Source organism: Lolium perenne, chromosome 1 (assembly GCF_019359855.2).
Source record: "Lolium perenne isolate Kyuss_39 chromosome 1, Kyuss_2.0, whole genome shotgun sequence".
Taxonomy (NCBI): Eukaryota; Viridiplantae; Streptophyta; class Magnoliopsida; order Poales; family Poaceae; genus Lolium; species Lolium perenne.
In genome coordinates, this window is record NC_067244.2 from 198,277,897 (window position 1) to 198,349,539 (window position 71,643).

The following is a 71,643-nucleotide window of genomic DNA, read 5'->3' on the forward strand; positions in this document are numbered from 1 at the left end:
GTTGCCCCTGGGAGTGCCTCGGTTGGCCGGGTAGGCTAGCGCCTTTTAGAGATAGAATTTTCTGCAGATTGGGACTCTACAGAAAGATGCATATCCAGCATTTGATGAGCTAACTTCAAAGATCACTAGATCAGTACATTGAATCTTGAGCGAGTTAGGAAAATTAAGAGCTGTCTCATGGCAATTTCTGGATATGTGCAGAAGGTAGGCAATTGAATTTATTCAAGAATTCAGTCTATATCACGTAAATCTTCTCTCCGCGTTCTGCGCTGCTGTGTCATACTATCATGGGTTGGTGCTGTCAGACATAATATGTTATTTCATTCTGTTGGCTATTTTTGATATCACTATTTGTTTGATTTCCATAACTATGTGAAAGAATTTCACCAAACCTTCACCCTCACCGTGAACATACACACATCTGACTACTTCATACCTCTGTATCTATTCTTTGTCTCTCTATGTTTTTTGCGGGGGTCTTTATAATTTTCTGCCAAAAGCCTATTCACAGGAACCTTCTCAACTCATTTTCCTTCTTGATAAAATATACTTTCTGACATGTGAGTGTTGGCCCAGCCCCAATATGCCGCCGTGTACTTCCGGCGAGCAACGGCGAAGAAACGAACTGACGAGACGACGTACGTACTAGCAAATCCTTGACCTGCACACACGTAGAAGACAAAGAGCTAGCCAAACGATTAGAGCGATTGCTAGCAGCAGAACTTCACGTATATCGCCAAAGGCTCGTCTCGAGCCTTGTTGATTTTATTCCTTCACGATGTGGTGGTTTTACAAGTGCTGGTTACACGTATACTTATACACGGCTAACCTGACTCCTACTCGGTGGTGTACTCAGCGTCCAACACGGTACAAACCCAACACGACGCCGACCCGGTTCTTAATCCGGTTTAGACTCTCCTAGACGTATACGGAAACTACGACGCACACGACGTCTTGCCGACGTCGAGAGTGATTAGTTCTAACAATCACCCCCCTAAGCACGATGTGCTCGTCTTCACAGCTTGGACGCCGATCCTTCGTCGCATCTCCAAGAACTTCAGTCGACCTAAAGACTTGGTCAGAATATCTGCAAGCTGATCATCGGTGCGAACATAGTTGACTTCAATCTTGTTCTCCTCTACACACCCCCGTATGTAGTGATACCTCGTATCAATGTGCTTACTCATGTCATGGTGCACCGGATTCTTGCACAAAGAGATTGTAAACTTGTTGTCAACATTGAGCACCACCCTTTCCGCTTCCTCCTCCTTGAGGTCACCGAGTAGCCTCCCTAGCCACACACCTTGACATGCCGCGGTCGCAGCTGCTATATACTCAGCTTCACAGGAAGATAATGCAACTACCTTTTGCTTCTGCGATAGCCAACTTACGATGCTATTTCCAAGGAAATATGCCACGCCCGAGGTACTCTTACGGTCGTCAACATCGCCTGCCATGTCGCTGTCACTATAGCCAAGTATCTTCACCTTCCCCTTCTCTTTCAAATAGACAATACCGTAGTCAGTTGTCCCTTTGATGTACCTGAGTATATGTTTTACCGCTGCCCAATGTTCCGTTGTGGGTGCTTCCATGTAGCGACTCACAATGCCAACGGAATAGGCCAAGTCCGGTCTTGTGTTCACGAGATACCTCAAACTTCCGACCACACTCCTATACTCCGTTGCATCAACCGCGGGTGCTTCGCTCTTCTTGCTTAGTTTAACCCGAGGTTCCATTGGAACTTGAGTTGGATTGCAATCTTCCATGCCACAATTCTCGAGTATCTTCTTCGCATATGCCTCCTGGCATAGTGTAATCTCACCCAGCTTTTGTTGCACCTCGATCCCAAGATAGTAGGTCAACAAGCCTAGATCACTCATCTTGAATAACTCCTTCATCTGTAGCTTGAACTTAGCAATCTCCTCCTCATCCGCTCCGGTTATCAATAGGTTGTCGACATAGATGCCAACTAGTAGACGATCCCTTCCTTGTCCTCGCTTATACATAGCATGCTCCAGTGGGCTCTTCTCGAATCCGAGAGAGATCAATGTACGATCAAGCTTGATGTTCCACGCCCGAGGGGCCTGCCCCGTACAACGCCTTGTGTAGCTTCAATACCTTGTGTTCCTCTCCACGCTTGACGAATCCCGGTGGTTGCCTCACATAGACTTCTTCTTCCAACTCCCCATTCAAAAATGCGGATTTCACATTCATGTGATGCAATTTCCAAGATTCTTGAGCTACGAGAGTGATAATTAATCTCACCGATTCCATCCTTGCAACGGGAGCGAACACTTCTTCGAAATCCACACCTTGCTCTTGCACGTAGCTCTTGGCCACTAGCCTTGCTTTGTGTTTCACCAAATTCCCTTCGGCATCCTTCTTGATTTTGTACACCCACTTGAGCCCTATGGCTTTTTGGCCGTTGGGTAGATCGACAAGCTTCCATGTATTGTTGTCATGGATCGACACCAACTCCTCATCCATAGCACGACGCCAACACTCCTCCGTGTTTGCGTCCTCGAACTTCGTCGGCTCCTCGGTGAATAAACACCGACCTTGTCCTCTCCCTCGCGCACGCGTTGTGCCAAAGGTCTCCGGCGGATAGAATTCCAGTACACTTCGGAATTTTTCCGGAGTCGGCGGACGTCTCCTTTCTTCCGATGCACTTGGAGGAGACGTTGGAGCTGACGATGCCGTTCCGGCTGCAGCAGTAGGCGTTGATACGTCCGCGGACACTCCTGGATTGGTTCCTGGCAAAGAACCACTGTCCACGTCCACGTCCGTTCCTGGCAAAGAACCACTGTCCACGTCCGTTTCTGGATTAGCTGTTGCTGGTGATCGTGCAGCTGAGCCACCAGCGCCAGCTCCTCCTGGCTCACGTCCAGGGCCGGTCGGCCTTGCACCAGCCCGACCTGGGCTTCCTGATTGAGACCCGCCCCGCATCGCTGCCTCCTCGCTGGCTTGGCCGCGCGCCCCGCTAGGAGAGCGCATGTCGCTCGCCTCGCCTCCAGGTGCGGCACGTCCGCTGCTGCTCGCCCCTGGACTCCCGTATGGAGAGCTTCCTGGCGGCTCGATCGAGCGAGCGCTCGACTCGCTGCCGTTCCGCGCGCTGTTCCGATAGCTAGCACCATCAGACGTAGCGCTGCTGCTTGCGCCCGGACCTCCATCTTCTGGACCAGAACTAGCGCCTGAATCCGTAACGTCCCGCGACGCTGCTTCTTGATCATCTACATGTGAATCACTGTAAACCACAGTAAATATCTCGTCTGAGATCAACTGTACCGGTTCCGCGGAGCCCCAATTCCATGATTTCTCCTCCTCGAAGACGACGTCGCGTGTCACCACCAACTGTTTATTCACTGGATTGTACGCGCGATACGCCTTCGAACCGGCTTCATAGCCGATCATGACCATTGGAGTACTTCGATCCGCCAACTTGCTAGTATGCCCGGATACCGTTTTCACATGCGCCACGTACCCGAAAGTGCGAAGATGATCAACCGAGGGCTTGCGTCCGTACCATGCTTCGTACGGTGTCATACCAACCACGCTCTTAGTTGGTGCCCTGTTCAGTAGATAGACGGCCGTCGTGACCGTCTCGCCCCAAAACCTGCCCGGCACGCCTTTGCTTTTCATCATGCTACGTGCCATGGCCACCACGGTTTGGTTCCTTCTCTCCACAACACCGTTTTGCTGCGGTGAATATGGCGCGGTAAGGTACCGCTGGATCCCATGTGCTTCGCAAAACGCCTTGAATTCATTGGATTTGAACTCCCCACCCCGATCGGTACGGAGGGCCTTCAACTTTGCCTCGGACTCCACCTCGGCCGCCATCTTCACAATCCTGAACGCTTGCAAAGCTTGATCCTTACTCTTCAGCAACACAACCCACATGTATCTACTGAAGTTGTCGACGATGAGCAAAAAGTACTTGTTCCCGGCGGGGGTCGCCGGCGTGATTGGTCCGCATAGGTCTCCATGCACCAACTCAAGAACCTTACTTGCTCGATATTGTCCCTCCCTTGGAAACGGGGCTCGCCTTTGCTTCCCAATGAGACAACCGTCGCACACCTGCTCAACATGATCAACACACGGTAAGCCACGTACCATCTCCTTCTGTCCAAGTTGCCGTAGAGCCTGGAAATTAAGATGCCCGTAGCGCGCGTGCCACCTCCATGCCGAGTCTTCCATGCTTGACATCAAGCATACCGGATCCACCCGATCCAGGTTGAGGATGTAGAGTCGATTCCTCGCCCTCTCCACCTTCATGATGAGTTGCCTTTGACGATCATACCCCCATAAGAACTCGTCCTCGATCACGATCTTGCATCCACGCTCCGCGAGCTGACCAAGACTGATGATATTGCTCTTCAACTTGGGGATATAGTACACATCCGTGAGTACCTTGTGACCGCCGTTCTTCAACTCAAATAGGACAGTACCTCGCCCTGCTATCCCAACGGTCGATCCATCGCCGAACCGAACCGTTCCTCCCACCGAGAGGTCTAGCTCAGAGAATTGAGCCTTGTCGCCGGTCATGTGGTTGCTTGCGCCTGTGTCGAGGTACCAGACATGCCTCGCTGTCCTCATCCTCGCCTTGTCATGAAGGAAAACCTTGTCTTCCTCGAGCGTGACGATCTCCCTAGCCGGCACATGCGGAGTTGATCCAACGTTGTCCATCAGCTCGCATACTTCGAGCATCAACATCATTGGCGCATCATCTCCTTCCTTCGCCAAGAGAGCCTTCTTCTCCGGAGCGTTGCGACACTCCGATTTGAAGTGACCGAGCTGGTTGCAATTATGGCAGCGAAGATTCTTTTTATTGAACTTCTTCTTCGGCTTCTTCGGCTTCTCATCCGACTTCTTCGCCGGGCGGGAGGCTTCTTGATAACCACCATTGCTTGATGCTCCATTGCTCTTCTTCTCTCTTGCGGCCATTGCCTGCCACTGGGCGCGCGTAAGCATCACGTGCTCCTCCACTTTTGCTTCGCCGCCGTAGGTGATCTTCATCCTCTCATCATGCGCCTTGAACCGTCCGACCAAATCGTCCATCGTGAGAGTCTTGAGATCGACGCACTGCTCGATCGCCGAAACAACGGGCAAGTAACGCGGCGACGCCGCGCGTAGGAAACGCCGTACGATCGAGATCTCCTCGAGCTTCTCGTCCAGCGCGCGAATCCCATTGACCAATGTAGCGACCCTCGAAGCGAAGGCGTCCACCTTCTCATCTACTCCCATCTCCAGGTTCTCGTACTGCTTCTGCAAGGTTTGTAGGGCCGCCTCGTGGACGCGCTCGTGACCAAGATTTAGCGTCTTGATCGTCTCCCACGCCTCCTTTGCAGATTTCTTCGAGATCAGGTGCTGCTTCACGTCCATCAGCATCACTGAGCAGATGGCCGTGAGTGCCCGTCGGTCCTTGCGGTACATCGGCGCGCCCTTCTTGAACTCGTTGCCGCCGGGATCGACAGCCTCCCAGATTTCGTTGGACTCGAGCGCCCACATCATCGTGGTCGCCCACACCGTGTAGTTGTCGCGGATGTATTGCGGATACTGCGTCGACACCGGCGCCGTGGCGCCGGAAGACTCGCCCACTTCCTTCGTCATGACCTCCCGTTACTAGGAGATCCTCCACGAGGCTCTGATACCAATTGTTGGCCCAGCCCCAATATGCCGCTGTGTACTTCCGGCGAGCAACAGCGAAGAAACGAACTGACGAGACGACGTACGTACTAGCAAATTCTTGACCTGCACACACGTAGAAGACAAAGAGCTAGCCAAACTATTAGAGCGATTGCTAGCAGCAGAACTTCACGTATATCGCCAAAGGCTCGTCTCGAGCCTTGTTGATTTTATTCCTTCACGATGTGGTGGTTTTACAAGTGCTGGTTACACGTACACTTATACACGGCTAACCTGACTCCTACTCGGTGGTGTACTCAGCGTCCAACACGGTACAAACCTAACACGATGCCGACCCGGTTCTTAATCCGGTTTAGACTCTCCTAGACGTATACGGAAACTACGACGCACACGACGTCTTGCCGACGTCGAGAGTGATTATTTCTAACAGTGAGGGACACCTATTAGATGATGAAATGGATATGGATGAAATGTACTTGGCTCTTTCCCTCCTCCCTTCCCTTCCCGGGTCGCTTCATCCAACTACCACCGCCTGAGAGTCGACCTCCGTGCTCGTCTGCCGCCCCTGGCCTTCTCTCTCTCTGCTGGTGCTGCCGGCCGGCGAGAAGATGGTCTAGGTGGTCTGGCTCCCCTTGTAAATAGTAGAGTAGGTAGTAGTAGTGGTTTGCCTCGTTGGTTTGTTTGGCTTTATGCCGAGACTTGGAGTGGGTCGCCGGAGTTGGGCCGTATCCGGTGGCTGCTGGTGGTCTTCCTCTTCTCTGCGGTGCTTTGGTGGGCAGGGCCGGAGGCAGAGAAGGTCGTGACCGCCGGGATCTCCATAAATAAGGCCGCGTTCTGCTGCTACCTCCCGATGTGGAGTGGGTACGCGGGGAAGCATCTTCCGGCCGGCTGTGGAAGCGAGGGGAAGAAGTGGACCAGTGTGTCGTGCTGCGCATCTCCGAGGTGGCGGAGTCTGTTCCTGCTGCATCTTGGAGCGAATCACGTGGTGGCCATGGCTGCCGCCACGATCAGTGGTCGAAAGGGCGACCCCTTCAGGCGCCAAGCTAGCGCCTCTTCAACCTCCATGGTGGAGGCCCCTTCTAAAGTCTCTCGTTGGAGTGCTGTGCCTTCACGCCGCCAAGTGGTGCGTCCCCGGCGGTGTCAAGGCGGCCGGCGATGGAGGCTCAGCGCCGGTGGAGAGGACCAAGGGCTCGATTGCTTTTACTCTTTTAGATCCAGGGTCCTTTGTGCATATATCCAGGATAGTGCTGTAATTTCCCTTTTCTTTCAGGGTCTGGCTTGTATTTTGTACCCACCGACGTTTTAATGTATGCAGCTTCGGGGTCCTTCCCGGCCCCTTTCCTTGTTCAAAAAAAAAAAAAAAAGAAATGTACTTGACAACAGAACTTTCCCTATAACAGTCCCTCAACATTTAAAAGATGATCATTTCCTAGTCGCGCTTTCTGCTATTCAAAAAGAGTCTACTGCGGGGGTATATCTTCTCGGCTCAGGTTGCTGGATTGGCTGTAGATTTGCTTTTCTTGCGCTCCTAGCAATTAAAAGAATCAGTCTTTTTCTTTTTTCTTTTTGCGAATGCGTATTTTTGTTGACTTGACCATGGCACATTTAACAGCCTTTTTTTGCTGGACTGTTCCTAGACGCTTTCTGCTGCTCCTAGTATTAGTATTATGTTCACAACGGAGTTGTGTGATTATTTTCGCAATGCTTTGTTGTAGGAGCGTGCATGTGTTTCGGAAGTAAAGAACCTCCCTTCTGACTACCCAGCGGATACTGAACTGCCCAGGGCTCCTGACTAGCTCCCTCTAAGACAGATCAATATTCAAATAGCATCAGAAAGCATTAGTTCCGTACACAGTTCGTACGGATATTGCTACTTCTGTTTCCTGTTTGCTAGCCGAAAACTACCGTATGCCATCAGAAGACTTGGATAGTACACTGGTAGAAAAATGGCCTTCCGTCCAGCCTCATTAGTCGCCAAAATATAGGAACCGCGACTAATGGGGTCTTTAGTCGCGGTTCGGGTGGCGAACCGCGACTAAAGACCTGGGCCCAACGCGCTCACTGGCCAGCTGGTGGACGGGAGGGGCTTTAGTCGCGGTTGGCCAGGCCAACCGGGACTAAAGGCCCATCCCTATAAAAGGGCATCAGCTCACAGCACTTAGCCATTTGGTGCCACTTCTCTTCACAAGCTTCACAAGGGGGTGTAGGTTTGCTTTTGGTTCCTCTTATGCACACAAGGTGTTTGATGAAATGCCCCAAGAGCATGAAATAAACATGATATGAAGTGTTGGAGCCACACTTGAGCTTCCTCATTTATTTTTTCCTCCTCGATCGCGGTTAGCAACTTGAACCTTTCATGCATGTGTGTCATTGATAAAATATGCATGTGTGTAGTTCATTGTTTAATTTATATTGTTTATAGCTAGTTAGTTTAACAAATGCATGATGGTTAATTATATATTTTATATTATAATAATGCAGATGAATCGGCAATGGATGTACGGTAACTGACTCTCCGGCGAGTTCACTACGGGTTTGAAAGATTTCCTCATAGTGGCTAATGCTAACAAGCAGAAGGGTTTTGTTATCTGTCCATGTGTTGACTGTAAGAATCAGAAGGGTTACTCTTCCTCAAGAGAAGTTCACCTGCACCTGCTTCGGCACGGTTTCATGCCAAGCTATAATTGTTGGACCAAGCATGGAGAAAGAGGGGTTATAATGGAAGAAGATGAAGAAGGGGATGATTTCATCGATGAAAGCTATCTTGCTCATTTCGGTGATACTTTCATGGAGGATGCTGAAGGTGAAGGGGAAGGTGAAGGGGAAGGTGAAGAAGAAGCACGTGATGAGCCCGTTGATGATCTTGGTCGGACCATTGCTGATGCACGGAGACGCTGCGAAACTGAAAATGAGAGGGAGAATTTGGATCGCATGTTAGAGGATCACAGAAAGTCGCTGTACCCCGGATGCGATAATGGTCTGAAAAAGCTGGGCTGCACTGCTTGGATTCTTTGAAATGGAAGGCACAGGCAGGTGTAGCTGACTCGGCATTTGAAAACTTGCTGAAAATGTTGAAGAATATGTTTCCAAAGAATAACGAGTTGCCCGCCAGTACGTACGAAGCAAAGAAGGTTGTCTGCCCTCTAGGTTTAGAGGTTTTGAAGATACATGCATGCATCAACGACTGCATCCTCTACCGCGGTGAATACGAGAATTTGAATGAATGCCCGGTATGCACTGCATTGCGTTATAAGATCAGAGGCGATGACCCTGGTGACGATGTTGAGGGCGAGAAACCCAGGAAGAGGGTTCCCGCCAAGGTGATGTGGTATGCTCCTATAATACCACGGTTGAAACGTCTGTTCAGGAACAAAGAGCATGCCAAGTTGTTGCGATAGCACAAAGAGGACCCTAAGTCGGACGGGGAGTTGAGACACCCCGCAGATGGAACGCAATGGAGAAAGATCGACAGAGAGTTCAAAGAGTTTGCAGCTGACGCAAGGAACATAAGATTTGGTCTAAGTACGATGGCATAAATCCTTTGGCGAGCGAGCTCCGGCCATAGCACCTGGCCCGTGACTCTATGCATCTACAACATTCCTCCTTGGTTGTGCATGAAGCGGAAGTTCATTATGATGCCAGTGCTCATCCAAGGTCCGAAGCAACCCGGCAACGATATCGATGTGTACCTAAGGCCATTAGTTGATGAACTTTTACAGCTGTGGGGCAGACCTGGTGTCCGTGTGTGGGATGAGCACAAAGAAGAGGAATTTGACCTACGAGCATTGCTTTTCGTAACCATCAACGATTGGCCTTCTCTTAGTAACCTTTCGGGACTGTCAAATAAGGGATACAATGCATGCACGCACTGCTTACATGAGACTGAAAGTGTACATTTGCCAAATTGTAAGAAGAACGTGTACCTTGGGCATCGTCGATTTCTTCCGAAAATTCATCCAGTAAGAAAGAAAGGCAAGCATTACAACGGCAAGGCAGATCACCCGCCGAAGCTTGCGGAGCACTTAGCAGTGCTGAGGTATTTGATATGGTCAAGGATTTGAAAGTCATCTTTGGAAAGGGTCCTGGTGGACAATCAGTTCCGAAGGGAGCTGACGGGCACGCAGCCATGTGGAAGAAGAAATCTATATTCTGGGAGCTAGAATATTGGAAAGTCCTAGAAGTCCGCTCTGCAATCGACGTGATGCACGTTACGAAGAATATTTGCGTGAACCTCCTAAGCTTCTTGGGCGTGTATGGGAAGACAAATGATACAAAGGAAGCACGGCAGGACCAACAACGTTTGAAAGACCCTGATGACCGGCATCTGGAATGGTTTCAAGGTCGTGCCAGCTATGCTCTAACCGAAGAAGAGAAGGTCATCTTTTTTGAATGCCTGAGCAGTATGAAGGTCCCGTCTGGATTCTCGTCCAATATAAAGGGAATAATAAACATGGCGGAGAAAAAGTTCCAAAACCTGAAGTCTCACGACTGCCACGTGATTATGACGCAATTGCTTCCGATTGCTTTGAGGGGGCTCCTGCCGGAAAATGTTTGAGTAGCCATTGTGAAGCTATGTGCATTCCTCAATGCAATCTCTCAGAAGGTAATCAATCCAGAAGTTCTACCACGGTTACAGAACGATGTGGTCCAATGTCTTGTCAGTTTCGAGTTGATGTTCCCGCCATCCTTCTTCAATATTATGACGCACCTCCTGGTTCACCTAGTCGAAGAGATTTCCATTCTCGGTCCTGTATTTCTACACAATATGTTCCCCTTCGAGAGGTTCATGGGAGTATTAAAGAAATATGTTCGTAACCGTGCTAGGCCAGAAGGAAGCATCGCCAAGGGCTATGGAAATGAGGAGGTAATTGAGTTTTGTGGTGACTTTGTTCCTGACCTTAAGCCGATTGGTCTTCCTCGATCGCGGCACGAGGGGAGACTAAGTGGAAAAGGCACGATCGGAAGAAAATCAACGATATGTATGGACGGCCATTCTCTGACTGAAGCACACCACACAGTTCTGACCAATTCCAGCTTGGTGGCTCCGTACTTTGAGAAACACAAGAATATTTTACGCTCGGACAACCCGGGGAAGCCTGAATCCTGGATTAGGAAGGCCCACATGGAGACTTTCGGCAGTTGGTTGAGAAAACATTTAATGAATGACGATGATGTTGTAGATCAGCTGTACATGTTGGCCAAGACACCATCTTCGACTATAACGACTTTCCAAGGGTACGAGATAAATGGGAATACATTTTACACAATCGCCCAAGATAAAAAGAGCACCAACCAAAACAGTGGTGTCCGCTTTGATGCAGCAACCGAGAATGGGCAAAAGGTCACATATTATGGTTACATAGAGGAGATATGGGAACTTGACTATGGACCCTCCTTTAAGGTCCCTTTGTTCCGGTGCAAATGGTTCAAGCTAACAGGAGGTGGGGTAAAGGTGGATCAGCAATACGGAATGACAATGGTGGATTTCAACAATCTTGGTTACCTTGACGAACCATTCGTCCTAGCGAAAGATGTCACTCAGGTTTTCTATGTCAAGGACATGAGTAGCAAACCGAGGAAACGGAAAGATAAGAAAACGATCAGTACATCATGCGATGATCCAAAGCGCCACATTGTTCTTTCAGGGAAAAGAAACATCGTGAGAGTGGAGGACAAGACAGACATGTCAGAAGATTATAATATGTTTGCTGAAATTCCGCCCTTCAAAGTGAACACCGACTCAAGCATTAAGTTAAATGATGAGGATGCTCCATGGATACGACACAATCGTAAGCAAGCAGGGACACAAGGGAAGAAATGATGTGTAATAATTTATTGTACCAAACTCTGTTGAATGGATCATGTGAATTATATTACCCGTGATGTGTTTGGTGTCCATTTTCGAATGATTCGAGATACCACTGATGATACATGAAATTTGGAGTGATTTAGTCATACTCCTGCCTAGGCGTATAATATGCATACTCGTAGTCTTCATAGCCGCCGCCGTTGTACTGGTAGTCGTCGCCTTCTAAGTTGCCGCCGTCGTCGTCGCTGCTGTCGTCGCTGTCGTCGGGCGGCGCTCGTGGCTCGAACTGAGGGTAGCGCGGGCGGGGATATCGCCGGCCGTGATGTAGTCCATGACGCTCTGCAGTCCGGCCGTACCACCATAGCCGACGGCCGGCCTCGTGGAAGTTCCCGGGAGGCAGACCGTCCTCCTCATACCCGGCGAGCGCCCTCTCACGCCGATTGATGAAGAAGGCGTCCCAAGTATGCTGGTTATCGGGATGCCGGCGGATTCATCCGCTGCTCCGGCGTGAGGTCGAGGTAGTAGTGGTTCGTGATGGCCGCCGGCGCGCGGTGCACTCGAGGGACGGGAGGGACCGGCACGCCGCCGGCGCTTAGGCTCCCGGCCCAGCGGGGACGCGGTAGCCGGTGGGCAAGGGTAGTTCGAGGCGCAAAGCTCCTCCACCTGCTGGTAGGTTAGAGTGGGTGCGGTGGAAGCCATGAGAGAGTGATGAGAGATTGTAGAGATGTGATAATGCTGGCCAAGCCGGGCTACATATATGTAGTGACAAATGGCGGGAAAAATGGGAGCGGGAAGACAGGAGGCGGGAAGAAAGTGGCGGGAAGAAAGAGGCGGGAAGAAAGAGGCGGGAAAGAACTGGCGGGAAGAACTTATGGGAAGACAGAGGTGGCCGGGAAGAACTGGTGGGAAGCGGGGGGCAGGAAGACAGATGAGAGAAGAGATTGGTTTTTCTGATTTTTTTGATATATTATTTGTATTTTTAACATTTTGAATTGAATTAGTTTTACTTTTCTTAATTTTTTGATATACTATTTGTATTTTTAACATTTTGAATTGAATTAGTTTTATTTTTCTAATTTTTTTTGATATATTATTTGTATTTTTAACATTTTGAATTGAATTAGTTTTACTTTTCTTATTTTTTTGATATACTATTTGTATTTTATGATTTTGAAATGAATTAGTTTTATTTTTCTGAATTTTTTGATATATTATTTATATTTTTAACATTTTGAATTGAATTAGTTTTATTTTTCTAAAAATTTTGATATATTATTTGTATTTTATGATTTTGAAATGAATTAGTTTTATTTTTCTGAATTTATTCATATATTATATGTATTTTTAACATTTTGAATTGAATTAGTTTTATTTTTCTGAATTTATTCATATATTATATGTATTTTTAAGATTTTAAAACGAAAGTATTTCGAAAATACCTTTAGTCGCGGTTGGCCGCCAACCGCGACTAAAGGTCTTTGCGCGCGGGAAACGAAAAACCCGGCGAAAAACCCTTTAGTCGCGATTGGTGTGGCCAACCGCGAGTAAAGGGGCACCTTTCGTCGCGGTTGGCCACACCAACCGCGACTAAAGGGGTCCCTTTATATACGCGGGCGCGAACGGCCGCGGCACACTCGTCTTCTCCGCGTCGATCGAACCGTCTCTGCAGCGCCGTCGCCGATCGAACCCTCTACCGCGCCGTCGCCGCGCCGTCGCCGCGCCCTCCCTACCGTTGTCGCCGCGCCGTCGCCGCCCTCTGCGCGTGCCGCGCCGCGCCAACCGCCGCGCCTCGTCGCACGTAGCCGTCGGGTGCCGCGCCGCGCCGCCGCCACGATTCGCCGCCACCGCCCGACGACAAAGCGCCGTAAGGACCCGCGCGCGCCCACCCTCTCGTCTCGGATCGCCGCCGCCGCTTTGTCGCGCGCCGTCCGCGCGCCGCGCTGCCGCCTGCTCGCCGCCGCTTGCCGCGCGCCGGCCGTGTGTCGTCGCTTGCAGATCGAGAGAGAGACGAAGAACGAGAGAGGAACGAGAGAAGGGCCAGGGCGCCCGGCCATCCCACTTTTTTTTTTTTTTTTGTTTTTTTTTTAAATTTGTAACTAAGTTTTTTTAATTAAAAATGTAACTAATAAGTTTTTTTAAAAAAAATTGATATACTAAGTTTTTTTTAAAATTTGATATACTAAGTTTTTTAAAATTTGATATACTAAGTTTTTTATTTAAATTTGCTACTAATAATTTTGCAAAACGACCGTGGTACGACGTCGCCGTTATCATCAAGACCACGACGTAGGTCGCACGACGCGTCCAATCTCCGCTCGCCGCTTGCGCCGTCAGCCACCGTGCACGCTCGCGGCTCACTAAATCCAACCGCCGCGCCCGTACGCGCCGCCCTCGCCGTCGCCGCAGCCGCCGCCACTCACAGGCGCCGCGCCGCCGCCGCCAGCCAGTGTACACTAGAGAGAAGGGGCGCCACGCCGCCGGCCAAGAGAAGGGGCACCGCGCCGCCGGCCAGAGAGAAGGGCGCCGCGTGTATACAGAGGGGGCAGCGCTCGTCGCCCCCTCCGTATACGCGCGGTGTTTTTTTTTTGGATCGAGAGGGGGCGGCGAGGGTTATGTGTCCTCGGCACCGCGCCACCGCCCTTTCACCACCGCCCTTTCGCCACCGCCACCGGTCTCTCGGTCAAGCGGTCACTGCGTCCCCCCTCTCGCCTCCCTCGTCGCCCTCTCTCTTTATATGTAGAAGAGATGTGATAATGCATATACACAATTAATTTGTTTTTACTACATGTTTTCAGGACTGACATATGGCGGACGATAGAACTGACCCGATTATGGACAACTATGATCCGGACGCTGAAGACCATATGTTCGGCATCATAAACGGCGATATTCTATATGTGCCGACCGAACAAGAAGAAGATGATATCTCTTCTTATCTGAACCTTGACGGTGAAGATGAAGGCCGTCAGCAAGATGATGCCGAACAAACGTCGATAAATGACGATCTTCAATTGGAAGTAGCAACCACCTCCGGCGCCGAGGTATATATATATACATTGAGCCTCTGGTGATACAAACTAACTGATTTGAATAAATATGTGTGTACTAACACGCGCGACTCTCTTTCTTATTTTAGCCCTCGGCCGGATCGTCGAAACAATCGAGTACGTCGTCAAAGCGTGGCGCAACCAAGACGATGAAATAAGGAGAAACATGCACCATCGAGGTTGTCGACAGTGCAACCGGCAGGCCGCTGGAGCCCCGCAAGAACGCCACCAAGTTTATCAACCAATGCGGAGCCGTTGTTAGAGACAACGTCTCGATCACCGTCCAGGAGTGGAATGAGCCAAAGAAGGCACAAATTGGTTTCACTTTTGTCGATAAGAGAACAAAAAAAGATTGCTTCAAAAAGCTTATGGAACATTTCGTTCTACCTCCGGAATACAACAAATTCGATGAGGAGGGTAACAAGATTGAGGAAAACAAGGAGAGGAGGAGGCTAGTCAAACAGTTCGCTCTTCATAAGATGGCCGGCGCATTCCGGAAATTCAAGCAAAATCTAGCCCATGACTTTGTCAAGGAGAACAAGACTCCGGATTTCAAAGGACAATATGAGAAACTGAAACATTATTGGCCAGAATTTGTGAAGCAAAAGAAATCGGAGCAGTTCATTCAAATATCGAAAAAAATAAGGAAAATGCGGCTAAGAAGGAGTACAATCATATTATGGGGCCAGGAGGGTATCGCCTTTGGGAGCCTAGGTGGGAGAAGATGGAGAACAAGCTGAGGGCGCGAGGAATCCGTCCAGGTACGGAGGGATGGGACCCAAGGGCCAAAAGCTGGTGGTACGGGCATGGGGGAACGCTGAACCGGAGACAGGGGAGTGTGTTTACCGGGGCAAAATAATTAAACCCACCCAAGCCCTTATTGACGCAATGAGGGATGCTCAAGAGGGGAAGATCAAGTTCAACAGAGAGAACGACGCGCTGACAAAAGCCCTCGGGAATCCTGAACATGGAGGACGTGTACGAGGCATGGGGCACATTCCGTGGAAAATAGGGTTCTCCCAGAACGATGACCCGTACGGTTATAGAAGCCGTAAGAGAAAGATGGATCGGGAAGCAGATGTTGTGGCGCGGTTGGCATCGGAAATGGATGTGATGAAGAAAACCGTGAGTGTACTAGTAGCCGAAAGAGATGCAGCTCGGGCGCAGCATGAAGATCATCCAGCGGATCTCGGAAGCCAGCAGCGGAGAAGCAGCGTGGCTTCCACGGAGGCCCCACCGGCTGGTGCACATGCACCAACGATCGAAATTACTGCACCGGAGCCTCTGGCGGTCGAAATTACTGCACCGGAGCCTCCTCGCTACCCCGTGGACGATATAAAGGAGATGAAAGAATGTCATCTGTATTATCCTATCGGGAACATGTCCATGAAGGTAGCCATCGGCAGTGCTTTACCATGTTTACCTGGAGCACTCCACCACAACAACCCCATTCAAGATGGCTATGCTCGTGTCACGATGGAGGACATAGTCCAAGGGTTTGAGGACCTGGACATTGACATTGCTACACCTGAAGGGGCGAGAAGACTTGGAGATGTCAAGCGCCATATCATTCTATGGCAAAAGAAGTTTATCAAGTTTCCAGGCGAGGCGCCAAGTCCACCCCCTACGGTGGTGGTGGCGGTGGCGGTGGTGGTGGTGGTGGTGGTGCTTCACCTACACCTCCTTCACGTCAGCCGACGCCGCCCCCCAATTCACCTCCGGCGGGTAAGCAGCCGCCGCCCGATCCCGCCGGGCGGGTGCGTACGCCGCCCCCCAATCCACCTCCGGCGAAAAAGCAGAAGCGGTCCTGGATTATTAACCCGGACCCTTATGTACCTAAGATAACAAAGGTACCGGAGCCATCACTGAAGCCTCTCCCCACGAGGCCTTGGGAACGTACTGCCGAGGAAGTCGACGCGGCCGCTACTGCTGATTATGAGAAATGGAAGGCGGACTGCAAGAAGAAAAGAGAGCCCGATCCCAAGCCAGTATTTTATGATGAGCAAAAGAAGTGGGCTAAGTCATTTTTGAACGAACCGTCCCAAGCCGCGAAGAATCTGCCTGACGACTATGCACGTGAACTTCGTAAGCAGGCACTCATGTTCAAGGAGATGAGAGAGCGGGAGGAGGCCGAGAAAACGGAATTAGAAAGTAAAAAAAGCGGGAAACGAGTTGCCCAGCTCGGGGAACAAAGTAAACAATCGATTGCCCCGCTTATAGTGAAAGCCGCCAGTCCGGATGCCCCCGATATCATAGAAGCTGCGGCAGCACAGGGATTGACTATAACGAGTGCCAGAGAACAAGCGGCCAACTTAGGTATTACTCTTCGTGAACTGTTAGGCCTTGATGAGGCGCCAGTGAAGGAGGTAGTAATTACATATGTGAAGAATGAGCCTCTCGTCGAGCCTGCGCAGGAAGAGGATCTACCTCCACAAATGAAAGGTCTGCTGAAATGGTACAAGAGTTACATAAAAAATAAAAACGCCAAAAAATATATTTATGCGGAAGTTAGATATGAGCATCACTTCAAACATTACTATGTACAAATTCATCTGAGTGAATTGTTCCAGCTTTTCAATCTGCGCGAGCTCGACAAATCTATCATCAGTTGCTACGTTCCGTAAGTGATTTATTTCTACCCCATCTCGTTCATATTGCCTGCACTATATATATGTCCTAACTATATTGTTGTGTCCGCTATTATACATGCAGATTGAAGATTAAGGAATGCAGAGTAAGGAAACATCCATGATGTTGGGTTCATTGACCCACACATCGTTAATGGATATGTGTTAGAGCATCACCCCGCCGACGTGGAGGCAGACCTGTGGCAGTTTCTTACAAAGCAGGAACTCAAAAGTGATATTCTATTTCCTTACCATTTTGGGTGAGTGTTTCTGTCTTGAGCACATTCTCTTTTGTTTACTCCATGCATGGTATGTGGCCGGCTAATCGATGAGTTATGCATGACGTACTGTGCATGTATCGTGTCCGCAGGTTCCACTGGATTCTGCTAGTAATTAAAGTTGACACCTCCACATGTCTCGTCCACGACTCTCTGACTCTGGATTCAAATCTTTGGGGCGGCATGAGAAGAATGCTGCAGAAGTAATTATTTTCATTCATTTGCGCTCTATATCGATCGGCCTATTTCGTTCATTTCCTAAGCTTCAAGTAACTAATAACTCTCTTGTTCATTTAATTTTCTTTGCCTCGTAGGGTTTGGAGACGGTTCTCAGATCAAAAGGTCGGTGATTTCAAAAAAAAGATAGAATTCAAAAGGTCAAAGGCTAAGAATGGTGGCGATATTCAGCCACCGGGGACCAATCTATGTGGATACTATGTCTGTGAGATGATCCGGAGATACACCTCTGAGCGGGTTCCGAGTGATACCAATGCTCAGAGGAATAACCTCCGGATGATGCTTAGTCCAGAAGCTCGCTTCCGATCACTTCAAGAGGAACTAGCTGGATGGTTCAGGAGGGAAGTCCTCCATCCTAAAGGAGAACACCATTACGAGGACGTAGAACTTTATGTGCATTAAATTATGTATGGAAACTTGTTCAAAATTGTATATGGTCATCCGATGATATTGAATATATATTGTATATTCCTCTTGAATTCTTTTTGGTTCTAATTTCAAATTTGTTTGAAATTGTACATTCATATGCATGTATGTAGTACCGTAGAATATGTGAAACTCCTTCAAAATTAAAATAAAGCACAAAAGAAATAAAACAATACAAATTAAACAGAAAACAGGTTTAGGGGGGGGGGGGGGCTAAAACCCTAAACCTGCGGCGGCCTTTAGTCGCGGTTGGCCAGAAGAACCGCGACTAAAGGTCCTCCGCCCCGACGGTCGCCTGGCGCCCACGTGGACGGGCCTTTAGTCGCGGTTCTTAAGCAACCGCGACTAAGGGGGGGGGGGGGGGGAGGGGGCTTTAGTCGCGTTTATTTGGTCGCGGTTGCGCAACCGCGACTAATGGCAGTTGCGAACCGCGACCAAAGGCCCTTTTTCCACCAGTGGTACTGTACACATTAACATGGATTAAGGCTCAACTAGCCAAACAATATAGGTTGCACTCTTTACACGATTATATATTAGCATATAATCAAACTCATTCATTTTAAGTTAGAAGTATTTCGGTATGCAGGAAACAAAAAATGAACTGAAGGCGGAGATGTTAATGATTCGCAGGAAAGGAAAAAAGACGAATGCTCTACCATGTAATTGGTTCTTGAATCTCAATTTCGTTCAGAACTCTTTGATTGACTACTAGTAAGCGTGCACGTGCAATGCACGTCTTGTTCTATGTCATAAAAACATATATTGTGATCGTTTGTCATGTATTTTACCGAGCCATTTATGCCTAAGAGGTGTGAGAGCGCCTAAAACACACAATCCACACTTACATAAAATTTACAATCACATAAATGTATTTAGAATTAGTTGTAAAAATACTTAAAAACATAAACTAAGCAACAATATGTATTATGTTTCTTCTTGAAGGTCCATCTATGTATTCTTGATACATGGCGAAATATGAGTGACAGATAAAATAACTAAGCAACATTGTATCTTCTATTTATTCGCGGATGACGGTTCTTTCTTGAAGGTCCACTTTTTTATGCGATCAATAAGGCTTCGTGCAATGGCTGGGATATTGCTTAAAGCTTCATTTGCTTCATACTTCAGGATGTGAACCAAAAATCGCTTCCTTAGTTGAAAACCGTCCTATATATGCATTATACAACATTGTTATAAAAAAACATGTGCAAAGTGTATGCAAATGAACATGTGTAAATACTCACCGTGGGTACTGGAAAATGTAGCAATCCATCGTACCATGAATGCATGAACTCAAAAACCAAATAACCCGACAGAGCACTGCATGCATGTAATGTTACATTGCGGGTCGAATAAATACGTTAAGATCGTAACATATTGTTAAGATTCTTACTCGTCTAGATTTGTTGGAACTTTGGGAGCCTTGCAACCCCATTTAGTTATGTCATCCTTTGATGCAGGGTTTGCAACTTCAAGGGCAAGATTAAAATTATCGGCCACATTTTTAAGTATAGTCTTCGCCAAATATGGTATTGGAAGCGGGTTCAAAAAAGAGATAACTTTTTTGTGCCGATCGAAGACGAACAACTGGAATAACCCAACAATATCCCAAGGCAATAAAATCTGCACCGATACATTTAAAAATATAGCAATCATTATAACATATAATTGACTCTTAAGAATGAAGAATTGAATTCTTACCATATTGCATTCAGATATATGATACTCATTGCTGTCAGGCCAGCTAAGAAACAACTGAGCCAACCGAGCAACGTCAGGATTGTCACTACGACTTGGATCTCGTGCATATTGAGACATCAACTAAAATAATAATAATAAAAAACATTAGTATATGCCACAAATGAGTCACATATAAATAGATTTAGTGTGTAGTTATAGTAACTTACACAAAAGTTCAAATCCATGTAGTAGACTGGGACATCCCTAGCAAGCTGGATGTCATGCCACGCCAGTATCCGTACAACCATATTGAAGCAACTAACGTCCATATTTTCATTCATTTTTAGTATGTTACTTATTTGTCTTAAATTAAGACTAATAGGATAAGGACTTGAACTTTTAACCCATTCGGTCCTGTGAAATTAGAATAATGTCAATTACAATTACAAGTATGCTATCACAATTTATTAGAACAATACAATGAAATAAAAAAGATGTTGCTTACTCTAGTGAAGGGACATCATGAATTGTGCTGATGTATAGGCGAAGTTCATCTATTAATTCCTCATCGGTTGGATTGGCAGATGGTGACAGAAGCAATGACTGCGAGATGAATCCAATTTCAGATGCTAGTTTCGATGTTTTGATGCTTTTAGGGGGTCCATCCACAATGACACAATCAGTGGGATCAAAGGTTTGGTCTTCATCATCTTTCAAGTCTCGATTCCTTATATCATCATCATTCAAATGTGAATCCACCAAAATGGCTGCTAGTTTGCTTCTAAAATCTGTCATATTGACCTATTAATGAATCAATAACCAAATTTAATTTTCAAATAAAAAGATACAACCCGGAATAAGTATCACGATATGGAGCAAAATATACCTGTTCAGGAATGTCGGATACAATATCCCCCGTGAAGTATTCCATGAAATTTAACATCCACAAACCACACGATGAGCTGCATGATTACAGATTTTTGATGACACAAATTTTACATATATATATTCAATAAGGACAATAATTATTCCCAAAAAAACCTTCAAAATCACTAAAAATGAAAATTTATCTATAATGATATTTTTAGAAGCTTATATATGACAGGGAAAAGATGAGGCCATGGCCCACGGTCCATGACGCTTGCTTACCTGAAGGCCGACAATTAAATCTGGAACTGGACATGTTAGATCCAATGGACTTTGGATCTAAGGGCCTCTCCAGCGGCACGACGCAAACGGACGCCGAGCGACCGTTTTCGTCCGCCATGACCGGAAATGCGTCTGGCACAACCTCCAGCGGGGCGACGCAAAGTGATCGGGCCGTCCGCGGAGACGCAAACCTGGCCCAAATACGCACCTCGGATGCGTCTCTGCGGACGCTGCGCGGACGTGGAAAGTGTCCGCTCGCGTCTGGCAGACGTTTTGTCTGGCCCGCCTGGCAGTGACCCAGCGTCGATAAGTCTTCTCCGCCAGTACTGGCGCCGAGGCGTCGCTTCGGCAGTCTGCGGCCGCGTAAATGGCGATGCCTCGCGTGGCGCGCGGCCATCGCCTACCTCTGCGCACGTAGTAATGGCGATGCCACGCGTGGCGCGGCCGTCGCCCTGCCTCCGACCTATATAAACAGGGGCGCGAGCATCTCATTTCCTCCCCACTAAACCCTAGCCGCCGCTGCCGTAGCGCTGCTTCCGCTCAGCCTCCACCAGATCCACCATGAGCAGCGCCGGACGCGGCCAGGCTGCCGCGCCTCCACCTCCACCTTCACCTCCCACTGCACCTCCCCCGACCTCGAGCTCCGAGGAGGAGTTCGACGACGACAGCACCGACGGCCTCCTCGACCCGGTGAGGGACGCCGCGACCCTGGCTCTCGTGGAGGAGGAAGCAGAAGAGGAGCGGGCGGCTCATGCGGCGGTCGACGCTGAGCTGGAACAGCGCAGGCTGGCAGCCGCCGCTGCCGCAGATGACTCCGACTCCGAGATATCTTGGTCTTCCGATGGCCCTGATGCGCCTACGCCAGAGGAGAGGGCGGCGGAGCAGAGGGCTATCGTCGAGTCTTTCGAGACGCCCAAGGACGACGCCGCCAACGCGAGTTTGGAGCAGTGGTTGCAAGACGACGCGGCGGCGCACCGAGCCATAGCAGCCGCGCGGGAGGCAGCAGAGAAGCAGGCGACGGAGCGACGGAGCGACGCAACGACGGGGCCGGCCCGTCAGGAAGCAAGTAGTCTAGGCTTATAGATCTACCTTGTATAGTTTTTATGCATTTATATGTACTACTTTCTATGTTTTTTAATATGTTGCAATTCAAAAAATGGGTCGCCCCGGTGGAAACACACCCAGACGCAAACGGACGCTCGGACAAAATATGTCCGCGGGGCGACGCAAACGGACGCTCGCGGCCACTTTTGGGCGTCCGAAATGCGTCGTGCCGCTGGGATGCCCTAACTCACCTTGGACCATGCTGGACTGGATTACATTGGAGTTGGACATCCGTTAAACTAAAGTCTATAAACATTGGATATTGTTGGACTCAGAGAGGATAGGATCCATCCAAGATCCATTAGACCGTGTCTGCTGGCGATTAATAATCGTTCACGACTGAGATGGGCACCACACGACCACACGTCCATGCCGCGCGGCACCGGCGACAATCTGAGACAAACACGGCCCTCTCACTCTCTCTGTCCTTGCACTTGCACGCACTGAAGCAAACACTGAAGTAAAAAAAAAAAAGGGCTCATACTGCTCCGCTTCTGCCCCAACGCCGGCGACCGGACAGCCGCTCCGTGACCGGAGACCAACCCCCGAGGTGGTACTTCTCCCCCACCCCGTCCCCCGTCCCCCGCCCCCCATCCCTGCAACACCCTCATCTCTCCTCCGGGCTCCAGCTCTCCCCCATGTCGCATCCCGTGTGACCGTCGCCTCCACATCAACGACCACATCCGGCCGGTGACCCGCGACTGGGAGGTGCTCGAGCTCTTCATGCTCACGGGCGATACAGCGCTAGGCGGAAGCGGATGCGCAGGGGCTCGTCTCCACGCGAATGGTGGCCGCGGACATCGCGCATCTGACGCGTACAGAGCACCTGAGCTTGGAGCTCGGCTAGCCACAGGCGAGCTGTTGGCACTACCCTGGTAATCAAGTTCTTCTGTACACTCCCGCTCTGAGGTTTTTGTGGGGATTCTCCTATGGATTATGGAGATGCTTTTCCGTGTTGTTTTAGTGGGGCGAATCGAAGTAACTCATGTTGTCTGTGAGAAGCGGGGGTAGATTGATGCAGTGTGAAGGAGCGTGTTTGTTGATGACAACTTAACGGCCTAGCGATTTGAAGCATGGGCGAGGTCAGTTGTATACAAAAATCCATCTATGAGTCAATAGAAAGTTTTTGTGTCACTGTGTTTCGCTAAACTGACGAACTGAACCTACATGTTGTCTTTTTTCTTTTTTATCAACAAACCTACATGTTGGCAGTTTTGGGGATTCAGAGGAATTGTCTACAGCTTTATGCAGATGCTATTAATTATAAGGACCAAAATTTCATAGGCTGTCCTTCTATTATATGTTCCCCTCGTAATATATTATAACACTTTACTACACTTAAATTTCTTTTTGCATAGAAACAGCATTACATGTTTTAGCATTGTCCCTTTCTAAATGAAATAATCTTTGAATGTGCTTCCATTATATGTTCCAGGTAGAATATAGTAAAACACTTTACTGCCTTGAAATTCGGATTTAGTAGAAACGACATTATTTGTTTTAGCATTGTCTCTTTCTAAATGATTTAAGGTGTCCTGCTCTTCTATGCAGCCTTAGTTATTCATGTCAAGTATCTCAAATATCCCATGTACTGCTGTTCAATCTTGGTGGCCCAGAGACCCTCAATGATGTTCAGCCGTTTTTGTTCAATCTCTTTGCTGATTCAGTAAGTGACCGTGCCATATGATCATACTTTTGATTGCCATATTGGCGAGTTCATTTTCTATTTAGGATGCATTGACACATGGTTCAGGACAACTACTTTTTAGTGTAAAAAGCTTGACATTCACGTTCTACAGTATCGATTTGCTGATGATGAAGTAATGTACAGAAAAACACACAGTTGACAATATGTATGCATCCTAAATAGAAAAGGAACTCGCCAATATGTATGCTCCAAATTATCACGACATGTGTAAGGTTTCCATGTGGTCTACAACTCTGTACCTAGGTTATTGAGTTAGCTCTGTACGTAGGTTATGGTGTTCCATATGAAACTGAAGCATGAAAAAATGTTTGTCAAAAAGTTCTTTACTTAAATTGTTTTGTTACTGAAGTTACTTTTAGTCTTGGCCAGTGCTATAGCCCTGTGAGTCAAAATCAAATGCTCAATGCTATATTGATAACTTTTGTGACAACTTATTTATTTTTATTTGCATTTCCAGTTGATTCATTGTGGCTCGATGGTCCAGGATGAGAAGGTAGAGCTAAACATCCAATTCATGTAATATTTGAGGTATGCACGGTCTCCGCACCCTTACTTTGTCAGTATTTGTATTCTTTCCCTATTAATTAATGTTGTTTTAATAGAAAGAAATCATTATGTATAATTATACACATCATTGTCCCTTCAGAAAAAGTACTAACTAATGTACTTATTTATTTTTATATGAAGCAACTCATCATCAGATATGAATTGAGTTGTTGCATTATAGCTAGCTCCAAATTAAAGAGATGGTATGGAAGAATAAATTATCTTGAGTCACTGTAATATCATACAATTTCTTAACTTGAGGCCTAGATTTAGCAAATTGATCTTGCAAGAATAAATTATGCTTTTTTTCAAGTGACTGAGCATGATCACCAAGACGAAATACAGTATTATATATTCATAAAATGATCCGTAATTTTCATTCAAAGCACCATATTTTATAAATCATATTTCTCTCACTCAGAACGGTATTGCGTATTCAATAGCGGACTAAAATAAAAAACGGTATATTCAAATTAATGGAGCCTATGCATAGCGGAGTTTGTTAATCCAGTACTTGCTTTTTTCTTCTTCGCTGCAGAATTATGGTCATCATCCGTTGTATGCATCAATGCTTTCTTAGGGATGGGTTTTTGTGCTTTCATGAACAAGCTCAGATACATGGAGAGCTGATTGAACTGCAATGACCATCTGATCATGTTGCGCAAGATAGACCTAGAAACTTTCAAGGTCATGAGTAGTATGCTATTCATGAAGATGATTACCTATGATGTCATATACTCTCATTTGGTAAGTGCATATGCATACTTTATTCTTTCTTACTTGCGGACACATGATTCTTTGTAATGAAAATTAATGGGGGTATTTAAAAAAAAAATTGATTGTGTTGAGGTAGAAGGTATACCCATCTGTTTGAAGACTGCTCGTAATGCACTCTTCTCGTGGCCATGTTGTCACGTTTAGGTCCGGCCATTTATCAGCTTTTAATTCCATGTTAAGCGATGCATATTTGAATAAATTTTGCAGTCCTTCAACCTGTTGCACGAACAAATGACAAAATATTAACATCACAACCGAAGGATCACAGAAAATCATCTTATATCAAAAGATAGGGCAGTGAGAGTAATTGCTAACCATAGCAGCAAGGTCTTTGCGACCCATTCCTCTGCCGAGCGAGTCGAGCACTTGGATACATCGTTTTTTGGTATTTATAACTGCTACGTACCAATGAATGTTGTTACTGTTCACTGGAATGTGTATCTGAAATTTTTAAGTTAGTTTACTTCCAATATAGACAAACATCCAAGGTTGATTGAATTTAGTGGAGATGTAAGAAACTGAAACCAACCATATCATGTTTCAAATAAGTTCTGACTCTATCTAATAACCATGTTGGTGCATCATCAGGCCCCAACCAGCTAAAACTCTTTATGGTCTTAGAGATGCATGCATTCTCTAAAAACACACTTCCACCTGCCCTCATCTGTAGATGCTCTGTACGACTTATGCAATTTATGTACGCGTTTATGATCTACAATTTCAAGTGCATACATTGGTTATAGCAGATAATATAACTCATAATGAAATAGCATATCCTTGTCAGAAAACGATATATGCTTACTTCATCGCCAATGAATTCTCCGGGAGTTAAAAGAGACATTAACTCGGCCTTTTTAAGATATCCATCACCGATGCTCACTAAATATCTTTTGTCGCTAGGTTCATTTCTGATTTTGTCAATCACGGACCAATCATCGCTGGTGCAAGCATAATCTGTGACAATGGAAGTAGTAACATTTATTAATAATAAAGATAATCAATATAGCAAAATCAGGGTACAGAAGGTTTTGTTATGTGCCTTCTGGAGAAACCACATAGTCCTCTGCCTTCTTAGGCTTGTTATGCCGTCGCATATGTTTCTCCATCTGGATGGGCAATGCCAACTCGTTTTGTATAGTTCCTGGCCATTCCGTGCCAGACGTTGTTGCTAAGTGGTTGTCAAGAGCTGACAACAGTTGTTGACTTGTTTTGTTGTCGGATAATTCCTGGGAACAACACAAATAAAATTGAAACCAGGAAAAGAGTGTCTAATAATTAATATGGAGAATTGAAATTATTGGGGAGCTTTTAGGACCAGAAAACTCACATTTGTCAATTTGGAGTACGTAGCCTCTTTGCTGGTTTTATTTTCTAGCTCGTTGCTCTCAGATTTGGTCAGCCCCTCTTCAATCTGCATATTATCTGTGTCCTCACCCTTTAATCCTCTGTCGATGTTTTCCTGAAAACCAAGCATATATCACTTTTAATTACGAAGCCTTGCAAAGTATTTAATTACCAAACCTTGCAAACTATGAAGTTACAGAGATTAATATCATTACCGCGTTGATAGCATGGACAATAGCACCGAATCTGGGTGGAGATTGATCCACAGAGGGCATCGGGGATGGCGGCCCAGACATTGAGAATGATGCAACACAGCCAGATTCGTGGGGCGAGTGGACAGAGTTGAGGTGGAGGAGGCCGGCGAGGTGGAGGAGAGTTTGGATGGGGCGATTGGGGAAGGGAACAATATTGTGGTGACTGCTTCTGGCGGTTGCTGTAGAGTTGTAGGTGCCCACGTTCGCTGGAGTCCGGAGTCCCTTATCGATCGATCAAGTCTGGCGCGGTGCGAGGTGGAGGAGAGTGGGGATGCGGCCAATAGCTACAGCGAGATCATGAGGCATTATTATCCTCCTAGCGAATCATACTTCTGTAACAAACTATCCGTATATGGAGCAACAGACTATTTTTATTGCTCTATCCGGCTGATTTATCTCAGGCTCCATGTTTTTTTTTGCCTTTTCTTATACCCCACGTACACAATAGTTATAGACATTGCCTTTTCTTTTTTGCCTTTTCTTATAGCTCATCTCCACAAATACCTTTATAATATATTAAATGATTAAATTGGGCCTTCTACTTGCATATTTGGAGGAGGAGTAGGCCGCTGATATGTCAGCTGCCCACGCATCTGGAGGGCTCCTTGCGAAATATATTGCGTCTTCTACCAGGAAGGAGATCACATGCATTCTAGTATCCTGAAGGTACATCATATCTATATTTTCTTCTCTGGTACTACAACTTCTCTTGTTGCAGGTAGAGGATACATGGTTACTTGTAACATGGGTAAAAATTAAGTCTCTCTTATGCTTATTGGTGCTTTGCAGTTACATGTTTCACTCACTGGTTATAGGAATTTTGGCTCTTGCTGTCAAGAAATTACTGCATTAAGTGAGCAGAGAGAACATTTGGCTACAACAGCACTACAGGTACAAGCTTATTTCATCCTTTTATTTCCCATGCTGTGGATGGATTGGAAGCTGTCAACATAGGAGATACGGATTGGGGCATCGTGTGAATAGAAAACATGCTATATTTATTTTTACAACAAATGAAAGAAATAATAAGACTAACAAAACTAAAAAATTTGCAATAAAAAATTATTCTGGATCTACGTGCCTAATCAACTTCATCAAACTTGTTAACTTGAGTTGGCGCGATGCGGGGTGTACTTTGCGTCAGATGGTTGAAGATGTGTTTGATTGAAGAAGCTTGGTCAGGTAGCTGAACTGCATTGCACTCATTCGCCGGCTTCTGAGCATCCCTCCTTAAAAGTACAACATTTTTGACCCCTTCACCGGAATACAAGTCATTACAAATTCGTTCTCGCACACCTACACCATGAGATAATTAGACATCTAGTTATCAGGAATGGTGAAGCACTAATAAAAAAATATAGTCACCTTCAAGCATGTCAAAGTGATGACATGCTGAGCATCGATGGAATGTAATTGTGGTTGCTGATGTACTTAAAAGACTTCCTGTTTATAAAAAACATTGAGTAAGTAAAAGTGCGAAATGCATTTTGTACAACACCTTTTAATCATTTAAAGTCCAGACTTACTTGAGGCTTGGTCAACTTCCATAGAGGTTGCCATGACGAATGAATAATGCTTTTCACCAATCAACAGTTGTTCTTCGTGCCTCTGAGCAAGCTCATCAAAAATGCGGAGGAACACAATGTGATTACTGGAGTCCACCACTGCTACTTCCCTCATTCCTACCGGGAAATATGTCTAGTGGTCCAGTGGGCTAACATACATGATAACGCCCGCAATATCTACAATTGATACAATATGTTATTACATAAAAAAATTAATTGTCACCCAACCGATATAATGTAGCCATGAATATTTTATCTACACAAGAATACCAGTGGTTGCGCCATTAGGTAAATTGATGAAGACATCATCGACATCCATATCTGTGCATTTAAAAAGAAGTGTATATAATTAGTTGATCTATCAACAAATCATACCATTGAAAATATATGTACTTGAGAGTCTGAATTACCTATGCAAAACACGACGGATCTGCAGTCCTTGGCTATAAGCGGCGTAATAGTTTACTCTCCTTGCAGCAACCAAGGCGACGATGGAATAGATGGATCAAATGTTGGAGCTGCTACTAAGCTCCTCTTCTTGTTCTTCCTCTCAGCTATGTTGGCTTTGGCTACAAACGAAGTTACAAATCCCTTAAATAGACATATATGCATGGACCAGCAGCCAGTAACCCACGCATGCAGTAGCCTCCCAGTCCACTCACAGATGGCTCGAGTAGCACAATCACACATGCAGCCAACGATGTAGCTACTGACTCGGCTAACGCAGTCCACTCACACACAACCACCTATGACTTGGCCAAATGAAATCTATGGAGGAGGAGCGTTAGTGAATATGACTATTTTTAGATGGAAGTGAATAAGACTTGGCCATCACCGTCTGAAGTTAGAGGTGTGGTCTGTCTGACCGCATCTGATATTGTGGTCAAATGTGGCATTTATTTTTATTTATGTTAATTAACTTTGCCATTTATTTTTTAGTTTGGCTGAACTTCCACAAAAAGGTGACAAATCTTTTTTCAGCCTTTAACTTTTATCTTTTGAGCCACAGGATGTATTTACCCATATACTATTTTTAGTTCAGTTGACCTGGCCTTGTCATTCCATACGTGTTTTCTTTTCTACAATGTTATATGCATGTTTATAATAATTTGATAGGGATGAACTGTAACAAGCTGATGCTCTTATTTTTGGCAGACACCAAACCTTTGTTTCTGGATGGGCGAGTTGTATTCACAAAGTAAGCAGAACCTGTAATGCCACTCAAGGATCCAAATCTGATATGGCTATCATTGCACGCAAAGGTTATATTTTGGTACAGGAAATTCGTGAAAAGCAGATCCAATGTTTCTGGGAGGTTGTTGTTTATAGTCTTGGAAATATATTGGGTGTTGAGAAAACGACAGAAAGGTAAAATATTGCCACAGTTTCTGTATATCTTGAAAGGTGTTATCTCTTGTACCACATGTTATTTGACTGTTGTATGCTCCTAGTTTTCTGTCTGTTCATTACATGACATTAGTGTGATCTGCACTGCGGAGATATAAATATGCTTTTCAATTTGCATAACTACAAGCCAAAGTAGATGAAAAGGGAGCAGTTTCAGAAAAAAGAGAGTAGGCTTCAGAAAAATTAAGAACATCGACAATAGCCAGGCCAATGAGACAACGGACATGCTTCAATTAACAAGATAGGCTGCTCGTATAAGCAAGCACTGAAGTATTTACAAAACCTGATAATTCCTAGAGAAATACCGAGATGTTGGATTCATCATCCAGGACGGTACCACAGTAAGTTAGTTCATCGGCGACATTGCGTACTCACATCCACTGAACAGTTTTGCAGACCAAGCAAACAAGTATCAAATTTGTATGATTATTAAAGGGAATGTCTTCTCCAATTGGTACACACTCTTCTTATATGTAGCACACTTCTGTGAGTTCCACATAGCACATAAGATAACTTGCTTGGAACCTTTTTTACATTCTCCAATGGGTGCAGAATCTTCTTACAGGCAGCACACTACTCCTGGGATCTGCAGAACACATAAAATAACTTGTATGTGACCTTAGAACTGACGAGCATAAGAAAAACGATTTATGAGCTGCACGTTTCGACTACCAAAAATTTGCGGAACATATACTCCCTCCATTCATAAATAAGTGACTCATTTTCTAAATGCAGATGTATCTAGATGCATTTTAGTTATAGATACCTCCGGATGCAGAAAAAGTTGAGTCACTTTTTTTAGGACGGAGTAAGTAGATCGATAGCAAAATCTGAAACTCAAAATCTGAGCTCCATTTAATCAAATCTAGAGGACTCTGCTTGGGATTGAAGTTATCATCAGTATTATATTGATGGTGGCTATATAAGGAGGCTTGGTACATTTGAAAAAAATGTTGACTGTAATGCATGAGCGTTAGCTCCTAGAATTATTGGCTGAGCCTGCTGTATTTTTCATCTGTTTTTGTCTGTTTTGTTCTCTGTCAGCTAGTCCCTCTCTAGTTTGTAACTGAACTTATACTTTCGCTTACTTGGCAGAACACATGTCGTGTTTCCTCAAAATAAAATCTAAGTTGTCCCATAACAGGGCAGATCAATAAAAGATGTGAACTGGTAACTTTCATAAGCAAAATAGAGTTTAAAGTTTTTACAAACACCTTTTGTTTCTATACCATCCCAAAACTTATACCTTATAAATCCTAGCAGATGAAACTCGAGAAAACTATGAAATTTACCATGTTAAGTTCAGTTAGCCAGCGAATTGTACAATGGTGCACCGGGTTACGTACTGTAACAGAACTCCCAATCAATCGTCCAGGAACGTGCATGCTGCATGTAAGAATTTCGTCATTCTTTATGTCAGTAAAAATATGAAGGCATCAACGAAACACGGAGATAACAACAAATATATCAGGGATGCGTAGATTTGAAGCTAAACAAAAGATGCAGACCTCATATTATACTGAACTGGGAGTAAACCGCTTGATAATGTGCTAGTCAATTTTGTGAACAAAGAAAAATAATAAATAATAACATTTCCATATAGTGCTACACAAAGAATTGCAGTGATTTGAGGTAATATGGCAATCTGGAGAACATCCACGGCAAGACTGCAGTTTAGGAACGTGATGACAGTTAGCAATGTCAATTAAGCGAAATATAAGTGAAAAATCCAAAAAGCATGATATTACTGATTTTACTACTTGAATATTAAATCATCAGGTAAAATATACATTATGGGCATCATGATGCCTACTTTTTCATTATCTTTTCACGACAAATCATTGAGGCATGTGGGAAAGGTCCTATGTCATAACAAAGTCATAGAACTGCTGAAGCTGCTGCATAACATGAATATTCATAGATCCGAACAAGAGAAATAGAAGTATATAAGAAGATTAAATAAGAAGAAAAGACCAGCCTAAAGGATGAACAAACCTGTTCTATCCCTCCAATACATCCCTGTACACAATGTTCTTTGTGCTTTTTCTGGTGGGGTCTATGTCTATATTTGGCTTGGCCAAAATCCGAGTGGTCTGCTTTGACACACCCCTTGAAAGTGCAACATAAAGCTGGCCATGGGAGAATACAGGCTCTGGGAGGTAAATACCAACGGTCGGAATGGTTTGCCCCTGGGCTTTGTTGATGGTCATTGCAAAACTCAACCGGACGGGGAACTGTTTCCTCTTAAACTTGAAAGGAAGTGAAATGTCCTCCGAGGGCGACAAAGGGATCCTCGGTATGAACACTCTATTTCCAGCATGTTGTCCACCGACAATGTCGGCGTCGATTGCGTTATCCTGGAATGCTCTAATCATCAGTCTTGTTCCATTGCACAGCCCATTGTGCGGATCAAGATTCCGGAGTAGAATGACGGGACAATTGATTTTGAGTTTCAAATCATGCGGGGGCAGGCCATTTGGAGTGAGTGAGTTGAGATAGTCTAGTGGGTAGTTATTGCGTGCATCATCCTCGACAGAGTCAAAGCTATAATATACCTTCGCCTGGCCAGGAAATCGGTCAATCATATTTTTATTCAGATTGTCCACATGATCATTCTTCGTTGAAAGAATGGCACGTGCACTCATGTAGTGTCCAGATGTGGCGTTCTCATGAAGCGATGGGAACACACCTTCAATAAGCTTGTTCACTGGTTCGTCGGTAGGACTGAAAGGAATAACAATGTCATCCGGAAGACGCACATAGTCACCACCGATTGTCTCTTCTGTTCCATTCCCTATTCTCAGTAGGTACTCGGAGAACCACTGATCGGTCTGTGCCCTCATATTGCGGGTGAGGCGTATCTTCCTAATCTTATCCCATAAATAAGACCTCTGTAGCGTAGCATCAGTGATTTGAGCTCTTGTCCCACGTGTTACAACGGGAAGGACCTGCCTAAAATCTCCTCCAAACACCACGACTTTCCCCCTAAATGGTAAATCAGATCCCATGATGTCCTGTAAGGACCTATCAAGCGTCTCAACAGTTTGGCGCTTCGTCATGGCAACTTCGTCCCAGATTATTAAAGATGCCCTATGGAGCAGCTTTGCGGTACCACTCTGCTTGGTGAAATTGCATGTGCTGCTGTCTGTGAGCCTAATCGGAATTTTAAACCTGGAATGGGCTGTGAACTAACCTAGAATATCGGTAGTTAGGTTAGTTTGTTCCATGCGTGTTGATCATGCTGAGCAGTAGATAATCATCGGCTGTTGTAGCTTAACAACCATTGTATATCTTGTTATCTATCTGGCATATAAATACATATGAGGGCCGGTGGTGATTTACCACGGCAACACAAGATATTTTACTTGGTATCAGAGCCGAGATCCCATATACAACCTAGATCGCCATGGCAGGACCATCGGACACCACCGCCGCCGGGTCAGGCACCACCGTCACCATTTCCTCCATCACCAACCTCATCACCATCCGTCTGACCCGCGACAACTTCCTCCTCTGGAAGACTCAGGCGGCGCCCGCGCTCCGCGCAGCGCATCTCTTTGGCTACGTCGACGGCACCATCGCCGCGCCATCGCCCACGATCACCGAGGGCACCGGCGATGCGGCTAAGGAGACGGCCAACCCGGAGTTCCTCCGGTGGTATCAGCAGGACCAGCTGGTCCTCATCGCCCTCCTCGGCTCCATGTCCGAGGACATTGTTGGGCAGCTGACGCGCATCACCACGTCGGCCGGCGTGTGGGAAACGCTCCACGCCATGTTCGGCTCGCAGAACCGAGCCAGGGTAATGCAACTGCGTTACCAGCTCTCCAACCTGAAGAAGAAGGACATGACCGCCTCCGAGTACTTCAATCGGATGAAGGGGTTCGCCGACGCCATGGCCTCCGCTGGAAAGCCACTCAGCGACGAGGAGATCCTTGGCTATATCCTCGCCGGACTGGGTCCGGAATACGAGCCCCTCGTCGCCTCCATCACCTCCCGCGACAACCCGGTGACGCTCAACAATTTTTACGCCTATTTTCTGAGTGCAGAGCTTCGCCTTGAGCAGCAGGCGTCCATCGGGGAGATCCACGCTTCTGGCAACGCTGTCGACCGCCATCGTAATGGTGGCCAAGGTGGTGGCCAGCGTGGTGGCGACGGACGTGGAGGACAAGGAGGAGACCGCGGCGGCCGCAATGGTGGCCGCAATGGAGGACGCGGCAACGGAGGTGGCCGGAACGGGGGCGGAGGTGGTGGCCCTCGTCCCACTTGCCAGGTGTGTGGCAAGTACGGCCACGACGCCCTGCGCTGTCGCAACCGCTTCAACCATGCCTTCCAGCCCGACGAGCCCCGTCCGCGCAATGCCAACGCCGCCCACGCCAACAACACCAACGACGGCAATTGGTACTTTGATTCAGGCGCGACGGATCATCTGACGTCCGATCTGGACCGTCTCAGCCTCCAGGAACGCTACCACGGGAAGGACTCCGTGCAGGTCGCCAACGGTGCAGGTCTGCCAATTACCCATATCGGTCATTCTCAGATTACTGGTTCTTCTCGTCCAATTCATCTCAAAAACATCCTTCGCGTTCCTAACCTGTCTAAGAACCTATTATCTGTGCACAAACTATTACTTGACAATAATGCCTATGCTAAATTCTACCCCTTCCATTTTTATGTTAAGGACCAAGCCACGAAGGCCCTTCTTCTTCGGGGTAGATGCCAGGACGGCCTCTATCCGGTGCCAAGCGACATCGTCTCTCCACCTTCCTCCCACCGCCACGGTCTGGCCAGCACGACGCTCTCCGCTGAACACTGGCATCGCAGGCTGGGGCACCCATCGAATAAAGTCATCGAGTCTGTTTTTAGGTCAAATAAAATCGCTTGCGCACCGTCGCCATCCTTAGTTTGTGATTCGTGTCAACGTGCAAAGGTGCACCAGTTGCCCTACTCTAGGTCGTCTCATGTCACTAGTTCCCCTCTCGAGCTTGTGCACTCCGACGTGTGGGGGCCAGCTCATCGTTCCACGGGAGGGTTTAGGTATTATGTCAGTTTTGTCGACGATTTCAGTCGCTACACTTGGATTTATCTTATTAAACGAAAGTCAGATGTTGAGCAGTCCTTTTATCATTTTCAGACTCATGTTGAGCGCTTACTTCAGGCTCAAATTCGTGCTGTTCAAACTGATGGCGGTGGCGAGTATCGTCGCCTGTCTCGTTTCTTTGATCGTACTGGCATTCAACATCGCTTAACCTGCCCTCATACATCTAAGCAAAATGGCATTGCAGAAAGGAAACACAGGCATATTGTGGAGACAGGCATTGCCTTGCTCGCCCACTCCTCTCTCCCGATCTGCTTCTGGGACGAGGCCTTTCTTACCGCGGTCTACCTGATCAACCGCATGCCTACTCAGAATCTCCAAAACGCTAGCCCCCTTGCCTGCCTCCGTGGAGAACAACCTGACTACTCCTTTCTTCGTGCTTTCGGTTGCGCTTGCTGGCCGAATTTGCGTCCCTACAACAATCGGAAGCTCTCCTATCGCTCTCGCCTTCGCGTTTTTCTTGGGTATAGTCAACAACATAAGGGGTATAAATGTTTGGATCGATCCACTGGCCGCATTTTTGTGTCTCGAGACGTCGTTTTTGACGAGAACTTCTTCCCTTACTCGTCTCCTACCTCTCCGCCATCTCCACCGTCTCACCCACCTGCCACAATTCCCTCCTTGTTTCCTCGTTCCGAGCCAGTAATCCAAGATGATCATATGCGTAATTATGATCTGACATTGTTGACTGACACCCCTGCTACTAGCAGTTCCTCTGATGCAGGTAACTCTGGCGATGACACTGCTGCTCCTGACTTGGGCTCTCCTCGCACGCCCTCCAGCTCGGTTGCATCCGATCGTGCAGTCTCTCCTGCCGCGGCAGAGACTTCGTCTGCCCCGGACTCACAGCAGCCTGCCTTGGACGGTTCTTCTGCCGCGGCTTCGGATCCTGCCGCCACGCCGTCCCCAGCTGCGACACCTCCTGCGACACCCGCACCGTCGCCTCTGGCAGTTGACCCTGCGCCCGTGCTGCGTCATCCCATGCAGACACGCACGCGCACCGCCTCCGTCAAGCCCCTGGTTCCCACGGACGGGACCGTTCGGTACGACCCCAAGCGTCGCGCTTTCGCGGCCGAGCCTGCCTCCTATCGTCGTGCGCTCTCTGACGCTCGCTGGCGACAGGCCATGGAAGACGAGCATGCCGCTCTTCTCCGCAACAACACTTGGACCCCGGTTCCTCCCCTTCTCGCCGCAACATGATTGGCTCCCGCGGGGTGTTCAAGCTCAAGCACAAGGCTGCCGGGTCCATCGACAAATACAAGGCTCGGTTGGTTGCTCAAGGATTTACTCAACGCTATGGTCTTGACTACCTCGACACCTACGATCCCGTGGTCAAGCATGCCACGGTTCGGCTAGTTCTTGCTCTTGCCGTGGCTCGCAATCGGTGTGTTCCTGGCAGCCTTGACATCGCAATGCTTTCCCGCACGGGTTTTGGAGGAGATCGCATATATGCGCCGACCACCGGTTTGAGGACTCTGCTCATCCAGATTATGTCTCGTAACCGCACAAGTCCATCTATGGCCTCAAGCAATCGCCGCGAGCGTGGTACTCTCGCCTCGGTGATCCGCTCCATCGCCTCGGTTTTGTTGCCGCCAAGACCGACACCTCATTGTTTGTGTTTCATCGGTGGTGTCACCGTCTACATGCTCGTATATGTCGATGACATTGTCGTCGCAGTTCCTCGTGCTCGCGCCTCGGCCTCTCTTATTCGGCGTCTTGGTGAAACTTTTCTGTCAAAGACTTGGGCCCGCTACACTACTTTCTTGGCATCGAAGTGGTGCGAGATCTGTGGGGAATGACTCTATCCCAAGGCAAATATGCTATGGACCTTCTCTCGCCGTGCTAACATGGACAAGGCCAAGGCTGTCTCGACCCGATGTCGATTCAAGACAAGCTTGTCGCCGATCAAGGAACACCGCTGTTAGGTGATTCGGTCTTTGACTACCGCGATGCGATCGGAGGACTACAATACCTCACACTTACGAGGCCGTACATTTCCTACGCTCGTCAACAAAGTATGCCGGTATCTTGCCAAGCCAACTACAAGTACATTGGGAAGCAGTTAAACGCATATTGCGTTATGTCAAGGGTACAGCTGACATTGGTCTGCGTATTCGCAAGTCACCATCGATGCTTCTGAGTGTCTTCACTGACGCTGATTGGGCCGGCAATGCTGATGATCGCCGCTCGACGGGTGGTTTCGCTGTGTTCTTCGGGCCAACCTTGATATCTTGGAGTGCCCGCAAACAACCCACCGTCTCCCGATCATCCACTGAAGCGGAATATAAAGCTTTGGCAAACGGAACAGCCGAGGCAATTTGGGTGCAGTCTCTGCTTCGCGAACTGCATGTTCCTCAATATCGCCCACCGGTGCTATGGTGCGACAATCTTGGCGCAACATACCTCACAGCAAACCCGGTATTTCATGCTCGAACGAAGCATATCGAAGTCGATTTCCATTTCGTCCGAGAGAAGGTTGCACAAGGAGCCCTTGACGTGCGCTTTGTTTCTTCTGCTGATCAAGTGGCCGATGCTTTCACCAAGCCTTCGACGAAATATATGCTAGATCAATTGTATACCAATCTCAACTTAGTACAAGTACGTCGGTGAGATTGAGGGGGAATGTGAACTAACCTAGAATATCGGTAGTTAGGTTAGTTTGTTCCATGCGTGTTGATCACGCTGAGCAGTAGATAATCATCGGCTGTTGTAGCTTAACAACCATTGTATATCTTGTTATCTATCTGGCATATAAATACATATGAGGGCCGGTGGTGATTTACCACGGCAACACAAGATATTTTACTTGGGCGGTGCGCCCACCAGGCATGATCGATGCCGCTATGCCAGATGTAGCTGTAGCAATAGCTATCTGACCTAGGGAACGCACCTTCGCAAGGAGTGCTTTGTATAGATATGTCTTCCCCGTGCCACCCGGACCATCAACAAAGAAAATCTGGCTCCTTTTGTTGAGAACATGAGAGAGGATTTCATCAAAACCAGCACGCTGCTCTTTGTTAAGAGATGTAAACATGTTTATGTCATCTTTGTCAAAAGTAACCGACAACTCCTCTTGTACCTCTCTGGAATCTCCATTCGAACACTCATCATCCACCAGATCCAAATCCGGGAGTCCGTAACTGCTAATATCTTTTCCCATGGAATGCACCAGATCCCTAATGTCTCTAAGGACCATCTGCTCTAGTGCGGCCTGGTTGGGCTGGTTACGACGGTAGTCCTCAGACATTGACTCAAGGTGCTTCTCCCACAGTGATCGGATTTGGGTGACCTCGCAGAACACCAGAATAGTTGCAAAAAGCCTTCTCAGAGCATAAGGCATTTGGAAAGTAGCTGCCTCGCTCAAACAATCATCAATTGACTTGTCGGTCTCTATGAGACCTCTTCGCTCACATGATTCTCTGAAAGTCAAGCAAGGCCTGCCATTTACACATTTCAAATCCTCAAATGATGTTGCACCTCTCACATGATTCATGAGCACTCTAAGGAAGTACCTCTCACCTTCAGCAGGATGCGCATAGACAATTCTTCCAATCTGCCCCCGCCCCTTTAATTTTCTTTTCTGCCACTTCTTCTCACCCTTGATCCACCGGTAGAATTCTGGGAACTCTTTGTACAAGAAGTTCCTCGCAAAAGGATCCACCAGGTTCATCTTCAAAAATTCTGTGAGCATGGTACTGGAAGAAGACGGCCGGTTGATGATGTCATCAAGATTATCGCCATCTCTGAATGTGACAGGCTGCATATCTTCCAAATGAAGTTGCAGTTGGAGAACAGAGGGAGAGACACCGAACATTGGGAAACCGCAAATCCTGGTGATAGACTCCTGTGGCCCCACGAACCTAGCATCCCTATATTGTTTGATCTCATTGATTACTTGACCATCATTCTCTACCGCTGGATCGACTGAGAATGAGGCACGATCATGTCCTTTATAGATGTACTTGAATAAATACTTCACTGCCTTGATGCTAGAGCAAGCTTCAACATTGATGTGACAATTATACCGCATAAGCGCACTGGGGGTTGTATGGGACAACCCATCTATTATCCAGCTCTGCTCTTCTGACCTTCACTTGATGACCATCGTGCCTCCTCCTATAGATAGGATATGAGTCCTTTCCTTGTTGAGTGGCATCACAAAACTGCCGAGGATAGCGAAACCGACATTGACCATCTATCATGCATGGACAATTTTTTCTAAGAGCACCACATGGTCCATGGAGCATATGTTTGACCACCAGAGCATGCAATACAGGGTACTTGTCTTTGTTAGGAAGTTCTGCTGATATCACCTTGTCGTATCCGTCTGGGTTTGTTAGCTTGCTATCCGAGCTCATGATGAGAAGCATGTGCTCGTGTGGCAGCCCCCTCTTTTGAAACTCGGTAACATGGACATATGCAACAACATCACCAAAGTATTTTTTTTTTATCAAGAGATCCTTCATACTTCGCAATTTGGCCCTGTATACTCTCGCCACAAGGTCTGGACGGTCTTGTGGTGTCTGCCCGGGTTCAAGTCTGGATGTAATCTCCTCCCAGTGCGGGTTGCAAGTCATTGTGATAAAGTAATCAGGCTTCCCGAACCGTTGGACTATCGCCATCGCATCAAGGAATCTTCGCTGCATGTCTCTATCTCCTCCTGGAAAAGTCCTGGGAAGCACGATTCTCTTACCAACCCGACAACCACGTGTCTCTCCAGCATCCATGACATCAACAACACCCTTAAGAAAATAAATCAATAACAACATCATTTTGCACGGTATTTTTAAATGTGGAAGGGGCGATGCGTGTGTAATATAAAATGGAAACGGAGAACAACATGATACCTGGTATAGATCAGCACGAATGCGTTTTTGATTCTTAGGATCAGAGAAGAAATCAAGTCTCATAGTCTCCATCTTGATGTACATGTCGACTGCCCATTGCTGGAACCCACGTGCACCGAACAATATAATGTTGAAAAGTCCTTTTCTGACTTGTAGCTTGAAGCAGTAGTACTCCCTTGCGCTGACAAATTTTCTCGACCCTCCGGTTGCATCATCATCGAGGTCCTCTTCATCATCTAGAACATGGATAACGAAATGATTGATTGGTGATCTCCAGAAACAATGAATAAAATGTGAAACAAGTTGAAAGCATGCGGATAATTACCTGCTACGTCATCTGTGTTTTGTTCGAGATGTTCATTTGAACTCCGAGCTAGACCTTGCAAGTCTTCACGCTCGATGTCATCGTCGTTGTCGTCTTGAGCGACTTTAGGTGGTGTCTCATATGGTATCCAGCGGTTCCATCCCGTCTCCCCTCTCGGGAAAAATAATGGATACGCCAAAGGATCATAGCAACCATAGTAAGCTCTAATAAATATAGGACGGTCCCCTTTGCCATACAGGACAACTTGCCTATCAAAAGTGTTCTGTGGGTCACTCCCTTCAACCCACATCGCTGCAACCTGGGAAGCTGTGGGGGCATTGTACCTTCGCTGGTCCAGTCTTATATCTGTGTTAAGGGATATCCTATATTCTTCCAGGTTCGGAACGGATCCAATGCTCTTAAAGGTCTGCACATATGGGTTGTCCTCTAGTATCTCCAGAATCTTTCGTATGATATTGATATCAAGATCTGGAGACCGCTTCACTCTATGTTCCAAGGTTTCATCTGTATCATAGAAGTAGAGCTGGAGATGTCTAGGTCCTTGACCACCAGGCACCAGATCGTCCATCTTATAATACATTGCCCCTTGTGCTACAAATGTATACACACCGGTTCTCGCCGCTGTGCTCACCGTCTTATCAAGGGTGACTCCAAGCCTTGTGAAGGAGAAGTGGGTGTTAAAATATCGTATGTGCTTCCTGAAGTATTTAGCATCAGCATCAACCTGACTTGTAAACAACCGGCGCAACTCTTGAGGAACTTCAGGGGTAGCTATCTTGACTTTTCCTTTTCTGCAACAGAACGCGTGGCCCTCATATTGGAGCCTCATTGCTCCACAATGGACGCAGTCATTAACTGGCTTCAAAACATGATGCTTCTGTGGTAGATTGTGGTACACGAAGTCATAAGGATCATCATTCTGTTTACTTTGAAGGAACATCAGTTGTCACTCTGTAAGAATCGAACACATCGCCTGCACAAATACAATTAGGAGTAAAATAGATGTGCCACAATAAATTATATTAGAATTTCAGAGGGAATAAATTTTGTTTGTCGTGTAAGTTACCTAGACCACTAAAAATCCTTGACTCCTCGTCGTCATCGTGCATTGTTTCTTCCTCCTCTTGCATGGTGTCCACATTATCTATGAGAGAAAATATAATACATTGGTTTTATGTACCATTTGGAGATGAAGGCCTTTTACAAATGGGCACAATTGTTATGTTATTTTACCTTCGAACCTGCCACATTGTTCAAATGGTTCAGAAATGTATGCAGGATCAGATTCACCATCACTGTTTCTGTGATCTGAAATTAAATAGCATTTAATTGTTAAACCTCAGATCGCAAACACACTAACTAAACAGAAAGAACTAAATGATATGAATATTAATACCTGTAGGGTTATGTGCTCTAGATGGTTGTACATGGATGGCAGGGTTAGATGGTGAAGTGTATGCGGATCCAGCAGGTACATAAGCAATGCCAGATTGCTGATGCAATGAGAGGGTATGTTGTTTAACCATCTTATAAGCACGATTCCTATGCAACACACCATCTTTCTGTTCCGGTGTCATCATTGCATATTGTCCCCTCATACGCTGTCGTTTCTTGCAAGAAGAAGCATCTTAAACCATAGATGCATATCAGTAGTATGTATGTCAGCTCGAAATAAAGTGCAACCATTACAAATGATATTCAGTGGAGTTAAATAATGAAGAGGACCGCGAGCACACCTATCATTTGAAGGGAGCGACCTGAGACATAACTTGTTGGCTTGAGGCTTTCTTGCTCCAGCATATCCGTTGGAGTTAGTTCTTTGTTACATATATCTTTGCCAACCAGTGCCCGACGTTGGTAAGTTGGATTGTTGTGCAGCCAGTCAATAGCATTTTGATCATATCTAGTAGGTACAGTGCATGGCGTGTCCACCACCTGGCTGAGGTCGGGTTGTGCTGTTCCAATGGATTGTGTTGTTCCAACATGCATAAAACCTATGGTAGATGCAGAAACAGAAGGCATGACATTGGCTGAATATGATACAACACAATTTAATGTTTCTTATTGCCAGAGGTACATCCATGTAGCAAGTTGAGGTATTTTACGAAGTAAAGTTTGCGAGTTGGATGGTTGCGGTTGATCTTTATTCACACCAAGAGTTGAAGTTTTCTTTTGTAGACGGCTCATCCGAAGCTTATGCAGATATTCTTCTTTCTTATGTTCGGATAGTCTGGCATACCATCCTTCACCAACTGCTTTCTTCTGTTCCGCATTCCCATTTTGTGATTTATGTTCATCACTCATGGAGATTGTAGGGGAATAGGATGCAACTGGCACATATGAGGATATGTAGAAAATAAACCTCTGATTAGATAATTCGTCGATTAACTATATAGGTAATCTTACCAGGTGAAACATGATCAATAGTAGAGGATTGGGGTAAATCCATATTAACAATGTGAGCTTCAGATTTCTTGTGGAGTCGGTCCTGCCGTTGTTTCTTGCGGTACTCTTCTTTCTTATCTTCAGATAGGCTAGCATACCATCCCTGTCCAGTTCGTTTCTTCCGTCCGACAATAATTTGTTCCGCTGGATGATCAGTCCCCAGTGAGCTTGCAGGCGTATCAGTCCCATCTGGCATAGAATGAACCCATAAATTAGGAATAGGTGATTAATAGACATAGGAGGATCGGAAGGGTATAATTGTACCACTGTTACCTGTGTTCATTACAGTGCTCAGAGGAGTACATTGAACAGATGGTAACGACGAATCATGACTTTGAGATACATGCTCGGAGTTAAAACTACTGAGTTTTGCTGCCTTAGTTTGCTGACGGGCTACACGCCGTTTCTGGAGGTACTCCGCTTTCTTCTCATCAGACAATCGGGCATACCAGCTCAGTTTCTTGTCTGACTGAAGACTGGTGGTATTGGCATTGCTCTCTATAGGCGTGTTCGTTAGATCTTTAAATGGGGAACGGTTCCCTGATGCAGACGGGGACGCATGTGGCTGTATTTTCTTCATGTGCAGGAAACTACGATTTAAAGAGGTCCAATATGAAATCGTGGGGGGAACAATATATTAATTCAGTAATGAATATATAAAAGGGATGCTGGACAGTAGAAATGATGATGTCTGAAATTATTTCTGAATCAAAGACAGTACAATTGGTTTATTGATTCATCTTAGTGTAAACATACAAATAGTTTAACCGTGAGTTTGTTGCATCCTTTCTCATAATTTCAGATTTTAGAAGCAGCAAAGCACATATATTAACCAGCGCCCAAATGGTTGAGAACACAAGTGATTTAAAGCGAAAGAAATGATACTTGTAACCTTAAATTTGAAAGGAGATATTTAAGTGGACATGAAAACAACTTCTGTATTATGTTATATAGTAATCTGGTTGCATCTCATCCCATTTGTCAGTAGCAGATAAATTGTTCCAGTTATAGATCAATTATTTGTTCTGGATTAGTAGGTAGATGCAGCAACCATGGAGACGTGTAAATAGATGCATGAACCATGAAACTGACATCAAGTAAATGAAAGTGTAATTTTTTTGTACCCACATTTGCAGGTGACCAATGCGGTTGAGGCACTTGGTTGTTGGACCGCCTGTGGGCAATCTGGGGCACTTGCGTCTTCGACGGCAGACGGCGGCTGGGGCAGTTGCTTTGTGGACGACGGCAGCTGCGGCAGTTGGTTCGTCGATGGCGGCTGGCCACTTGCGTCGTCGACGCCGGCGTTCCCAGTGGACGGCGACTCAACGGCAGCTGGGCACTTGCGTCCCCGACGCCGGCTATGGCAGTTGGTTCGTGGACGCCGGCTGCGGCAGTTCGTTCGTCGACGGCGGCTGGCCACTTGCTTCGTCGACGCCGGCGTTACCAGTGGACGGCGGCTCAACGGCAGCTGGGCACTTGCGTCCCCGACGCCGGCTATGGCAGTTGGTTCGTGGATGGCGGCTGGGCACTTGTCCTCGGTGCCGGCTGTGGCAGTTGGTGCGTCGTCGGCGGTTGAACGGTGAGTGGGCACTTGCGTCGTCGATGCCGGCTAGGCACTTGCGTCGTCGACGCCGGCGACGCCGGCTCAACGGCGGCGTGGATGATGGGTCGTGGAGACTCCGGCTTTGATGGGTATGGTGAAAGTTGTGGTTGTTGTTTTAACGAAAGGGTATGTATTGAGTGGACGTGGGTTGTTGTTTTAACGAAAGGGTATGTATTGAGTGGACGTGGGATTGAGGATGTGCTCAACGTGTTGAGCTCAACATTGGGATGGGATGATTTTGACCGTAGGATGACTGTGTGTGAAGGGCTCAGATTGATTGGATCTGCCTGTCTCTCTCTTTTTATATTAGTGGAGATATAGCACAAGAAGAGTAATGCATTAACTCATTCCAGATTTTCAGCAATCAAGTAGAAAATAAAACCATAGATATATGATTTTCATCCAGCAGAACATTTCATCAGATCCATATGCAAGTAGCTGGCAGGCTGCCATGCGTGCGTTCCTTCGGTTTGGGGTCTAGGCCTCTAGGGGCACTTGGGTTTGCCGTTCTTGGAGTCGACGAGGTTGGCGTAGCAGGGACATTCGTAGCGTGTGTCCTGGCCGGTGCCGGAGGGGACGCAGTTGCACTTGCCACAGCAGATGTTGCAGTCCTTATTGCACATCTCGTTCTTCCTATCGTTCTTTGCGCAACGAGCCTTGCACGCGGATGGGCAATCTGCACAACAGAAATATCAGATCGCGTACAGATGCATATTGTCAGCATGTCCTCAAGTTAACCAGACGCTGATCGAGGACAAATGCGTACCTATCTTGGGTGCCGGCTGCGCGTCCGCAACCATGAGAACGGCGACAAGGAGGAGGAGGGCGATGGCAACAAGAGGCTTGACGGACGCCATGGATGCAGCTCTTTCGGAATATTACTGAATTGCTACCTAGCCACGTATCACTTCAAATGCTCGAGGTATGCAGCTTGGGCTCCTGGCTGGCTTCCCTATATATACAGTCGAAATGGAGAAATTGCCAGAGAAAATATATTGCAGGTAATTAACGGCTGATCTCATTTACTGTCGTGGATTTAATGGGGCGTAACGTTGGGATTACCTTAACAAATTAGGAACCGTATGAAGCTAATTATATTCATGCATTTTCCTTTTCGCATCACTTCAACATGTATCCTACCTTAACTACGTGATACTAAATCATTCCCTCCTCAAAAGCCTGCTATGGGGCACCTGATTAATCGTATGAATAAAGTTTGTTCCAAGTTGCTTAATTTGACTTGTGTGATTGGGATCGAACCAAAGAGCAAACCAAAAAACATATATGGATATTCATAAAATTCAAATAAAGAAATACTATTGGATAACATGGAATTCCTAAAAATAAATGAAATAGTAAACAAATATACTTAATAAGAACCCAAAGAACAATAAGATAAATTTTATCTTATTTTTAGGAGGTTATTTCTTTAGTCTTAAATTATTGAGACTTAAATACTAACTAAAAGGTATTTTCCTTTATTATGTAAATACATAAAACAAAGAATGTAATAAAAATTATTAAATTATATTAGGAAGTTACTTGCTAATTTTAATAAAATATTTAACAATTTACATAACTATTTATTTATAGGCAAATGAATTTTTATTTTAATTAGTTACCTAAAATAGAACCAAAAATACTAGGAAAAGAGTTATTAAGTTAGAAAATGTTTTTACCAATTATTCCATGAATTTTAAGGCATTTTAATACCTTATCAAGATTATAAGTTTAAGATAAATATTAAATCAATTCTTTTAATTCCGAGAAACCTAATAAATATTTTTAATACTCCCTTTGTTTCTAGACATCCTCTGTTTCTGGATATAAGGCGTATAGATTTTTTGAGAAAAATCCAGAATATAGGGTGTATTGTGTTGTAACACTTGTATGGTCAATTTTTTAAGGATTTGATTAAGTTTTCTTATCTTTCGCTCACCTAAAATTTCTAGGGCAGACCATCCAAACCCTGTGTAATTATTCGTCTATGTGTGTTTTTTAATTTTCTTGCCAAAAAATCATACATCATATATCTTTGAAACGGAGGTAGTATGAAAGAGTGGTTGAAAAAACATAAAACAAGTGTAAGGGCATGTACCAATGGTAGGGAAGAGACCCCTTCTCTTAGCGATCCACGTCATCTAGAGAAGACACTAAATATAAATGGTACAATGCATTATCTCTTAGTATTATTCCTAACAATAAATGAAAATCAATTAAATTTTAGAAAGAACTGAATTGCTAAGGGAAACTAAATGGTACAATGGAGAAAATAGTCTTCTCTTATTTTATAAGAGATCATCCCTTAGCTAACGGAAGACAACCTTCACTTTCTTCAATCTCTCTCCGTCAAGTAAGAAAAATCCTACGTGGCAACTGTAAGGGAAGGCTGATGTCACCCCATGTCAACACCCGGATTTTTAAGTCCAGATGCCTATTATGTCATACATCGCAATCCCAGGAAGATTGTTTTTGCGAGACATAACAGTTGAATATCATAGAGTCATCATTCATTACAACACCATAATAGTCTTACAATAAAAAGGGTCACATGATCCAGTCTCATTACAACACTTGATCTAATGATCAATACATAACACATAGCGGAAGCGAAGTCGTAGTAGTCCATCTAATCCACAGGCAACGCTTGACGTTAGGAGAAGCTCCTAGTTGTCATAGATGTCCTGCTATCCTTCCTCCTGATACTGCTGCTCTTCTTCATAGTCTGGCCATTTGAATAGCCATGGACACAGCCGTGAGTACTTTCAAGTACTCGCAAACTAATACTAGTGCAAGCACTAACAGTTTTAGTGAGAGTATTCTAAGCTCTAGGTTATTTGCATAAAGCCAAATTTTGTTCATAAGCATTTAGTAAAAGACTCTTCATTTGCTAACTAACTCAAGTGGGAACATTAGTGTCATTTCCACAACTCTGTTGTGATTTAAAAACCAAGTCACATTTCAAATTCAAATCATAAGTCACCCTTTTCGAAAAGTTTTGATGATGGAACAGTATGTTATTTCCAACTGTCCATGATCGCGGACGCGGCTATTCGAATAGGTTTACACTCTGCAGAGGTTGCACACTTGTGCCACAACATTTGATTACATCCGTCAGGGATAACTCTGAATAATCATAGCTCAGTATGTGGATCATCAACCATTAACCTTTCACTTACATAACCTAGTATAGGCACCTCTCCCCATGAGTTTGGCCTCCCAGTGATAACCAACTGCTATCCTGGGAACTACACAGGGCTTGGGTAGTACATTCAACTCTTTTCACGTCATTTCACTTTCAACGGAGGCAGCCTCGGCATAACCTCTATGACGCTTGTTCAGAGGGAACCCATACTAAGAAACATAAATTTCCAGCTAAAGCCTTACCCATAATTAGGTATTGTGGGGGTACTTAAGAATTGAAATGGTATCGCATCCAACCCAATCATCAGTTTTTATCAAATTCATCAAGTCATCCAAGCCACATTCACCTTCAAAATCTTTCAATAGAATGACTCGTCATTCCAAGGTTTTCATAATTCAAAAGTTTCACAAGTTCCCAACTAGAGTAGTCACTTTTAATTTAGCACTAGCAACTAGGCATGAGGGGTGCTAACTAGCTTGTATTGCTCTAGGCTAATTGTGATGCTCTTGTACTACTCCATATCTAGACTCAAGTTAACTATAAAAGTAAAACTTGCAAATCAAGGTAAAGCTTTGAGAGATAAAACTAGGATTTGTAAAGTAAACATAAGGTAATAGGGCAACAGTGCCTTGCTCAAGGAGAGCTTTGCACTAAGGTAGCTTGCAATAATATTAGCTTGCCTTGGTTGGTGTACTGACCAAAGTGGTCTTCTTCTTCCTGGAAGTAGACCTCCTCCTCCCGATAGTCCTCGGTACTAGCGTCTATAATCGAATACGAGGAATACAATCACCAAACAGCTCTTAAGGCTAGACTAAGCATTCAATTGATTCACACCAATTATTCTAGCATCACACATTAATCACAAGGGGGTTGGCTTGTGTGTTAAGAAAAATTTGTAGGAGATAAATAATTTCCTCTCATTGAATCTTCTTAAGATTTAATTTCCTCAAGTAATAATAAGGTATGAATACATGTTGACTAAGGTCAACACTTCATATCTATTATTTGGGAAAAAATATTTAAACGAGGTACTAAACCTCATGCATCTTAAATACTCCTATTGCAACAATTTAATGTCTCTAAGTGATCCATTATGAGATGCTATAGACCAAGTCAACACCTCATATTGAATTTCTTAGGACCATGATTTAAATGAGAGGGAACCTCTCATATTATTTAAGAAATAATTTTGGATAAGTTTAAATGGACTAGAAATAGCTACATAGCCATTCTTTTGCTCTAGTCAATGATCATACAAACAACTATGTGATATTTTGAAATAAATATGTAGAGTATGTGAAATGTGATTTATGAGAGTTGGAATCAACTCAAAATCACTTAGGGTTGATTTTTAAAATTTGTTTGAAGTTGCAAAAGGCCTTGCCTTGTTATTTTTACCACATTAATTCTACAACGAATTTTGGGTTGAGACCAGTGGGATTGGGTAGAGATTTTCACAAGCTTTCCAACAATACCAAATTCATCAAATTTGGCCCAGTGGATTTGAAGTTATTTAGTTTTGAAAAAGTATCTGCAAGTAATTTGAATTAAGCTGAAAATCAAATTTGAACGGTTTGGGCCTGGCGGGAAAACGAAATGGGCCGAAACCAATTCAAAACGCAAAGGCCAGCCCAGCAGCGCGTCTCGCACGCGTGGGCTGCCTAACAGGGTGGGGCCTGCGTGTCAGTGGGGCTTAACGCCCGAATCGGTATGTTTCTGTCTAAGCCGCACGATTAGAATGCGATCCAACAGATCAGGTTCATCGTCGTTGACGGCGAGAGGGTGGCTCACTGGCGGCGCAGGTGGGGGGTCGGAGAGCTCACCGGCGGCGGTTCGTCTGGTACCAGCGGCGTCTCCGGGGATGGCGTCAATCTCCGGCGAGCTTCTGCGGCGGCTCACGGGCTTCGACGATGCAATTGAGTGGCTATGGTGGTGAATGTCGAGCAGAGAGGGGTCAAGGAGAGCGAGTGAGATGAGGGGAGGCTGATGGTGTGGTCGATTGAGTGAGGGGAGTCCTCCTTTTATAGCGGCGCGAGAGGTCCGTGGTGCTGCGGAGGTGGCGATCATGGCGACGTCGCTACAGGGGCGCGGAGTGGCTAGCGATGACGCAGGTGAGTGGGCGCTGTAAATGTGGTCACGCAGGGCTTGACGGCGGTGAAAATGAGGCAGTGATGAGGGCAGGAGGGTGACGGATACTTGCAGTACCGTGGCGAACGTCGTCGACGAGGTCGTCGTCTACAGGGTTCCCGCGGGCAGGTGAGCGTGTCCTGGCATCTCCTGGTGGCGTGGCGCAGCTGCTGGCGAGCGGAGAGAGTGAGTGCTGGCGTGGGTCAGCGGGGCGACGTCATGTCTGTGCGTGTCCGTGGCGCTCGCCGTGCGCGCTCTGGCGTGCGCGTGCGTCACTGGGCGCGCGTGTTCTGGCGCATGTGGTGCTCCACTTCGTCGACCACCATGTCTAGAGTGTGCAGGAGAGTGAGAGGAGAGTGTGTGACATGGTTGTGCACGCTGGATTCGGCCAGAGAGAGGAGTGGCATGTATGTGTGCATGTCATGCACGACATGGCATGGTTTTGAAATATTTCGTGCAAACAAGTGTGTCTACTGGCCTGACATGGTACAAGGAGCAGATAGAGGTACTAATGATGACCTAGGGTTGATGGTTAGGGCAAGGACACACTGGATAATAGGATGTATTGAGTTGGTAGGGCAGTGCACACCAGGTGCTCGATGAAATGGCCGAAAGAAGAAAATTTTAAAATTTTGAATTGAATTTTGGTGGAGTTGTTTCAATTAATAAATGAGACATAATGGTGGTGGTGGGGTGCAAAATGGAGTTGGTTTGCAAAATTTCAAATTTGACACAATCTTGAATCTGCTTCAATGTTCCAACTTTGCTTGAGCATAACTTTGAATCTAGCAAGAATTTGCAGCGGTGATCTTTACCAAAGTTGTTATCCTTGATGAGGTCTTGGATGAGGTGCAAAGAGTTGGAATTGTTTGGATTGAAAATCTCTTAATACAGAGGCTCAAACTAGGCATCAGGTTATAATTGGCAGATTTGACCATTAGTGCATGTGAGCTCAATTTGAATTCAAATTTGATTTGATTTGAGTTTCTTTGATTCCAAAAGTGCTAATAAGTGTTTAGTAACATTCTCCAACTAATGGCACAAGCCAAAGTGGTCTAAGTTTAAGATTTTCAAAAATGGCCATAGCCATATGTGAGGGTTTTGCCCTTTTTTCCATTTTCTCTCTTTTCTTCCTCTTTGCTTTTATTTGTGATTTCCAAAGGATCAAAGATAGGGTTTAGTATTATGTAGAAGCACACAATCCATCCTCATGGCAAAGTCACACAATAATGCACAATTACTATGCATAGAACTTATATGTAAATAAAAGTTTTTGTTAGGTCTAAAATTTGAAATTTGGGAAACCACCTTTCTCATTACTTTGAAATTTGGGATGTTACACCCCATGTACATGCCCTTAGTTGTTCCTAACTATTCCCCTGTCCATAAATAAGTTACTCCTATTTTTCTAGACTTACACAGACTCACTTATTTGAGGACGGGGGAGTAATATGCTACAATCTTTTAGTATTATGTTAGTTTATTCTAATACCTTAAAAGCTACTAATAAATGTGAAATCAATCAAAATAAATTAAATCTAAAGAAAAAATATGTAAACTCAATTAATACTCAATCATCGGGCTTGATTTGGAGGTTTATATCGAATGCACAACATATCTTATGCATAATAGCATCTTGCCCATTCTTTAAAATTGTCATTACTGGACAATTTGATGCTATCTCAAGAAGTTAGAGTTTTACTATGTCTAGTAGCTGTAGAATGCTTCACTTGTTCACTTTGGAGCTCGGTTAGAATTTTTTCCCTGGACACGACATTTATTTATATTTTATTCAACGAAGTTCTGAGAATAGTATCATCAAATAACCCGAAGCTACCACATAACACCTACAACTTTGACAATGGGTAAAGATAATGCTATCAATGCCTTAAGCATCAAAAGAGGGCATCCCCATGCCACCCTATAGCGAATCGAGAAAACACATATGATCCAGTAGACCCAGAGCGAGCACTTCATGCACACGCTTTAGAGTTGCTAGGTTAGAGATCTGCATAATCCTCGCCAAGTCAGCTGTCGATGTTGCCACGTCGCCAGACAGCTCAAAGTGCATGGAGCCCTCATGTGTGGTTTTGATAATTAATGGTAATCTCTATAAATTAATGTTTGCATTGGGCTGTGTTTTAAGGATTTGTCCATAGATAATACTTGAACCATGTGTTGGCTTCAAGGCTGAAATAATTAATAAGATGAAGTGATTAGCAATGCATTACTCAAGGCATGATCCGAAGTTTGGTCATGAGAGAAGATTGAGCCTATGGCAGGTATTTTTTTGAAGAAGTTTGAGTGAGCTCTCATATGTATCTTCAAGATATCAACAAGATGAAAAAAGAATAAATAGTGTGTAAGTTCAAGTTGAGCATCTAGAAGAAGTCATATACTTGAAGCTAGCCAAACATATGGTGATCATGGATATGCGAAGATCGCAGAAGAAGAGTCTCTCCCATAGTGGAGTATGGGGTAGAAATCCGCAAGATTTCATCATGCAAGCACAATCAAAAGAGGTGTTCCATCTTGTTGCGATCAAGATCATCGTCATCTAACTTAAGTGAAATACGCAAATTTTAAGGTTTAATCTTGATAGGGTTTTTTCTTACAGTCTCGTGGTGTAGTTGGGAGAACGATTTATAGGATAGTTGGCCATACTATCAAGGGAGCTCTCGAGTGAGTAACTTGATTGCATCGTTTGAATAGAGCTCAAATCTTTATTTGGACCTTATCCATATGGTGTTTTAGAGCATTTACTTATTCTCATGACAAATGATAGCTCCAAATTTTTGATGCCTTTTACTACAAAATTTTCACCATTTATCTCTCGATTTCATTGGGTTTTCATTGGATTTTGTGTTTCAACTAATGTTAATATCGCAATCCAGGTGAAGCATTGTTTTTGACTTATGTATTTGAGGAAACCGTCATTTATGGAGGATCCTAGGACATTTATGAGTTGATTGCAATAAAATAAAGACATTTCATTTAGAGGCCAATTTCATCCTGACAAGGCACGTAGTATAGCGGGCATTCGTACGGGTGGGGCTGACCGTACCGCCCGCCCGTACTGCGTGCTGCGGCCTTCCCCATATCAAGGCAAACCCTTTTCGTAAAGGTACACACACCAGAAACGCAACACAACAACCACCATTCGTCCCAGAACAGAAGAGGTCAGATCTGAAGAAGGAGAAGACCATCCCCGACTCCACCGAAGATCAATCTCATCAAGATCACTAATACGTTGCGAATGTATCTATCATTTTTTATGCTCCATGCTTGTTTTACACCAATTTATATATGTTTTGTTTACACTTTGTTGGACTTTTATACATTTTTCGGAACAAACCTATTGACAAGATGCCATAGTGCTAGTTTCCTGTTTTCTGATGTTTTGTATTTCAGAAAAGTTGTACAGGAAAAATTCTCGGAATTGGATGAAACAAACACTACGCCAGATATCATATTCAGTGACAAATTTCCTCATGACAAATGTCTGGTCTGTCATGTATTAAGGTAAGTAGGTGACGGATTGGATTTTTTGTCACGCATGATCATACATGCATGACGGCACGAAATTGTGTCATTGTTAACCGTCACGGATAATTCTGATGACGAAATTGAGTTCGTGGTACATTAGTCCGTCACTGATTACTGTTGGGATCAGGGTGTCAATGTGAATGTAGAAAAGAAATAAACAAGTTCAACAAATAGGAAAAAAGCACGCGTATATGAGAATCGAACTAGGGACGTTTGAAGTGAAATTGATCGGGAAGTACTACCATTATACTACAAGCCGTTTGTGTTACTAATTTTGTACGTGATAAATGTTATATGATTACTTACGGCAGTATGATGGAGCGTGAAGCACACGTCCGTTGGGAACCCCAAGAGGAAGGTGTGATGCGCACAGCAGCAATTTTTCCCTCAGAAAGAAACCAAGGTTATCGAACCAGTAGGAGATGAAGGCCACGTGAAGGTTGTTGGTGGAGGAGTGTAGTGCGGCGCAACACCAGGGATTCCGGCGCCAACGTGGAACCTGCACAACACAATCAAAATACTTTGCCCCAACTTAACAATGAGGTTGTCAATCTCACTGGCTTGTTGTAAACAAATGATTAAACGTATGGTGTGGAGAATGATGATTGTTTGCAAAGAACAGTAGAGAACAATGATTGCAGTAGATTGTATTCAGATGTAAAAGAATGGACCGGGGTCCACAGTTCACTAGTGGTGTCTCTCCAATAAGATAAATAGCATGTTGGGTGAACAAATTACAGTTGGGCAATTGACAAATAGAGAGGGCATAACAATGCACATGCATATCATGATGACTACTATGAGATTTACTTAGGGCATTACGACAAAGAACATAGACCGCTATCCAGCATGCATCTATGCCTAAAAAAGTCCACCTTCGGGTTAGCATCCGCACCCCTTCCAGTATTAAGTTGCAAACAACAGACAATTGCATTAAGTACTGTGCGTAATGTAAACAATACAAATATCCTTAGATAAAGCATTGTTGTTTTATCCCTAGTGGCAATAGCACATCCATAACCTTAGAACTTTCTGTCACTGTCCCAGATTTAATGGAGGCATGAACCCACTATCGAGCATAAATACTTCCTCTTGGAGTTACAAGTATCAACTTGGCCAGAGCCTCTACTAGCAACGGAGAGCATGCAAGATCATAAACAAAACATATATGATAGATCAATAATCAACTTGACATAGTATTCCATATTCATCGGATCCCAACAAACACAACATGTAGCATTACAAATAGATGATCTTGATCATGATAGGCAGCTCACAAGATCTAAACATGATAGCACAAGAGGAGAAGACAACCATCTAGCTACTGCTATGGACCCATAGTAGGATGAACTACTCACGCATCAGTCCGGAGGCGATCATGGTGATGTAGAGTCCCCCGGGTGATGATTCCCCTCTCCGGCAGGGTGCCGGAGGCAACCTCCTGAATCCCCTGAGATGGGATTGGCGGCGGCGGCGTCTCTGGAACTTTTCTCGTATCGTGGCTCTCGGTAATAGGGTTATCGCGATGGAGAGAATAAATAGGCGAAGAGGCAGAGTCGGGGGACGCTCGAGGGACCCACCCCATAGGGCGGCGCGCCCCCCTCCTTGGCCGCACCGCCAGGTGGTGTGGGGCCCCTCTTTGTTTCCTCTTCGGACTTCTGGAAGGCTCCATGGAAAATAAGACCCTGGGCTTTTGTTTCGTCCAATTCCGAGAATATTTCCTGTGTAGGATTTCTGAAACCAAAAACAGCAGAAAACAGGAATTGGCACTTCGGCATCTTGTTAATAGGTTAGTGCCGGAAAATGCATAAAAATAATATAAAGTGTATATAAAACATGTGAGTATTGTCATAAAGCTATCATGGAACATAAGAAATTATAGATACGTTTGAGACGTATCAAGCATCCCCAAGCTTAGTTCCTACTCGCCCTCGAGTAGGTAAACGATAACAATGATAATTTCTGAAGTGACATGCTACTATCATAATCTTGATCAATACTATTGTAAAGCATATGAGATGAATGAAGTGATTCAAAGCAATGGTAAAGACAATGACTAAACAACTGAATCATATAGCAAAGACTTTTCATGAATAGTACTTTCAAGACAAGCATCAATAAGTCTTGCATAAGAGTTAACTCATAAAGCAATAAATTCTTAATAGAAGGTTTTGAAGCAATACAAAGGAAGATATAAGTTTCAGCAGTTGCTTTCAACTTCAACATGTATATCTCATGGATAATTGTCAACACAAAGTGATATGATGAGTGCAAATAAGCAAGTATGTAGGAATTAATGCACACAGTTGACACAAGTGTTTGCTTCTAAGATGGAAAGAAGTACGTAAAATGACTCAACATAAAGTAAAAGAAAGGCCCTTCGTAGAGGGATGCAGGGATTACTTATGTGCTAGAGCTTTTTATTTTGAAAACATGGAAACAATTTTGTCAACGGTAGTAATAATTCATACGTGTTATGCATAAAAAATCCTATAAGTTGCAAGGCTCATGCATCGAATACCAATAGTGCTCGCACGTTGTCCTAATTAGCTCGGATTTCCATGGATTCTCATTGCATTACATATGTTTCAACCAAGTGTCACAAAGGGGTACCTCTATGCCGCCTGTAAAAAGGTCCAAGGAGATAGATCGCATTTGATTTCTCGATTTTGATAGATCTCAACTCGAGGACATCCATACCGGGACAACATAGAAAACAGATAATGGACTCCTCTTCAATGCTTAAGCATTCAACAACAGATAATATTCTCATAAGAGATTGAGGATTAATGTCCAAACTGAAACTTCCACCATGATACATGGCTTTAGTTAGCGGCCCAATGTTCTTCTCTAACAATATGCATACTCAAACCATTTAATCATGACAAATCACCCTTACTTCAGACAAGACGAACATGCATAGCAACTCACATGATATTCAACAAAAGTGTGATAGTTGATGGCGTCCCCAGAAACATGGTTACCGCTCAACAAGCAACTTATAAGAAATAAGATACATAAGCCACATATTCTTTACCACAATAGTTTTTAAGCTATTTTCCCATGAGATATATATTGCAAAGACAAGGAATGAAATTTTAAAGGTAGCACGCAAGCAATTTACTTTGGAATGGCAGAGAAATACCACATAGTAGGTAGTTATGGTGGATACAAATGGCATAGGTTTTGGCTCAAGGTTTTGGATGCACGAGAAGCATTCCCTCTCAGTACAAGGATTTGGCTAGCAAGGTTGTTTGAAGCAAACACAAGTATGAACCGGTACATCAAAACTTACATAAGAACATATTGCAAGCATTATAAGACTCTACATTGTCTTCCTTGTTGTTCAAACACTTTTACCATAAAATATCTAGACTTTTAGAGAGACCAATCATGCAAACCAAATTTTAACAAGCTCTACAGTAATTCTCCACTAATAGGTTCAAACTACATGATGCAAGAGCTTAAACATGATCTATTTGAGAGCTAAAAAAATTGCCATGTATCAAATTAGTCAAGATAATATACCAATTACCACATGAAGCATTTTCTGTTTCCAACCAAATAGCAATGAACGAAGCGGTTTTCAACCTTCGTCATGAACATTAGAAGTAAAGCTAAGAACACCAGTGTTCATATGAACAAGCGAAGCGTGTCTCTCTCTCCCACACAAGGAATGCTAGGATCCGAATTTATTCAAACACAAACAAAAATAAAAACATATAGACGCTCCAAGTAAAGCACATGAGATGTGACGGAATAAAAATATAGTTTCACTAGAGGTGACCTGATAAGTTGTCGATGAAGAAGGGGATGCCTTGGGCATCCCCAAGCTTAGATGCTTGAGTATTCTTGAAATATGCAGGGATGAACCACGGGGGCATCCTCAATCTTAGACTTTTCACTCTTCTTGATCATATTATATCATCCTCCTCTCTTGATCCTTGAAAACTTCCTCCACACCAAACTCAAAACAATCTCGTTAGAGGGTTAGTGCATAATCAAAAATTCACATGTTCAGAGAGGACACAATCATTCCCAACACTTCTGGATATTACCCAAAGCTACTGAAAGTTAATGGAGCAAAGAAATCCATTCAACACAGTAAAAGAGGCAATGTAAAATAAAAGCAGAATCTGTCAAAACAGAACAGTCCGTAAAGATGAATTTCTTCGAGGCACTTAACATGCTCAGATGAAGAAGCTCAAATTGAATGAAAGTTGCGTACATATCTGTGGATTACTCATGATTTTTCGCAGATTTTTCTGAGTTTCCTACAGAGAGATCTACTCAAATTCGTGACAGCAAGAAATCTGTTTCTGCGCAGTAATCCAAATCTAGTATCAACCTTACTATCAAAGACTTTACTTGGCACAACAATGCAATAAAATAAAGATAAGAAGAGGTTGCTACAGTAGTAACAACTTCCAAGACACAAATATAAAACAAAAATTGCAGAAATAAAATAATGGGTGGTCTCCTATAAGTGCTTTTCTTTAACGCCTTTCAGCTAGGCGCAGAAAGTGTGAATCAAGTATTATCAAGAGATGAAGCATCAACATAGGGGTTTGGAGTTTTCTCAACTATGCATTGTATCTTGTCTATGTAAGAAACTCCTCTTTCGTTACTCTTAGGCTTACTATCCTCCTCAAACAAATTTTCAGGAACAATCCAGGCAAAATTATTTTCTAGTGCCTCATGCATTCCTAAGAGCTTACAACGTATTGGTACTTTAATCTCCCCCTCACAATTGACTTTATTAGTGTACTTTAGTCTATCTTTTTCCATCTTTTTAAGGGTATTTGCAAAATTGGTATAAAAGCCAAGCCTCTTATGTTTAATAAAGACTTTCCTAGCTTTTCTAGCTACATCACCAAATTCTCTAAGGAGGGTTTCTAAAACAAAATCTCTCTTTTCTCCTACTTCTATATCAGAGAGTGTAAGAAACATATGTTGCATTATGGGGTTGAGATTAACAAATCTAGCTTCTAACATGTGTACTAAAGAGGCAGTAGCAATTTCATAACTAGGAGCAAGTTCTACCAAGTGTCTATCTTCAAAATCTTTAACTGTACTAACATGAGTGAAAAATTCTTATATATTATCTCTTCCAATGATAGACCCATGCCCTACTGATATATCTTTAAGAGTGAACTTAGGGGAAAGCATGATGAAATAAACAAAAGGTAAATAAAGTAAATGCAAGTAACTAATTTTTTTTGTGTTTTTGATATAAAGAAAGCAAACAAGACAGAAAATAAAATAAAGTAAAGCAAGATAATAAAGAAAGTAAAGAGATTGGATGTGGGAGACTCCCCTTGCAGCGTGTCTTGATCTCCCCGGCAACGGCGCCAGAAAACAGTCTTGATGGCGCGTGAAGCACACGTCCGTTGGGAACCCCAAGAGGAAGGTGTGATGCGCACAGCAGCAAGTTTTCCCTCAGAAAGAAACCAAGGTTATCGAACCAGTAGAAGATGAAGACCACGTAAAGGTTGTTGGTGGAGGAGTGTAGTGTGGCGCAACACCAGGGATTCCGGCGCCAACGTGGAACCCGCACAACACAATCAAAATACTTTGCCCCAACTTAACAGTGAGGTTGTCAATCTCACCGGCTTGCTGTAAACAAAGGATTAAACATATGGTGTGGAGAATGATGTTTGTTTGCAAAGAACAGTAGAGAACAATGATTGCAGTAGATTGTATTCAGATATAAAAGAATGGACCGGGGTCCACATTTCACTAGTGGTGTCTCTCCAATAAGATAAATAGCATGTTGGGTGAACAAATTACAGTTGGGCAATTGACAAATAGAGAGGGCATAACAATGCACATACATATCATGATGACTACTATGAGATTTACTTAGGGCATTACGACAAAGAACATAGACCGCTATGTGGATTTGGTAACCGGGTGTATACGTGTGCACGCATTCGTTAGCGTTGGATTGGCTTTGAGATTCGCGATCTCTGTTTGTAAACTCACGGCAACCTACAGTTCTAACAGAATCTGCTTTTTCTTTGTTTGTTATCGTCTATTCACCAGCTGACACGCCTCTCTCTCCTTATCAATCACTCTCCATGCTCTCTGTCTTATCATTGAATCAAGTCGATCAGGACTAAAAGTCTATAGCTACCCAACATCTAGTAGTATGAACAGTAGCGCCCATGAGCTTCTGCGTGTGCGTGCGCTGTAGCGCCCTGGCCTAGACGCTTGGTCACTGCACATTGCCACCACCTACCCGGCCGCGCTGCTGATTCGCTGCTTGCGCGCGCCCTACTGGCCTGGGCAAGAGCGGAATTGAAGGATCCGGTCAAAGCGCACCAGGGCGAGGTCGAGCAGAGGAGCTCGATGTTCTAGCTGACGCGCGCTCGAGAAGGAGCAGCTGAGCGGCGCAAGTGGAGAGGTAGTTGCGCGTCAGCGAGCACTCGACGGCGGCGCGGTGTTCGAGCGCGGCGGGCCGTCGTCGGGGAGGAAGCAGATGAACATTTTCTCTCTAGGGTGGCGCGGCCTCGTCGTCTCCGTCTTCCTTTCGTCGTCGCTGCTGACACGAACAAAAAAAGCAAGGAGAATCGCCAGTCAGTTGTGGCGCCGAGCGATCGGGAATTGAGAACCGGAAGCCTAGGGGAATTCGGGGCGCATGATTGATTGGTTACCTTGGGGAGGAGGAAGGGGAGCTGTCCAGTGCCAGTGCCCGGCCGCCGCCAAAGCTACTATCCACGCCGTCGGTGCCCATCCCGATTCGTTTGGGCACAGCCGGATCTTGGCGACGACCAGCCGGAGATCCCCGCTAGCCTCGCTCTGGTGCTGCTCTTTCCCAGCATCAATCTGCTCTTGGCCATCAGGCCTTACATCGCCCGGCGATGGAGAACGCATAGTGTAGCCTCCCACGGCAAGACGCCCCACTCCACCATCACGCGGCGCCTCAATCCCGCGTCTCTCCCCTCAAATCCGGCGCCTCAATCCGGTGCCTCCATGGAGGAAGATCAACGCCGAGGACAGGTCAGCACCGGCGGCGGCGTTTCCGGCCAGGGCGGTGGCACTCTCATTTTTGGTCGGGCAGGGGAGTAGAGGCGTGGGGCTCGCTATGGAGGGGCTGAACTCGGTGTGGGGCTCGATTTGCGGCAGGCGCGGGTCACCAAGAAGGAAAAGGGTCTCACGGACAAACAAACGTCCGTTGGACACGTGTCAGCCAGTTACCGCGTGCTCACGTATACACCCGGTCACCAGGCTTCATCCGATCCAGCATGCATCTATGCCTAAAAAGTCCACCTTCGAGTTAGCATCTGCACCCCTTCCAGTATTAAGTTGCAAACAACAGACAATTGCATTAAGTACTGTGCGTAATGTAAACAATACAAATATCCTTAGACAAAGCATTGTTGTTTTATCCCTAGTGGCAATAGCACATCCATAGCCTTAGAACTTTCTGTCACTGTCCCAGATTCAATGGAGGCATGAACCCACTATCGAGCATAAATACTACCTCTTGGAGTTACAAGTATCAACTTGGCCAGAGCCTCTACTAGCAACAGAGAGCATGCAAGATCATAAACAACACATATATGATAGATCAATAATCAACTTGACATTTCTCAAAAAAAAATCAACTTGACATAGTATTCCATATTCATCGGATCCCAACAAACACAACATGCAGCATTACAAATAGATGATCTTGATCATGATAGGCAGCTCACAAGATCTAAACATGATAGCACAAGAGGAGAAGACAACCATCTAGCTACTGCTATGGACCCGTAGTCCAAGGATGAACTACTCACGCATCAGTCCGGAGGCGATAATGGTGATGTAGAGTCCTCCGGGTGATGATTCCCCTCTCCGGCAGGGTGCCGGAGGCGATCTCCTAAATCCCCCGACATGGGATTGGTGTCGGCGACGTCTCTGGAACTTTACTCGTATCGTGGCTCTCGCTAATAGTGTTTTCGCGACGGAGAGAATAAATAGGCGAAGAGGCAGAGTCGGGGGACGCTCGAGGGACCCACCCCATAGGGCGGCGCGCCCCCCTCCTTGGCCGCGCCGCCAGGTGGTGTGGGGCCCCCTCGGCTCCTCTTCGTTTCCTCTTCGGACTTCTGGAAGGCTCCGCGGAAAATAACACCCTGGGATTTTGTTTCGTCCAATTCCGAGAATATTTCCTTTGTAGGATTTCTGAAACCAAAAATAGCAGAAAACAAGAACTAGCGCTTCGGCATCTTGTTAATAGGTTAGTGCCGGAAAATGCATAAAAATGATATAAAGTGTATATAAAACATGTGAGTATTGTCATAAAACTAGCTAGCATGGAACATAAGAAATTATAGATACGTTTGAGACGTATCACAGTATAGGGCAATGATCTAATAAATTCTATGGCTCAGTAGCAACTGGATTAATGGACAGGTTTTTCATAACAGGAAAAGATATTTTGCAGTACCAAATATTTGTGATGTTGTTACCTGTAGTTGCTTGTATTTTTCTGATTACCATAACAAGTACACACAATAATTAGAATGCAAGAAGAAGAATTAAAAGTAGATAAGATAGGTAGTCGAAGACTGCATATAAGTCGCGCACAAACAGAAGTCTTACAATATGTACTGATACTACATAAGCAGTTTCATACTAGATAGGCAGCTTTGCTTTGTTTATATGCAAAGCAAAAGCTGCGGGATTAGGTAGTTCCATGGTTGAGCCAGTACATATTTATATACAAAATATCGACCATCCAACATAACACTGTCAGTCAAGACACATTCTGGAAGTTGATGTAGACGTTGTCATTGATCTTGTGAAATGTGATCTCGTGGAGTTCACCAATCTCAACTGCTTGATCATTTGTAAATTCAGCCCAGCCATCCCTGAAACGGATCCTACCATCTGTTGAGGTGAAGTAGGAAGCTTCCCAAGTTGGTTCTTCATGCCCATCAATTTGCAGAGTAGTGATGTCTACGCCCCCTCCTTTTCCTGTAGACAGTGTTGGGCCTCCAAGAGCAGAGGTTTGTAGAACAGCAGCAAGTTTCCCTTAAGTGGATCACCCAAGGTTTATCGATCTCAGGGAGGAAGAGGTCAAAGATATCCCTCTCATGCAACCCTGCAACCACAAAGCAAGAAGTCTCTTGTGTCCCCAACACACCTAATAGGTGCACTAGTTCGGCGAAGAGATAGTGAAATACAGGTGGTATGAATATATATATGAGCAGCAGCAACGGCACCAGAAAAGTGCTTTGCCCAGGACAGTAAACAAGCAGTAGTAACGCAGTAAAACAGTAAACAAGCGATAGCAGTATTTAGGAACAAGGCCTAGGGATCATACTTTCACTAGTGGACACTCTCAACTTTGATCACATAACAGAGTAGATAAATGCATACTCTACACTCTCTTGTTGGATGATGAACACCACTAATTGCGTAGGATTACACGAACCCTCAATGCCGGAGTTAACAAGCTCCACAATATTCGATGTTCATATTTAAATAACCTTAGAGTGCATGACAGATCAACACAACTAAACCAAGTACTAACATAGCATGCACACTGTCACCTTCACACTATGTAGGAGGAATAGATCACATCAATACCATCATAGCAATAGTTAACTTCATAATCTACAAGAGATCACAATCATAGCCTACGCCAAGTACTAACACGGATGCACACACTGTCACCATTACACCGTGCAGGAGGAATAAACTACTTTAATAACATCACTAGAGTAGCACATAGATAAATTGTGATACAAAACACATTGCAATCATAAAGGGATATAAATAAGCACTTCACTATGCCATTCATAACAGTGAATAAGTATTCTGTGAAATATAGCCTAAGAGACCCACACGGTGCACACACTGTCACCTTTACACACGTGGGACAAGGAGTCTCCGGAGATCACATAAGTAAAATTCACTTGACTAGCATAACGACATCTAGATTACAAGCATCATCATATGAATCTCAATCATGTAAGGCAGCTCATGAGATTATTGTATTGAAGTACATAGGAGAGAGATGAACCACATAGCTACCGGTACAGCCCCGAGCCTCGATGGAGAACTACTCCCTCCTCATGGGAGACAGCAGCGGTGATGGAGATGGCGGTGGTGTCGATGGAGGAGCCTTCCGGGGGCACTTCCCCGTCCCGGCGGCGTGCCGGAACAGAGACTCCTGTCCCCCAGATCTTGGCTTCGCGATGGCGGCGGCTCTGGAAGGTTTCTCGTACCGTGGCTTTTTCGTATCGAGGTTTTAGGTCTGGGACCTTTATATAGGCGAAGAGGCCGCGTCAGAAGGTCGAAGGGGCGACGACACTATAGGGGGGCGCGGGCCCCCCCTTGGCCGTGCCGGCCTAGGGTTTGGTGGTCCTGTGCCCCCTCTCTGGCGGTGCTCGGGTGTTCTGGATGCTTCCGGGCAAAATAGGAACCTGGGCGTTGATTTCGTCCGATTCCGAGAATATTTCTTTACTAGGATTTCTGAAACCAAAAACAGCAGAAAACAGCAACTGGCACTTCGGCATCTTGTCAATAGGTTAGTTCCAGAAAATGCATAAATATGACATAAAGTATGCATAAAACATGTAGAAATCATCAATAATGTGGCATGGAACATACGAAATTATCGATACGTCGGAGACGTATCAGCATCCCCAAGCTTAGTTTCTGCTCGTCCTCGAGTAGGTAAACGATAAAAGATAATTTCTGAGGTGACATAATCTTAATCATACTATTGTAAAGCATATGAGATGAATGCAGCGATTCGAAACAATGTAAATGCAATGAGTAAACAATTGAATCATATAGCAAAGACTTTTCATGAATAGTACTTTCAAGACAAGCATCAATAAGTCTTGCATAAGAGTTACTCATAAAGCAATAAATTCTTAGTAAAGGTATTGAAGCAACACAATGGAAGATTAAGTTTCAGCGGTTGCTTTCAACTTGTAACATGTATATCTCATGGATAGTTGTCAATGCAAAGCAATATAACAAATGCAATATGCAAATATGTAGGAATCAATGCACAGTTCACACAAGTGTTTGCTTCTTGAGATGGAGAGAAATAGGTGAACTGACTCAACAATAAAAGTAAAAGAATGGTCCTTCAAAGAGGAAAGCATCGATTGCTATATTTGTGCTAGAGCTTTTATTTTGAAAACATAAAGAGAGCATAAAAATAAAGTTTTGAGAGGTGTATGTTGTTGTCAACGAATGGTAGCGGGTACTCTAACCCCTTGCAGGACAAACCTTCAAAGAGCGGCTCCCATTTTATTTTATTTTGGGTGGCACTCCTTCCAACCTTTCTTTCACAAACCATGGCTAACCGAATCCTCGGGTGCCTGCCAACAATCTCATACCATGAAGGAGTGCCTTTTTATTTTAGTTTTATTATGATGACACTCCTCCCAACCTTTGCTTACACAAGCCATGGCTAACCGAATCCTTCGGGTGTCGTCCAACAATCACATACCATGGAGGAGTGTCTATTTTTGTTAATTAATTTGGGACTGGGAATCCCATTGCCAGCTCTTTTTGCAAAATTATTGGATAAGCGGATGAAGCCACTAGTCCATTGGTGAAAGTTGCCCAACAAGATTGAAAGATAAACACCACATACTTCCTCATGAGCTATAAAACATTGACACAAATCAGAGGTGATAAATTTTGAATTGTTTAAAGGTAGCACTCAAGCAATTTACTTTGGAATGGCGAAGAAATACCATGTAGTAGGTAGGTATGGTGGACACAAATGGCATAGTGGTTGGCTCAAGGGTTTTGGATGCATGAGAAGTATTCCCTCTCGATACAAGGCTTAGGCTAGCAAGGTTGTTTGAAGCGAACACAAGCATGAACTAGTACATCAAAACTTACATAAAAGACATATTACAAGCATTATAAGACTATACATCGTCTTCCTTGTTGTTCAAACACCTCACCAGAAAATATCTAGACTCTAGAGAAACCACTCATGCAAACCAAATTTTAACCAGCTCTATGTATTTCTTCACTAATAGGTGCAAAGTATATGATGCAAGAGCTTAAACATGAGCACAACAATTGCCAAGTATCACATTATCCAAGACATTATAGCAATTACTACATGTATCATTTTCCAATTCCAAACATATAACAATTAACGAAGCAGTTTCAACCTTCGCCATGAAAATTAAAAGCTAAGAACACATGTGTTCATACGAACCAGCGGAGCGTGTCTCTCTCCCACACAAGCATTTATTCAAACAAAAACAAAAACAAAAACACAGAGACGCTCCAAGTAAAGCACATAAGATGTGACCGAATAAAAATATAGTTTCAAGAGAAGGAACCTGATAATTTGTCGATGAAGAAGGGGATGCCTTGGGCATCCCCAAGCTTAGATGCTTGAGTATTCTTGAGATATGCAGGGATGAACCACCGGGGCATCCTCAAGCTTAGAATTTTCACTCTTCTTGACCGTAGTATATCATCCTCCTCTCTTGACCCTTGAAAACTTCCTTCACACCAAACTCGAAACAAACTCATTAGAGGGTTAGTGCATAATCAAAAACTCATATGTTCAGAGGTGACACAATCATTCTTAACACTTCTGGACATTGCTCAAAGCTACTGGAAGTCAATGGAACAAAGAAATCCATCCCACATAGCAAAAGAAACAATGCGAAATAAAAGGCAGAATCTGTCAAAACAGAACAGTCCGTAAAGACGAATTTTATTGAGGCACCAGACTTGCTCAAATGAAAATGCTCAAACTGAATGAAAGTTGCGTACATATCTGAGGATCACTCACGTAAATTGGCATAATTTTCTGAGTTACCTACAGAGAATTTTGCCCAGATTCGTGACAGCAAAGAAATCTGTTTCTGCGCAGTAATCCAAATCTAGTATGAACCTTGCTATCAAAGACTTTACTTGGCACAACAAAACACAAAACTAAGATAAGAAGAGGTTGCTACAGTAGTAAACAACTTCCAAGACACAAATATAAAACAAAGTACTGTAGCAAAATAACACATGGGTTATCTCCCAAGAAGTTCTTTCTTTATAGCCATTAAGATGGGCTCAGCAGTTTTAATGATGCACTCATAAAGATGAGAGTTGAAGCAAAAGAGAGCATCAAGAGGCAAATTCAAAACACATTGAAGTCTAACATGCTTCCTATGCATAGGAATCTTGTAAATAAACAAGTTCATGAAGAGCAAAGTAACAAGCATAGGAAGATAAAACAAGTGTAGCTTCAAAAATTTCAGCACATAGAGAGGTGTTTTAGTAACATGAAAATTTCTACAACCATATTTTCCTCTCTCATAAAGATTTTCAGTAGCATCATGAACAAACTCAACAATATAACTATCACATAAAGCATTCTTATCATGAGTCTCATGCATAAAATTATTACTCTCCACATAAGCATAATCAATTTTAGTAGTTGTAGTGGGAGAAAATTCAACAAAGTAGCTATCATTATTATTCTCATCATCAAATATAGGAGGTATATTGTAATCATAATCAAATTTATCCTCCATAACAGGTGGCAACAAAAGACTACTATCATTATAATCATCATATATAGGAGGCAAAGTATCATCAAAGAAAATTTTCTCCTCCGTGCCCGGGGGACTAAAAAGATCATGCTCATCAAAACCAGCTTCCCCAAGCTTAGAATTTTCCATAGCATTAGCAACAATAGTGTTCAAAGCATTCATATTAATAACATTCCCATTAGCATGCATATAAAGTTCCATGGGTTTTTTAATTCTCTCTTCAAACACATCATGTCCTAATTCAAGATAAAGTTCATAAAGTTCTCTCATATTTTTGTTGTTTTCCATTATGCCTAACTAGTGTAAACAAGAAACAAAAAGATGCAATTGCAGGATCTAAAGGAAATAGCTTCGAGCACACACACAATGGCACCAGAAAAGTACTGTTACCTGGAACCAGAGTATGAGTGCCTTTTACCTTTCCTCCCTGGCAACGGCGCCAGAAAATAGCTTGATGTCTACGCCCCCTCCTTTTCCTGTAGACAGTGTTGGGCCTCCAAGAGCAGAGGTTTGTAGAACAGCAGCAAGTTTCCCTTAAGTGGATCACCCAAGGTTTATCGATCTCAGGGAGGAAGAGGTCAAAGATATCCCTCTCATGCAACCCTGCAACCACAAAGCAAGAAGTCTCTTGTGTCCCCAACACACCTAATAGGTGCACTAGTTCGGCGAAGAGATAGTGAAATACAGGTGGTATGAATATATATATGAGTAGTAGCAACGGCACCAGAAAAGTGCTTTGCCCAGGACAGTAAACAAGCAGTAGTAACGCAGTAAAACAGTAAACAAGCGATAGCAGTATTTAGGAACAAGGCCTAGGGATCATACTTTCACTAGTGGACACTCTCAACTTTGATCACATAACAGAGTAGATAAATGCATACTCTACACTCTGTTGTTGGATGATGAACACCACTAATTGCGTAGGATTACACGAACCCTCAATGCCGGAGTTAACAAGCTCCACAATATTTGATGTTCATATTTAAATAACCTTAGAGTGCATGACAGATCAACACAACTAAACCAAGTACTAACATAGCATGCACACTGTCACCTTCACACTATGTAGGAGGAATAGATCACATCAATACCATCATAGCAATAGTTAACTTCATAATCTACAAGAGATCACAATCATAGCCTACGCAAAGTACTAACACGGATGCACACACTGTCACCATTACACCGTGCAGGAGGAATAAACTACTTTAATAACATCACTAGAGTAGCACATAGATAAATTGTGATACAAAACACATTGCAATCATAAAGGGATATAAATAAGCACTTCACTATGCCATTCATAACAGTGAATAAGTATTCTGTGAAATATAGCCTAAGAGACCCACACGGTGCACACACTGTCACCTTTACACACGTGGGACAAGGAGTCTCCGGAGATCACATAAGTAAAATTCACTTGACTAGCATAATGATATCTAGATTACAAGCATCATCATATGAATCTCAATCATGTAAGGCAGCTCATGAGATTATTGTATTGAAGTACATAGGAGAGAGATGAACCACATAGCTACCGGTACAGCCCCGAGCCTCGATGGAGAACTACTCCCTCCTCATGGGAGACAGCAGCGGTGATGGAGATGGCGGTGGTGTCGATGGAGGAGCCTTCCGGGGGCACTTCCCCGTCCCGGCGGCGTGCCGGAACAGAGACTCCTGTCCCCCAGATCTTGGCTTCGCGATGGCGGCGGCTCTGGAAGGTTTCTCGTACCGTGGCTTTTTCGTATCGAGGTTTTAGGTCTGGGACCTTTATATAGGCGAAGAGGCCGCGTCAGAAGGTCGAAGGGGCGACGACACTATAGGGGGGCGCGGGCCCCCCCTTGGCCGCGCCGGCCTAGGGTTTGGTGGTCCTGTGCCCCCTCTCTGGCGGTGCTCGGGTGTTCTGGATGCTTCCGGGCAAAATAGGAACCTGGGCGTTGATTTCGTCCGATTCCGAGAATATTTCTTTACTAGGATTTCTGAAACCAAAAACAGCAGAAAACAGCAACTGACACTTCGGCATCTTGTCAATAGGTTAGTTCCAGAAAATGCATAAATATGACATAAAGTATGCATAAAACATGTAGAAATCATCAATAATGTGGCATGGAACATAAGAAATTATCGATACGTCGGAGACGTATCAAGTAGCATGTCCACTGCGGGGGATATCCAGGCTTGTTGCAATGTACTTAGGGATGTGCTGTGCAAAAAACATGGTACCATGATTAACCAACACAGATTGTATTTATGAAAACATAACTTGAAACTAACAACAGCAACTACAAGTCCAAAAAAGGAGACATAAAAGTATTAAACTTGTGGGACTAAGGGTATTTACCATGCTCTTTTGATCAACATCTGATTTAGTCATGCAGTGAATGAAAAGTGCGCCTAGACCTATTCCATTGAATTCAACATGACGATTAATGATGTGAATCTGGCTGTTGGTTAGGACAACACCAGGGGCTACAGAAACAGCCCGAGCTATGTCCATGAAGTCAAAATGTTCTAGAAAATTAAAAGAAATGATAGAAAAGAAATGGATTAATATAACTGTTATGAAAATAGAGCAGGGAATAGTAATGCAAAATCAATAAGCGGGTAAGAAAAACAAAAAAGTAATTTACCATCAACTCTAATTTTCGAGAATACTTTCTTGTTAACTGGATGTAGGAAGATATAGTTGTCCTTAGTTTTCAAGGTCAGCTTAAACTTGTCCCCATGCTTCATGTTGTAGTCATACAAGAACCTCTGATAATCGCCTCCGAATATCATTGTGTTGTTGTTTCCATGGGCCACATTGAAGACATAAAACTCTCTTTCTTTAGTTTTCGCAAACATAGTAAGCTTGTTCGCTATTTTCTCACGGAACTTGTCCCTTGCAAAACAAGGCACGCTCTGCATTTAATTGTAAAAGAAACATCAGGGGACAATGTTAAAAAAAGAAATACAAGACTTCATATTTTAACAAACTACTAAATTTTTGATCATCATGCTTGTTGGAAAAACAAATAAACAATTACCATGTGCTCACTGAAGTTGCTATGCAGATGGATGAAGATAGAGCTCCTCTCAGTCCTCCTGTTCCCGCACGGTCCAGCGTGACTATGGCACAGCCGGCACTTGTATGCCATCTAAAAAAAGTAGTATAAAGGATCAGGAAATGATCCTACAATAATCCTACAATTTTCAATAATCGAGTACACGAAATAATCCTTTGTAAAATGTAGTAATTAACAATTAGAAATCATATTGACAAAATTGCGAATAATTAACAGTTAGTACTGTAGAAAACAAACTAGTATAGCAGAAAAAACAATGCTTATCAGTTCATGAACTAGATTTGATAAGCCACTAGTGCAGGCGATTATAATGCTACATCTAGTAGATAAGATGAGTCATCAAAAAATGATAAACAAAGACCAGTGCATTCACCAAAAATCAATAAAATACTTGGTAATGACCGTTTCCATCATTTTCCAATTAACATCGGTTCCAACAGTTGCATTGAGGTTATCAACTATTAGTCTCTCTCGAGCACCCAAATTGTAGTATGCTACAAATGAAATGTGGTGCACAAATTAAATTTTGCATACATCATTTGGCACATTAAATTAAATCAACAAGTATATATTTAGGAAACCTATAATGGAATTAATTAAGAGATACATATATTACTTGGATGAACGATAGGGTAATGTGCAGAAACAACACGACATGAATCCAAACCCTTCAATTCATCAATGGAGAAAAACACCTTTTGGCCAAGATGAACGCAATATATTCTACAAAATTCCTCCCATCCATCACCACTAACGGTAGTTGTTTCTGTTTCATTCGTAACCGTGAACAAAAATTTAAAATTCTCTGGTGTAAGAAATGAAGCATGGAATATCTTCTTTTCATCTTTGTTCACTCCATATTTTTTCAGGAAAAGTGATCTTGCATAGCATGGTAGAATCTACATGTATAACAAAATTAGAGGAGGCAGATGCTTGAATGGAATAATAACAGATCACCGCCTACAACATTTATTTAGTACATGTAAGTCCCCTAGATATGAAATAATAGATTAATGAACATACATAAACAATGTGCGGGTTCATATGGATTTGGATAACAGATCGTACCGTCCTCTTCTCGAATCCAGGACGTAGGATAAAATCGAAAAAAAAATTCATCAAAGTCACGGCAGCACACAATAAATTAGGACCGAAAGACTTTTTCATCAAAGTCGCGGCAACAAACACCACACTACATCGTACACAAGTAGGATTGTGAGTACAATCGCTCAGATCTACAAAACATGCCGACTATTTTCAACACAAAGAAAAAAAGAACCAACGAGATGGAGGTCATCTCGCGTTGGGAAAGATACATACCTACACATTCGCCATAGCTCTCCTTCTGTACGTACTACCACTGCGACGACGTCGGTAGATGAAAGAGAGGGGGGACAGAAAAGAAGAAGATGGCTACGACTTCGGTAGAGGGAGCATGCGATCCAGATTGTCAACGGGCCTTATATATATGGCTCCCAAGATTGTGTGTATTGCTCCGAATATTGTGGTTATTGTTTTTTTCACCTAACAACGAAATTTTCTCCCCCAACCCACAAAAAAAAGTCATGTCATTTATTTCCATGTATATTTTACGGCCGATATTGTGCCAAAAAAATTAAGAAATTATTTATGAAAAGTAATAACTACTAACCTTTTGCGGCAGATTTTCCTCTAGTGCTATGGTATTCTTCATAATTTGTTCTTGAGCTTCTCAAATGTTGTTTTAAATAACACATACTTTTCTGGGGTAATGTGGTGATGCCAAATCGAACCAGCATGTGCTCCCAATTCTATGAGTATCGTGCTTGGTACTTGCTTCACAAATGGTAGCCTCCGGTTTGAGTTTGAGTGTGAATTCAGTTTGTTTTGAGTTCATCACACCAAACTGGTTATATATCTTGGTTTCATCATTACCAATGTGGTGATGCACCCATGTGCCAAATTTCACACCATTTGGACTAAGATAGATCAAAAAGGTGTGCACGGGTGCCTGTTTAGGGTAGACGGGCATGACCGTTGAACTACACACTCGATCACTTCCTCTAGTGCTATGATATTCTCCACATTTTTCCATGCATGATATTTTTTATCCAACTTATTATCCACACATTGACCAAAACTCAGGGTTTCATAGCAATTCAACCACTTTTTTAAAAAAATTAAAGTGCTTTGTCAAACCTAGGTTGACCAGAGCCTACAAAGAGCTTGCCAAATGTTGTTTTAAATAACACACACTATTCTAGGGTAATGTGGTGATGCCAAATCGAACCAGCATGGGCTCCCAATTCTATGAGTATCGTGCTTGGTACTTG

At 44.5% G+C, this 71,643-nt stretch overlaps 4 protein-coding genes and 1 long non-coding RNA gene across 10 annotated transcripts; 1 reads left to right on the plus strand and 4 right to left on the minus strand.

Annotated features, from left to right (window-relative positions):
• Positions 1 to 986: 986 nt before the first annotated feature.
• On the minus strand, positions 987 to 2,006 carry LOC127336166 (uncharacterized mitochondrial protein AtMg00810-like). The gene has a single exon (XM_051362953.1). The coding sequence runs from the start codon at positions 2,004 to 2,006 to the stop codon at positions 987 to 989; it is 1,020 nt and encodes a 339-aa protein (XP_051218913.1).
• A 16,964-nt stretch (positions 2,007 to 18,970) lies between these two features.
• LOC127318452 (uncharacterized) lies at positions 18,971 to 27,186 on the minus strand. Its single transcript, XM_051348939.1, has 14 exons — positions 26,591 to 27,186; positions 26,359 to 26,490; positions 26,071 to 26,257; positions 25,834 to 25,985; positions 25,561 to 25,743; positions 25,347 to 25,472; positions 25,117 to 25,247; positions 20,634 to 20,709; positions 20,253 to 20,548; positions 19,975 to 20,161; positions 19,769 to 19,888; positions 19,461 to 19,690; positions 19,312 to 19,387; positions 18,971 to 19,234 (listed from the first exon to the last, which is right to left on the minus strand). Exons 1-14 carry the CDS (start codon positions 26,669 to 26,671, stop codon positions 19,082 to 19,084), a joined length of 2,130 nt encoding a protein of 709 aa, XP_051204899.1. The 5' UTR covers positions 26,672 to 27,186; the 3' UTR covers positions 18,971 to 19,081.
• On the plus strand, positions 22,379 to 44,218 carry LOC127318492 (uncharacterized). 6 transcript variants are annotated; one of them, XR_011746922.1, is made up of 10 exons: positions 22,380 to 22,550; positions 22,630 to 22,875; positions 22,965 to 23,082; positions 23,552 to 23,666; positions 24,166 to 24,236; positions 24,793 to 25,001; positions 27,186 to 27,295; positions 27,419 to 27,520; positions 29,350 to 29,562; positions 43,450 to 44,218. It is a non-coding gene; the product is annotated as an uncharacterized lncRNA (long non-coding RNA). The 6 variants fall into 6 exon arrangements; XR_011746926.1 differs by having other exon boundaries at positions 22,379 to 22,875; positions 27,195 to 27,295; XR_011746921.1 differs by having other exon boundaries at positions 22,381 to 22,875.
• On the minus strand, positions 40,645 to 43,575 carry LOC127318459 (uncharacterized). The gene is made up of 9 exons (XM_051348948.2): positions 43,442 to 43,575; positions 42,587 to 42,903; positions 42,275 to 42,502; positions 41,974 to 42,198; positions 41,605 to 41,862; positions 41,265 to 41,495; positions 41,102 to 41,176; positions 40,935 to 41,012; positions 40,645 to 40,841 (listed from the first exon to the last, which is right to left on the minus strand). Exons 2-9 carry the CDS (start codon positions 42,891 to 42,893, stop codon positions 40,792 to 40,794), a joined length of 1,452 nt encoding a protein of 483 aa, XP_051204908.1. The 5' UTR covers positions 42,894 to 42,903; positions 43,442 to 43,575; the 3' UTR covers positions 40,645 to 40,791.
• Positions 44,219 to 44,241: 23 nt separating the features above from the next.
• On the minus strand, positions 44,242 to 44,829 carry LOC127318480 (uncharacterized). The gene is made up of 2 exons (XM_051348963.2): positions 44,683 to 44,829; positions 44,242 to 44,592 (listed from the first exon to the last, which is right to left on the minus strand). The coding sequence occupies exons 1-2, from the start codon at positions 44,771 to 44,773 to the stop codon at positions 44,402 to 44,404; spliced, it is 282 nt and encodes a 93-aa protein (XP_051204923.1). The 5' UTR covers positions 44,774 to 44,829; the 3' UTR covers positions 44,242 to 44,401.
• Positions 44,830 to 71,643: the final 26,814 nt, after the last annotated feature.

What these genes read in the sequence shown, in the direction of transcription:
- LOC127336166 (XM_051362953.1), bottom strand. Translation starts at nt 2,006, where the DNA reads ATGTATAAGCGAGGACAAGGAAGGGATCGTCTACTAGTTGGCATCTAT.
- LOC127318452 (XM_051348939.1), bottom strand. Translation starts at nt 26,671, where the DNA reads ATGTCTGGGCCGCCATCCCCGATGCCCTCTGTGGATCAATCTCCACCC. An exon ending in GCAAAGACCTTGCTGCTATG is followed by an intron (nt 25,248 to 25,346) that starts GTTAGCAATTAC and finishes TTCGTGCAACAG; the next exon opens with GTTGAAGGACTGCAAAATTT. An exon ending in CATGATGTCCCTTCACTAGA is followed by an intron (nt 20,162 to 20,252) that starts GTAAGCAACATC and finishes CTAATTTCACAG; the next exon opens with GACCGAATGGGTTAAAAGTT.
- LOC127318459 (XM_051348948.2), bottom strand. Translation starts at nt 42,893, where the DNA reads ATGAAGAAAATACAGCCACATGCGTCCCCGTCTGCATCAGGGAACCGT. An exon ending in GAGCACTGTAATGAACACAG is followed by an intron (nt 42,503 to 42,586) that starts GTAACAGTGGTA and finishes ATTCTATGCCAG; the next exon opens with ATGGGACTGATACGCCTGCA. An exon ending in AAGGATTTTTAGTGGTCTAG is followed by an intron (nt 40,842 to 40,934) that starts GTAACTTACACG and finishes GTATTTGTGCAG; the next exon opens with GCGATGTGTTCGATTCTTAC.
- LOC127318480 (XM_051348963.2), bottom strand. Translation starts at nt 44,773, where the DNA reads ATGGCGTCCGTCAAGCCTCTTGTTGCCATCGCCCTCCTCCTCCTTGTC. An exon ending in GCAGCCGGCACCCAAGATAG is followed by an intron (nt 44,593 to 44,682) that starts GTACGCATTTGT and finishes TCTGTTGTGCAG; the next exon opens with ATTGCCCATCCGCGTGCAAG.